The 72,089-nt window shown below is 34.9% G+C and overlaps 2 protein-coding genes, 1 long non-coding RNA gene and 2 other non-coding genes across 7 annotated transcripts; all 5 read right to left on the reverse strand.

The window, feature by feature from the left end:
- Positions 1–2,103: 2,103 nt before the first annotated feature.
- Positions 2,104–25,672, reverse strand: LOC114104781 (uncharacterized). Of its 2 annotated transcripts, none has more exons than XR_003584895.2 (6): positions 25,248–25,672; positions 21,033–21,188; positions 7,153–7,383; positions 6,553–6,662; positions 3,957–4,085; positions 2,104–3,111 (listed from the first exon to the last, which is right to left on the reverse strand). It is a non-coding gene; the product is annotated as an uncharacterized lncRNA (long non-coding RNA). The 2 variants fall into 2 exon arrangements; XR_011706708.1 differs by having other exon boundaries at positions 6,526–6,662.
- LOC114104791 (small nucleolar RNA SNORD64) lies at positions 18,969–19,035 on the reverse strand. Its single transcript, XR_003584897.1, has one exon. It is a non-coding gene; the product is annotated as a small nucleolar RNA SNORD64 (small nucleolar RNA).
- On the reverse strand, positions 25,614–25,687 carry LOC114104792 (small nucleolar RNA SNORD107). Its single transcript, XR_003584898.1, has one exon. It is a non-coding gene; the product is annotated as a small nucleolar RNA SNORD107 (small nucleolar RNA).
- A 3,860-nt stretch (positions 25,688–29,547) lies between these two features.
- Snrpn (small nuclear ribonucleoprotein polypeptide N) lies at positions 29,548–34,290 on the reverse strand. The gene is made up of 7 exons (XM_027951000.2): positions 34,200–34,290; positions 32,766–32,917; positions 31,731–31,842; positions 31,075–31,227; positions 30,315–30,453; positions 29,826–29,951; positions 29,548–29,718 (listed from the first exon to the last, which is right to left on the reverse strand). The coding sequence occupies exons 1-7, from the start codon at positions 34,200–34,202 to the stop codon at positions 29,681–29,683; spliced, it is 723 nt and encodes a 240-aa protein (XP_027806801.1). The 5' UTR covers positions 34,203–34,290; the 3' UTR covers positions 29,548–29,680.
- On the reverse strand, positions 34,200–51,538 carry Snurf (SNRPN upstream open reading frame). 2 transcript variants are annotated; one of them, XM_027951002.2, is made up of 4 exons: positions 51,440–51,538; positions 43,993–44,088; positions 37,654–37,824; positions 34,200–34,268 (listed from the first exon to the last, which is right to left on the reverse strand). In XM_027951002.2, exons 1-3 carry the CDS (start codon positions 51,451–51,453, stop codon positions 37,719–37,721), a joined length of 216 nt encoding a protein of 71 aa, XP_027806803.1. In that variant the 5' UTR covers positions 51,454–51,538; the 3' UTR covers positions 34,200–34,268; positions 37,654–37,718. The 2 variants fall into 2 exon arrangements, with proteins under 2 accessions (XP_027806803.1, XP_027806802.1); XM_027951001.2 differs by having other exon boundaries at positions 34,266–34,350.
- Positions 51,539–72,089: the final 20,551 nt, after the last annotated feature.

Genomic DNA, 72,089 nt, shown 5'->3' on the forward strand with positions numbered 1-72,089 from the left:
CAAGGCCCTCTGCTTAATCCCCAGTACCTAAGAACAAATAAACAAACAAACAAACAAAGAAAAAAAAAACAATAAAACACAGAACAAATGTTTGATTTTTTTAAAATTACATCTATCACTTAATAACAGTGGCAAGCAAGAAACACCAATGTATAATTAATTTAGTAGATAAAATGTGATGAATATTTGTAGTATCATCTTTAAAAGGTATTAATTATAAGACAAATAAGCAAAATAACATCACTAGCAACAAGATCAACAATATATGCCCCTTTGGCAATGAAATGATAGAAGCACAAAATCATTTTCATAGCATTTGTTCCAAAAACTAATAAAATCAATCACAAAGATTAGACAAACACAAAAAAGGGGCAGTAATGGGCAGAAATTCTTTAGAATGCTCAAATAATAAAGATCATTAAAATAAAAAAAATGGAGAAATGCCCAAAAAGAGGCACAGGACAACTTTATATAATGTAGAAACAAACTTTCAATCACAGACCCATAAAATTTCATTGACACTAACAACACAAATATCAATAAGGTATGTGGATCAGTTAAAATGATATATAAATGACAATATCCTGATTTAGAGAACTAAATAATATAAGAAAGGTAGGGACAAATATAAAATTACTATGTACTGCTACATTAACATATTTTAAATCCAACAATTATTTCAATTTAAAAACCTTTTACAAAAGTTATACAAGTATTTAACTCTTTCCGATCTGAAATTGCTCTCAAAGAGCCATTAAAATAATATAATGCTCTGGAAAAAAACACTTCTTACATGCAAATATTATTTCACAAATTCCATATAAAATTTTAACATGAAGGGAATTATATATTTTACAATAAATTTATTTTATTCTCAAGGTGAAAGAATGTTCAACTAATCAATAATATAAAGGGCAAGTATCAATAGCTGTCCCATAAAATAATTAAATCTTCACTAAATTTTATAAAAACTCACTAGAAGTTATATAAAATGACCAGAAAAAACCTAAACAACCTCAAACCAATAAAATTCATATTAATGGCCAAATAATCAATGGTATAATCTAGTTTTACATACACTAGAATAATTTCCCAGAGTATTTAATCAAGAGTAATAAAAATGATAATACTAAAATGATAAATATTATAACCAGAGATATGAAAAATTGTGCTGTATACATGTAATAAGAATTATAATGCATTCTACTATCATTTATTTTTTTAATTTTTAAAAACTGAAAATACTATTATAAAAGGATACAAAATGATTTATCAATAATAAATTGGAAAATTGTTCCCAATCACTACAGTTAACAAAAGTTATGAAATATTGTAGGAATGAAAAAATATGTTCAACTGTACTGGCAGTATCCCAATACAATAATTTGATTAGAAACAGAGAGACATACCTTGAAGTTGGATAGGAAGACTCAATTTTAAAGTGATCTATTCTCTAATTAATCTATTAAATTTTGGTGCAAATGAAATTAAAACTGCATTTTTTCCAATGTGTAAAATAATTGTAAGCATCAACTGAGAAAAAAATGCAATTATAAACACGGAAAATTCTGAAAAAGAAGAGAAATGAGAACTGAATGGAATAAATGAGACTGTATAAATCATTAGTAAATGAACTGTCAATAGAAGGTGTGGCAAACAAATGAAGCCAAATACAGCTAATTTTATGTAGTAATTTTCTATGATTATGATAGAACTTAAAAGAAGTAACAGTAAAAGTCAAGGCAAGAAATTTGAATACTTATTATGCTAACAACATAGCAGTGATTAGTAGAGCAAGAAATCAACTGACAAAAATATTTGATGGAAAAATAGGAAGACAATGCAAATAAATGTATGCTACTAATATAAACATGTTTATGAAGAAAAACACAAAACACATAGGCAATAAAGCAGGATTATATTTCAACACATAATTTGTATACAACCAAAAAATAAAATTATAGCACAGTAAAGAAAATGGAAAAACACACATACGCGTATATATTATATATACATATTTCATTTACAATATATGACATAATGTTAACATAAGTATAAATGAGTTCTTAGTAATCAGTAACAAAAAGACTTATTATAGGGAAGTGAAAATAAAGGAACAAGAATTTGAAATAATACAAATGAATACTAATATAATATGAAGATGATCTAATTTAACAGAAAAAGAAGGGACTTTCTTTTTAATATACATTATCAATGATCAAGAAAATACTGATATCTAATGTTTACACAGTATTAGAAAATGGGGAATGCTGATTAAACAATGGAAGAACTTACTCCAATTAGGAGGAAATTTACTCAATTGTAGATTTTGGAAATACTTTTCCCAGGCAATTCCAATCCACAGAAAATATTCCAAAGTAGCTGAAAAATTCAAATTTATACATAAGGATGTTTACCAAATAGAGAATACATAGCTAAGATCAACCCATGAAAAAAATACAAATTGTATCAATTTAATAGCAAATAGTATTAGAGTATGAATTAGAAGGAGAAAAAAATTTAATAAACAAAAATATTAGCTTAGCATGGTGGCACATCCCTATAATCCCAGAGAATTGAAGACTGAGGCAGTAGGATTGCCAAGTTCAAAGTCAGCCTCAGAAATACCTTCTGCAACTAAGCAAGACACTGTCTCAAAATAAAAAGGACTGGGGATGAAGCCTAGTGGTAAAGCACCACGGGGTCATTTCTCAGTACCAAAAAAAACCTGCTTCACAAGATTCTGCATTCTTTAATATTTTAAAGTCATGTTCAAATTTATCCTGTCATAAGTGATAATTATAAATGCATGCACTTTATACTTATGGAAAACTTCTCTGGACACAAATGTTCCTTCCATTGCACTTCCTGAGATAAAGTCCAACAGCAACAATAAAGACAATTAATACAACTAAGTATTAGAATTTTCTGGGCTATATTTTAGGTCTCTTTTCAAAAACAAGTTTTCTGAGTTCAGTTCTTCTGATGAGCAAGGAGTGTCCATTGCAACACACATTAAGTATAAAGTCTTCATTCATTATGCAGAACATATTTTAGTTTTGAGGAAGAAGGTGGTAAAAACAATGGCATGCATTTCTTTCCAGTAATTCCCTGAAAGGACAAATAGAAAAATGGGAAAAGTTTAGGAGAAAACTTAGTATCATCAGCAAGGACTATAAAGTGCAACATTCATTCTATTATCAAAAATTCCTACTGGAATTTATAACAATAAGGAAATCAGATATTAGCCTTCTTTTTGTAACTTATTAATATTAACTGATCCTCTGCATATGATATGATGCTCACACTGTCTATTTGGCTGCTTATATCTCAATGTTATCATTTATATACAGAATATTATAAAGAAAAGGTACATGGTCTATACATGTGTTTATACACACAAAAAAATAACAATGTCTAATCAAATATCAGGAAAAAAATAACAATATGAAAAATAAAGAGGATGCGGGACACAGTGGCAAATGCCTGTAATCCCAGTGGCTCAGGAAGCTGAGACAGGAGGATCACCAGTTCAAAGCCAGCCTCAACAAAAAGTGAGGCACTAAGCAACTCAGTGAGACCTTGTCCTAAATAAAATACAAAATAGGGCTGATGATGTGGCTCAGTGGTTGAGTGCCTCTGAATTCAATCCCTGATTCCCACCCCCTAAAAAAATATTTCTGTTAAAAAAAATGAGAGAGAGGCTTTGATGGAGCTATAAAGAGAACATAACATAAAAATCATGTGGACGTTGTTAAAAAAGGGTTGACCCACAACACAATAGTTGACACCATATAAAACTGTTTCAGGATATTCAACCTCAACACATGCTACTGCAAACTAGTAACATTAAAGAGCCATTAAACTTAGGAAAAACAGGCTATATAAATAAACTTATATCACTAAAGCACCCCATTCCCCACCAAATGGGCAGTCAGTGGCCCTTATAGTCATACCGCCAAGTGAGAGATAGGAGTGAAGAACACATGAATTAAATTACTCCAACAGATCTTTCATTGCTAGTACATATCATTCACAGGATTAAAACCAAGGATGACAGAAGTATTCTTTCTTGAAACTATCATCTGTTAACAAGAAAAACAAAACAATTTAAGCATATCACTCTGAAGAACTGCTAAGGTAGTAGGGTAAGTGGATATTCATGTTTAATATTTTTAGAAATGTCAGTTAACAGTTACAAGTACTGTCTTGTTAATCAACCCTACAGCTGAGTTAACTTTAACATAAGTCATGATTCACTACTTCAGTTAGCAATTATGCTGGTTTCCATAAAATTATCTTTTTGTCATAGTACTGTTATTTGCAAAAGCAAATATATTATCAATTTCTTTTTGTTGTTGTTACTTTATGGAATTAGTTATGTTGTTTTTGTTTTGTTTTAATTTTTGTTATGTTGTTTTTGTTTTCTTTTAATTTTTGTTTTGGGGTAGCAGGGATTGAACTCCGGAGCACTCAACCACTGAGCCACATCTCTAGCCCTATTTTGTATTTTATGGAGACAGGGTCTCACTGAGTTGCTTAGTGCCTCACTGAATTGCTGAGGATGGCTTTGAACTCAGGATCCTCCTGCCTCCATCTCCCAAGCCACTGGGATTATAGGCATGAGCTACCACGCCCAGCTCAATTTCTTAATTAAACATTTGGTCACTTACTTTATGGAATTAGTTATGTTGTCATGGTTGCTAATAAGTAAAATAAACAAATGGCACACTGTGTGCACACACATAACACCTTTACTACCTTTTGATCAACTAATTCAGGGGCTGGTGAAGTAATCAGTGGCAGATTGTTTTTCCTAAAATACATAAAGCCCTGAGTTCTATCCCCCCAAACTGCAAAAAATAAAAAAGACAAATCTATTTACCAATCAAAATCCCAATGGCATTCCTTATAGAAATAGAAAAAGCAATCATGAAATGCATCTGGAAAAATAAGAGACCCAGAGTAGGCAAAGCAATCCTTAGCAAAAAGAATGAAGCAGGTGGCATTACTATTCCAGACCTAAAACTATACTACAGAGCAATAGTAACTAAAATAGCATACTATTGGCACCAAAATAGACTTGTAGACAAATGGTACAGAACAGAGGACACAGAGACTAACCTATATAATTACAATTATCTTACATTAGACAAAGGTGCCAAAAATGTACATTGGAGAAAAGATAGCCTCTTCAACAAATCTTGCTGAGAAAACTGAAGTCCACATTTAACAAAATGAAATTAAACCTCTATTTCTCACCATGCACAAACTCAACTCAAAGTGGATCAAGGACACAGGAATTAAACCAGAGACCTTGAACCTAATGGAAGAAAAAGTAGGCCCAAAATTCATCATCATGTCGGATTAGGCCCTACTTTCTTAATAAAACTCCTGTAGTGCAAAAATTAAACCCAAGAATTAACAAATGGAATGGATTCAAACTAAAAAATTTCTTCTCAGCAAAAGGAACAATCAGTGGGGTGAATAGAGAGCCTACAGAATGGGAGCAAATCTTTACCACTTGCACATAAGATAGATTACTAATCTCCAGGATATATAAAGAAATCAAAAGCCTTAACACCAAAAACACAAATAACCCAATCAATAAATGGGCCAAGGAAATGAACAGACATTTCTTAGAAGAAGATATACAATTAATCAACAAACATATGAAAAATGTTCAACATCTCTAGCAATTAGAGAAATGCAAATCAAAACTACTCTGAAATTTCATCTCACTCCAGTGAGAATGGTAGCTATTAAGAATGCAAACAACAATAAGTGTTGGTGAGGATGTGGGGAGAAAGGTGCACTCATACATTGCTGATGGGACTGCAAATTGGTGCAGCCAATCCGTAAAGCAGTATGAATATTCCTTGGAAAACTGGGAATGGAACCACCATTTGACCCAGCTATCCCACTTCTCTCAGTTTATAGCCAAAGGACTCAGCCATATCAAAGTTTATAGCTGCACAATTCACAATAGCTAAATTAGGGATCCAACCTAGATGCCCTTCACTAGATAAATAGATAGGGAAACTTTGGCATATATACACAATGGAACATTACTCAGCATTTAAAGAGAATAAAATCACGGCATTTGCAGGTAAATTGATGAAGTTGGAGAATATAATGCTAAGTGAAGCAAGCCAATCCCCCCAAAACAAAGGCTGAATATTTTCTTTGATATGAAGATGCAGATGCATAATAGCAACTGGGGGTGTGGGGAGCATGGGAGGAATGGAGGGATAGGGCAATGGGGAAGGAGGGGAAAGGAGGGGCAAAGGGGTAGGAAAGATGGGGGAATGAGATGGACATCATTACCCTAAGTACTTGTATAAGACATGAATGGTGTGAAAATACTTTGTGTACACCCAGTTTCTTGAAAAATTGTGCTCTATATTTATAATATGAAATGAATTGCATTCTGCCATCATGTGTAACAAATCAGAATGAAAAAAAAAATTCCACAGGATAGTGTGTATATCAGAACTAGTTTCCTGAGCTTAGTTAATGTCTCACCTGAAAATGGCACCAGAATCTTCTTACCTATGCTTTGCAGTTAAGATGTAAAAATTAAGGACTCCAAAGGAAGATATTCCTGATGATTTCATCAGCTGTACTCAAGTTACCTTCAATATATCACTCATTGTGAATACCTGAAAAATAAAACATTCAATGAGCAATGGATAGATATGAACCAAGCATAAGAACATACAAATCAGGATAACATCATGTTGATCAGGCATATTCAATCAGCAAACACAATTGCAAAAAACACTTTCTATTTTAGCCAACATGGTTAGCACAAATGCCAAAAATATTCAAATATTTCCCCTGCTAATTTTGTGTGATCTATAAAATACTAAAATCTTATTTGAAATCTTTCAGCACAATGAACCAAAGGAAAAAACAAGCAAACAAACAATCCATTCTTCATTCAAATCAAAATTAAATAAGGAGGCTAGAAACAAGGTTCAGTGGTAAAGCATGTGGTTACATACTTTTACATCAAATGCAACATCTCTACAATATCTCTAATTAGTCCCCATAAATATGATCTTGTTATTAAAATTTACTCACTTTATAGAATTTTTAGTTCTATTTTTTACTCATTTGTTTATCAAAATACAACTGCTTGGCACCTACCTATAATTCCATCTTCTTCCTTCTTTTCTTGGATAATCCAATACTATTTATTCTCTTAAATTGCATACTCTTCATAAAATCATTGAAAAAAATCATTCACAAAGGCCTCTGGGAAGACAAAGCTGGATATGACAACCAAATGCTCCAACGATGGTGAGTTGCAAGAATGAAAATACGTACAAACTGTCTCCTTAAAACTTCTTTCTTGTTTAGTTGTTCATATTTTAATACCTTTATAAAAACCAAAAGAAGGTAAAAGAAACACTCCTTCTATTCTCATCTCTCTACAGAGGACTGATAAGTTTTTACCTTATTCTTCCAGACAATTTTTCTATTTCCATTAGACATATTCATTTTAGATTTTTTTCACATAGCAATTTACAAATGTGGATGCATCTTTTGAATTTTAACTCATATATAAAAATGCCAACAGAATTATAAAATAACATTTTAACAATAGGAAATATTACCTCACTATAAAAATCTCATTTCCAAAATGTTATAAATATTTTATAGTTAACCATTAATACTTCAGCTAGGACAAAGAGGCATAAGCATTCAAATCTATAACAAACAATTATTCAATATCTGTTCAACTCAAAATACTTCAAAACCTACATCAATATTGAAATATTTCTGTGCAAAAGTTACATTGATGTTGAGTAAGCTATAATAAATACAATCTTTCTTTCACTGGTTGATATTTCAGTTGTTTACATTATGTTTTTAAAGTAAACACATAATACTTTCCTCCTAGCAAATGTTTAAGTATTCCAACATTTGGAATTGGCTATTCCAATAGCCAATTATTACATTTAAAATATTTTATACCCACAGAATTTGATGATCTATACCAAATTCTATTCAAAAAATGAGGATTTATACTTTGATCAACACCAGAATTTTTATTTAAAAAAATCCTTCTTTATGTAACAGGTAACACATGACTTGTCTTTGATTATCACATACATGAATTATATATAGGTCACAAGAAAATTTCAAAAATAATATCAGAAAAACCAAACTATTCATAATTATTGTTGTTTTGTTCTCACAGGGATATACAAACATGGAAACAGATTTGGAATTCAAAGTAATAGAGCTTAGTATTACTATAAAATTATAGTTAGAAATAATAATAAATTGGATTCTAGAAATATGTTCAAGCTTAAAAAATAAAAGTTTCATCATTCGTAAAATAAAAAGGCCTGGGGATATAGCATAGTGGCAGAGCACAAGCCTATATCATTCATGAGTCTCTCGGAACAATCCCAAGCAAATATATAAAAATTAAAGTAAAATAAAATATAAATCATTAAACAAACAAATGAGAAAAGCTGGAATGAGAAATATCCCAACTATTTAACTAAAACATGATTTTAAATGCATGTACATGCAAGTAAATTCGCAGAGAATAAATATAGCCAGGTAACAATAATTGTACCAATCTTTTTAACTCTCTGTCTCTTTTTTAAAATGGGAATTTCCTTCTCATATCTTCTATTTGGTACCTGAGGTCAAACTGTATGCCAGGGTAATTGTTTAAATATATAATGCACACAAACAGCAATGATCCTGATCAGTGAGGAGATACAGACAATTTAACTATTGCTCTCTCACAAAACAGCAAAATGTTTGTCTTTATATTAATTAACCAATGGACTGTAAAAGCATTTACAGCAATCAATTTAACTATGGAGTTTTACAATGAAATATTTACAAATTTATACTTTCTTGAGACCCAGAGCACCTGGCAAAACTAGTTATTTTCAAATGACAAGGGTAACTGGTATTTACAAAGTTGTCTTGAATTTTGTCATGCAGTCCAAAAACACATAATACTATATTAAGTCGAAGAGGTAGAAGGAAATTTTTCTTATAAAAGGCATTTTCTACAATGATTATAAAAATACTATTAAAATGTAGCAAATACAACTACAAACTTATGAAGTTTTAAGTATATAATACAAGCAAATAGCTATGGTTAAAATGTATTTTTTTTCTTTTGATGGAAACTCAAAAGCTTAAAATACACATATTTTAACCTTTTCCTTCCCATAACTCAATAAACAGATATTTAATAAAACCCACAACTTTATGTATTTCATTGGCAAAAAATTTCAAAAAAACAATCAAATCATGAAATTTTACAATGACTTATTTACAAAATTATACTTTGTGAGACTCTATACATCTAGAAGGACAACTAGATGTTGAAAATTAAAATTTTGGTTTTACCATTATTTACAAAGTTGTCTTGAATATTGTCATGCAACCAAGGGAACACATACAGAACATTGTATAGTTCCAAGAGGTAGTACAAACTCTCTTTAATCATTTATATCTTGAATGTTGACAGCAAAGGAGAAAAAAAGATATAAGGAAGCTTGGAACATCCAGAAAAGACGACTGGATTTAACTGTTATTTCATCTGAGTATTTTTAAATATGCAATTCATACATGGCAAACTGTAGACTTCCATGGAAATGGAGTTAATTGCATAGTGTCTTCCTATTTTCTTATTTTCTCCTTCTAACATCTATATTAATATATGATAAATTTTTCTAGCTCTAAGAGCTACTTATGAATAACCAATTTAACTGCCACATTAACCAAAAATGACCATAGCACTACTAATTTTATGGATTTACAAAATTTATACTTGTGAGACACTAGAAATACATGTTTGAAATAAAAAAATATTTCCCCATTATTTATAAAGTTGTGGTTTTTTTGCCATGTAGTAAAAAAAAGAACCACATAATTTAGAAATTCTATAAAACATGTAAAAAGAAAGAAATGCATCACGAACGTAAGTTTAGCAAAATAAGATATGTCTACTTATCTGTTACATAGACACATTGTATTTACATTAAATGGACACCCTGGAATGATAATCTAATTTTACTTGTAAATGTGGTAAAATACCACTATCTTCTCTAACATGACAATATATGTACTAATAACATGCAAGCACAGAAGCTTTTGTCAATGTAATGTACAAGTAATTTGTACAATCACAGAAATATATTCACGTTTTTCCAAAAGGTAAAAATAATACTTTACCATTAAAAGAAAAATATTTCTTCTTTTTCTAATTCTCATCAACTCACATGCATCTAACTAAAAAAGCTGAAATATTATAAAGCAACTATTACAGATATTTAATAAACACCCCCAAAGCTAACCACCTAATGCTGTTAAAATCATTTATAATTATTTATATTTCAACAAGTTAAACAGTTTAACAAAGTAATGGTTGCAATATATAAATGTTCACCATCTCTACCAAAACAAAAACAGAAGTAAGCAAAAGGATTGTACATGTACATGAAACTGTGATCATAAAAAAATCCATCCTTTCCACATACCTTCCAACAATAAATTTTAATATGTACAAAATTACATGGCTGTATTAATTTAAAAAGGTTATTTTCCAAAATGTATATGCATCAGCAATGCCATTCTGTGGGAAAATGTTCAAAACATATAAATGTATACTTTTTGTATATACTCTCACATCTACATACTACACATTCATGCGTGCACACACATGAACACACAGATGTGATTCTGACATTTAGTTAATTCTAGCTCAACACAGTGTGTTCATGCCTCCTCACAGACAAAAAGGCAAAAAAAAGTTAAGAGCAAAGGTAATGAATCATTTTACAAAATGACTCTAATCACAAATAATGATTCGTAACACAGAAATATGGATTGATTAATTGCAAGAAGGATTTCAGAAGTCATACATTTCTTGAAACATGTTTTAAAATGTACTAACTATATATACATATCTGTGTAAAAATCCTACTAAATAGAGGCTTGGGTTTTTGCATTTTGTTAATTGCATTTCAATTAACAAAAAAACACTTTCTGTCCTATAATTTATTTTATTTTTTTTATTTATCCTATTTATTTTATGCAAAATATATTCACAAAATGTGACAGAAAATTCTCCACATCTACAAATGTAAACAACATGTGAACATGTACATAACAACTGAAAACAAAAAAAATGTAAACCAAAACTTGCATATATACCATGTATATATGACATGAATATATGTGTGTATCACTCATATCCATAACAGGTAGATATATAGTTATATATGCTACATATATTATAAGAACATTTCCTATCATATACCAAAATCTAAAAATTGAGGGCAATGATCCAATGACTCTTTCAATCTTTTCACATGGAAGTCATATAAAAACCATCTCTGAACATAGGCCCAGCTGCTAAAACTCCATCCTTATATACTAAATCCATATCTTAAATTTGCTAAATTTAAAGTAGTTTAGCAATCCCTCTAAGCAATAAACAGAATCATAATCATTCCTCAAATGTAAAATATCAGACATTTTTCTTATTAGAAATATTCCCTAACAGTTTTGAGTGGCATACACATACCTCTGTCATACAAAGCCCACCTGGTTGTCAATGTTAGTGTTCATAAAGGTTTCTCTCTTCTGCAACTTCATCATGAAAAGGAAAGCTCATATCATAAACATTTAACAGTGAGACATTTGCAAAACATAGATATACCCATGAGTTCTACACATATAGCAGCCTTAACAAAATTCCAGGGGCTGGAGTTGTAGCTCATGGGACAGGAGTTATAGCTCAGCAGTAGAGCACTTGCCTCATATGTGTGAGGCACTGGGTTTGATCCCCAGCACTACATATAAGTAAGGAAATAAAATAAAGGTCCATCAACAACTAATAAATAAATAAGCAGATAAATAGAGTTCTGCATTTAACAGTTCTGTGCATGTAGTATTCCTGGAAAAAGAATACTAAAGTCTTAATACCAAAGTCTAATCAAAGGAATTCAATTTACATCATTCAAAGGTAGTCTTTTCTTTAGTCATCTTTCTATATAGTTCAAACTCATGGCTAACAATCTCTATATTTAACCAAGAAAATGTCAGAAAACAGTTACATTGAGACGCTGCATAGAGTGAATTCTCAAATGTACTTTAAAAATGCTTCTAATTAATATATAAAGCATTTTTAATCTCCTTCTTTATTACTCTTAAAACACTGAAAAAAATGAACATAAAATTTATTCCATACTAAAACATTTAAGACTATATTTACCAAATGTGTTTTTGGAAATTTCCCCTAGGAAAACAGCTATTTTATCAAAGAAACCATTTTTAAAACATCCTAATAAACTCATTAACAATCAATGTGCTTGTGTTCCTCTAATTAGATTTCAGGAAAGATTAAAACAATACAAATAAAAAGAATGAAAAGTAATACATGATTAATTTCATTCTGACTCTTGTAGAATACAAGAAACTCATACACATTAGTCATTCAATTATTATATCTGCACTGAAATACTATTATGCCACCACAATTCTCCCAAGTATTTCCCTAGACTCATAAGCTTATTATTTCCTAAAAAAATAATAAAATTTGAAGATTTAGAAATGTTTTACAATACTAACAAGAGGGAAAAAAGAATATATTTGCTGTATATGCCTGCAAGTATTACATATGTAAGGTTTTAATTGCAAAGATCATTGTAAGGAAAAACAAATACTTTTGGCTTTTTTGTTTGCCTAAGGTGTAGAAGAATACAATTAAAGGTATGCAACAAATTTTATGAACCCAGGAGAATAAATAGACCAAATTTTGTGTTGTGCATGTACAGCATAATCGATCCCCTCATTATAGTTAACATGAACCAATAAAAAATTATAAAATATCTTTTGCCCAGTGCCTAACAATGGGAAGTTTCCATTTTTATTGTTGTATAATATGCTCTAAATATTTTCAACTGACGTCATTTGTGTCTTCTCTAACACTTTTAAAAAGGCCAACTTCAGATTTATAAAAAAAAAAAAAGAATGAGTTCCATCATGTTTTCACAACTGCCACACCCGAAAGATATATTGAAGAACCTTTGGAAGCAAGGGAATTGGGTTAAAAAAAAGTAAATTGGTTTAGATGACAAAGCCTCAGCCTTCAGCTATAGAAGCAGTACCAGAACAGTCATATAATGGAGCATGAACAGTATCTGCAATGCATAAAATTTCTAAGGAAATCCTTATTTGTTTCCATCTTTTTGCCTCAGCTCTTCAGAATTAACAGTGAAATAGAATAAACTCATTTTAAGAAATATGTATTAATAAATCTATAATGACATTATCCTCAATTTTTTTCCCATTTTAGGAATAAATTTTTAATTTATTTATACTAAAATGTAATCATGTTCATATTATATAGTTTTCAGGTCACAGAATTACATATGCATTTTCATTCATTTTTATATGGTCAATTAATTATTCTTACCCACTAACACATAAACTCTGCCATATGCTTTCCAATAGCAATGCCCCCTTGATATATCTAATTAAGATCTTTCACAATGGAAAACTTCAAATGAACCCATGTTATACAACATCCTATAGATTTATTCTCCAGTGAGAAAAACTTTAAGGAATTTGAGACACCCAATAAAATGGACAACACCTTAAGAGATTATTTCCATTTCAAAAAAAAAACCCAACTAGAAATCTAGAAGCATACCTTTTTAATTGATGAAATAGGCAACTTAAAAACCATGCAATTTTCCCCACTTTTTTTATTCTAGCATCATGGTACAATAAAAAAGACCTGATTCTTGACCTAACCCCTAACAAAGAATAGGATAAAACAGGGTAAAGCTGAAGGGCAAACTTGGCCTTCATTTCACTAGAGGGCAAAATTCTTACACCTACTATTCATTCATGTATTAATTCTATCAATAATTTTGATAGAGTATACCAATGAAACAAAAATTAATTAATTGGTAAAATTAATTATACCAATTGTGTCAGCCCTTTGTGACAGAGGGCAGGAAAAAAAGGACACTATGTCCTCTGGTGATTCCTTAATGTTTTCATTTTCCTCATAAAGTCTACAACCTCTTCAAACTACATTTCTAAATTTTGCCATGTAATCATCTCACACAAATTAAATAACAAGGCTTATATGAAAGTGTCATTATGACTTCAACAATTTCTAATGGATGCATTTGTTATTTTTGCTCCAATAGCACTCTGGGCCACAAGACACTTGGCAGATAAAATGCCTAATTGGTCTATATAATTTGAATTCAGTGCCTAGGCAAGTTCATTAAAGAGTGTTTTACCTAATAGATAAGTTAACCACAAATTACAAGATCAACCTACAAAATAATTGCAGTAACTTATTCTCAGAAAAGGGACGAATTTATTCAATTCAAGTCAATGTAAAAGTAAGTAAGTTTCTTTGTTTCAAGTTTGGATATATTATTCAGCTGTCATTATTATGGGAAATAACTGACTTGTCCTGAATATATCCATATTATTTACAACTTCTAATCTTGATCTGAATATATCCATATTATTTACAACTTCTAATCTCTGTAGTGACTAATTTTACAAAGTTTCTAAGAAAACAGACTATTGTAACACTATTCTCATAGAGAACTACCATTAGAAGATACTAATGAAGTCAGATCCAAAGGAAATAAAATCACTGCATCAAAGAGACTCCTATATTCTCATGATCATTCTAGTACTATTCAGAAGATCCAACATATGCAATCAAATGAGTCGTCCATCAGAAGTTAGATGAAGAAAATGTGGTGTGTACATGACTCTGTGTGTGTATACTTTTTTACATCCATAAAAAAGGTAAAATCATGTGATTTATGTCAACATGGATGGAAAGAGATAGTGTTCTACAGCCCAGTAGGGTTATTGTTATAGTATGGATATGAGGTGTCCCCCAAAACTCCTGTGTCCCTGCAGGAATAATAAGAGGTGAAATGATTAGATTAGGAGACCTGTAATCCAAATCAATCCCCCTTAGTTTGAATGGACTGACTGGATAATAACTGTAAGCAGATGGGGTGTAGCTAGAAGAGGGGAGTCACTGGGGGTGTGGCTTGGAAGTTTTCATCTTCACTGTGTTCCCCCTTCCATCTTCTCCTTTTCTATTTCCTGATGGCTGCATAAGCTGAGCAGTTTTCTTCTGGGGGCATTCTGGTCGTGATACTCCACCTCATCTTGGGGATCAAAGCAGTGGACTCAGCCAAAGACAAACTGAACCTTTGGACTTGTGAGCCAAAATAAAATTTCACTCTGCTAGGTTGTTTTTGTCAGGTATTTTTGTCAGAGCAATGTAAAGCTAAGACAGTAACTATAGTTAACAAGTTTAATACATATTTTATAATAAAGAACTTGAAGAAAATATTTCAAACGCCTCCAAAACAAAGAAATTATAAATACTGGAGACAGAAATGCTAATTATTCTGCCAGATATATTAGCACATGCTTACAATCCAGCTAATCAGGAGGTTGAGTTACAAAGACACCAAACTCAAGGCCAGCCTGGCAACTTAGCTGGACCATGTCTCAAAAACAAATAAGGGATCGGAGTGTATCTCATTGGCCCTGGTTTCAACTCCTAATACCAAAAAAGAAAAAAAAAAAACACTAATTACTCTGATATGATAATTATATCCTATATTCATGTTTTCAAATTTTCTTACTGAATCTTCATAAATATGTACAATTACTGTATGATAATATTTTTAGAAAAAATTAAAAATACATTGAAAAAATTTAAAGCCACTATTATATGATGAGAGTGCTAAATAAATAAAAGTATATAATATGGTAGGAAAATTTAATATTTCTTGTAAATTTATTGATTTCTGAAATTTTTTTAACCAAAAAATTATGGGTGAAAGTCTTTTTTTGTGAAGTGTATTTAATTAAACTGGATTTAGAATTGTGGTGGATTCAAAGTTAATCTAATTTTAATCTAGCATTTGAACAGCTGATTTATTTTTAGGAAAACAATAAAAAGCTTTCATCTTCAAATTAGTTAGGACAACTTTCAAACTACATTTATCATTTCCTCAATTACAAACATGCTATAAGAATACCTTACATTGCATTGTCCACATCTATATAAATTAAGTCATATTAAATATTATGTTAAAGCAATCAAATGTTATGTCAGTTTTCATAGAGTTAATATCACTGTGTTAACATTTGTTTGGAAGTGTTTGGGATCAAACCCAGGGCTTTGCACCTATTAGGCAGCCACTCTAACACTGACCTACATCAACACACTGTCTCTGGGTACACACTAATGACAACTTTTATTCTTTCTACCTTTTTCCCTTTAATTATTTTTGTCCAGGGATTTATGCATAGCTATTCTTGCAGTCAGATAAACAAATGTCTATTGCTTTAAGAATAGAAGACATATCATAAGATCACCAGGAGACTGAATGTAAAAAAAAAAAAAATCAACAAAGACAAAAAAATAATTAATTAATTAATTAAGTCATATAAAAGCACATTCAGAAAATGAAAACTCCATCCTGAACACAACCACCCCATTGTTCTCTAAGTGTTGTGCCTAGGAACAATACCATCTGCCAACTTATTAAAAATCTAATTTCACATCTATACCTAATGAAAACCAGAAATTCCAAAACTGGGACCCAGAAAACTGTTTTAATAAGCTCTCCTCCATGTTATTCATATGCACATTAAATTTTGAAAAGCTCCAATTTAATCAAAGCTGTCTAGAAATGCCCTTTACTCATTCCAATACAGATACTTGATCAGCAAATCTTGCTAGTCACAGTAATGTTAAGAGACTCCCTTATATAGTCACCTCAAAAGAGGGCACAGAAAAGGGGGCTGAGACTCACCCTCTGAAGAAAAACAAATATTGCCATGTAAATGATGACTGACATCTCAACTGCATCACTGTTACAAAATACAAATATAAGTTCTTTCAATGCCAAAAAGTGAAACATCCTAATATTACTCTAAATTTACATATCTACCTTTATAACAATTTAAGGACATGCTCCAACCTCTGTATACTTAGATTCTATATTTCCTTTCCCCCATCCATCAATGCACTCAACAATCTATTACTAATTCATGCCTTCTATTACTCTTTGCCAAATTATTCTACTGTAAATTAGCTGGACTGGAAATTCCCTGGCAGAGATGAAAATCATCATCAGGTTGAAGAAACTATCCCCAAACCACAAAAACAAATTGTTCATCTCTTCCACAGATTCTTATTTGTGGAGAATTTTCTTCAGGTCATCTGTACAGAAGAACTACCAACCAAATAAAGTTATTTGGATGAAGCTTATACAACAAAGACTACAGTGTCCACTCTCAATTGCATCAAATATTACAAGGTCAAAGAACCTACACATATATACACTACACCTCAACAGATCCTACACTTGTTCCTTTCCTTTCTCACTCAACAGAACACTTTTACTTCCATCAAGTGGAACGGTAGCTCAACTTTCTCAATTGACCCAATATATTGCTATTAGTCAAGATCAAAAATACTATGATAAATCAAAGTTGAATATGCAAAACTGGAAAAATGGCTCAATAAAAGAAAAATCCAGAAAAAATCCTTGTTTACCTTACTTTTAAATGAATGTTCATTTCTCCATACCCCAAATAACTTTTTGACACCCTAATTTTTTTACAGTTACAATATTTATACTGATATTGTTCATTAGTATACATATATTTATATACATACATAAAACTCATGTAGACTCTAGCAATTGAGATGACTATTTGAGGATAGAGTCTTAATATCTACAACCATCTGTGCTAGATTTTTAAACAGGTTTTTTCTAAATTAACTATTTAATTACCTTATCCTACATTGTCAACTACAGGTAACAAACAATGTATCACTCCTACAATAAAAGGTAAATATTAACATGCCAGTGCATGGCTATAATTCCAGCTACTCAGGAGGCTAAGAAAGGAGAACAACCTTTGAGACTTAGCAAAACTCTGTTAAAAAAAAAAAAAAGGAAAAGGGCTGGGGATGTAGCTCAGTGGGAAAGCAACTTGGAGTTTAATCCTCAGGAAATCCTCTCCAAAAGGATGCAGGAATTAGTTGAAAGATCATCTAATGGCCAATAATCAAACAATTCAAGCATCAGTATAATTAAAGTATGCAAGTAGTACACAAAATAATGTCTACCTGGGTTCAGCACCCAATATCATAAAACAAGTAAATATAAAAGGATACAATGAGATAAAATACATAACTCAAGAAATTAATATTTAGCAAATCTTTATCTTGTGTGACCAGCATCACCAACAAAATACCAATTTCATTCCCTTAACTACATCACAGTCCAAACTTCTAAGATTCCATACTGCCAAGATACAGAAAAAGACATTAAAAGTAGAACCAGATCGCTGAGGATACAGCTCAGTTAGCCCTTGGTCACATGTCCAAGACCTTAAGTTCAAACCCCAAACTGACTCTGTATATAACTTAAGCATGTGCAAAAGCTATAAATTAACTTCATCTTAAACTATACATAATAAACCATCAATTTTCTATTCAACTGGTAAATATAGAAACTACTTCACAGTTACTAGGAAAATGCTTATGAAATGTTCACAGACATTTGAACCTAAGTGATGCTAGTAAGGGGGTAGGGATACATAGTACCTTCCAAGTCCTTATTCTCCTCAATTGATCACTTGAAACACATAATGGAAAAGAGAAATTTGAAATTTATCAAGACTATGAATATAGAAGCACTCTACAAAAAAAAAAAAAAACTATACTAATATAACCACTTTTGTCTACTGAACTGCAAAAAAAAAAAAAAAAATCTACCAGTCCAGTCCATTCTCCTTTACCAGAAAGTATTGATAAGAAAAACCTTGTGAAATTTACATTTTAAAAACTTACATTCAGAATATTTCTGTCCTAAATCCTTAAAAATGACACTTAGGCTGGACCTCAGAGTAAACATATTGAGCTTCACTTCATCATGCTCAGTAAACATAGCTCATCATAAATCCAGCCAAGGTCTTTACCAAAGTCTCTCTTAAAATCTAACTTTAAAAAGAATGGGACTGGGGTTGTAGGCCAGGGCTATAATGCATAGTAGCATTTAATAGATCCCATGTTCAAACCATAGCACACAAAAAAATTAACATATAGAAAGTATCTCTATGCATAGACAGTCCTCTTATCTGGTAAAATGATTGCCTTTACTTGGCAAAGGATATGAAAACAATGTAATAGACTGATGCAGAATTAAGGGGGCAATAGTAAGAAACAAAAAAAAATCAGCAGGCATACAGGCAGAGAGACATACTGACACAAATATGCACACACAAAACAATGTACCTTAAGATTGAGATCTTTTGTTTTGTATAACTAAGTTCACTTTCTCTTCTCCCAACATTACAACCCCAGTACTGGAGAGAGAATACATGGGTGCTTTATCACTGAACAATATCCTGACCATTTTTTCTTTTTATTTTGAGATAGGGTCCTGCCAAATTGCTGAGGCTGGCCTTGAATTCATAATCCTCCTGCTTTGGCCTCCTGAGTACCTGGGATTACAGGTGTGTATCACCATGCTCAATTCTGAATCTAGTGTTTTATAATCAACTTCCATAAGCAAATTGTCCTATAAACTGAAATAGGAATATTCAAATGTCACCACAGACGGATACAGTACCAACAACTGTCTGTTCTCCCCCAATAACTTATTATCAATGAATCTGAAGGCAAAGCATATAAATTAAAACCCCCAAAAATATTCCAGATTAAGTATAAATCAATAGTATGAAAGGAGAAAGGTAGATGTCAAAACAAAAACAAAGCAGTTCAAAGAGATGAAGCAAAAGTTCAATAAAACAATTCTGAAGGAGTTCTCAGTCAACTTCTAACATCTCTGATACAAAAGTGTTATGGTAAACTGGCCAACTTTTATTATGGAAATAATAGACCCCATACTACTACTTTGGATATATATCTCCTAGAAGACATTAATGTGTGATTACAGGAACTGTTTATTTCAACTGTAGAAGTGTTACAGTAGGCAGACAGGTAGATATGAGGCAAGGGTAGATATGGGGAAAGAAATCTGGGATCCACCGCTGCTGGTCATTATGCCTCCTAGGAACCACTCCTTATAGTCCACTCACAGACAGACAATAAATTTTATAGATTCCCAAATTTCTCAATGGAAAGGACAAAGAAAACTGATCTCTGGGCCTGGATGACCCAAGAAAAAACTGCAAATACCCAGTAAAAGCAGCTAATGTCATAACTCCCCAGGGTGAGGGATGGCTCATCCAGTAGATCATATGCCTAGAATAAAGGACACCTCTCACATACTCTTTTGTCTTTCTTTTCCAGATGGCTACCCAGATGTCCATACATCAAGACTCATCGCTCAAGTGTAGCATCTTAAAAAATTAACATAAATCTGACCCTCAAGCATTCAAAAAAAAAGCTAATTTTATTTTGCCTAGAAACTTGGCCATAAAATAGAGAGGAGATAAACAAACATGGCCTGAACTTGGAAACATTAACGCTAATACCATGCTTTTTCTGTTGCAACCAAGGAATGTCAAAAGAAGTTCCATATGTTCAGGATTTCACGGCCTTGAGAGACAGTGAGTGAAGACCTCTGTAAATGAACCCAACGATTATGATTTTCTTGAAATTCTACATTCCCATCCATAGCCCAATATGAGAAATAAGAGCCATAAGTGACCCACTCTAAGATGCCTTTAACTACCACAGTAGAGCCCGTCACTCATAACTGGGAAAAGTACAATCAGGTCTTAGAGATTCCTGACCACTTTAGTCAGGACCCCTCAATCTCCAGGACCTGTCATCTATAAGAGGTTGAAGGGCTAACAGCTCAATGTTTCATTAACCATATTCCATTAACCATTCAAAATCTCAGACAGGTAAAGGAAGACCTGGGAAGATTCTCAGTTGATCCTGAAAGGCTTACTGAGGAATTACAAAGGTTAAATGTCTCTTTAAACTATACCTGGAGGGACATAAGTATCCCGAATCAGACTCTCAAGCAGAAAGTTGCAATAGGGCATGCTGCAATATGAAGATGGGGCTCATCTGACAAATTGTTAATTTCCCATAGTAGCAACTGATGTTCCTTCACCATAACTCCAGCAGGATTATAACACCACTGAGGAGATACAAAGGAGAAATCACATGGTTCTATTTATATTAGAATATAAAAAAACATTCACATCAAATCTGTGAACAGGGGCTGGTGCTGTGGTAGAGTGCTTGCCTTGCATGCATGAGGCCATGGGTTTGATCTTCAGCACCACATATATACACAATGGAATATTACTTAGCAATAAAAGAGAATAAAATCATGGCATTTGCAGGTAAATGGATGGAGTTACAGAAGATAATGTAAGTGAAGTTAGCCAATCCCCAAAAAACCAAATGCCGAATGTTTTCTTTGATATAAGGAAGCTGATTCATAGGATAGGGAGTGGAAGCATGGGAGGAACAGAGGAACTCTAGCATGGGGTTATTAATGAGGGTGGAATGTGATGATCATTATTACTCAAAGTACAGGTATGAAGTCACGAATTGGTGTGAATATACTGTGTATACAACTGGAGATATGAAAAATTGTGCTCTATGTGTGTAATAAGAATTGTAATGCAATCCGCTGTCGTATATAAACAAAACATTTTTAAAAAATTACCTCGTGACTTTCACAGAAGACATATACCACACATCAAATTCATAGCTTATTAGAAAATCAAAGAGCCCCACTGGCTTACAGATGTCAGGTTACTCAAGTATCAGTCAATCCTTTTAGAAACTTGACATCACTTTATAGAGATGGACTTCTTTAAATCCAACTATCCTGTTGTGTATTCTGGGGGACCTTGTAATAAGTGACCTAATATGCATGAGCCAAAATGATTTACAGGGCTCCACATGTTAGCTGATTTGGACATAGTCTAGTTCTCTAATGGAAGTAGATTTGTATAGGAGGGTATCAGAGATGGAAGCTATACAATTTTGTTCCTCCTTCAAAGATATCACTGAGGCAGAGGCAAATTCTTCCAGGAAACTCAGACCAATAGGCGGATTGAAAGCTTTCACCAGGGTTTTGGAGCTAGAAAAAGGCCAAAGGGTCATCATGTACTCAAATTATAGACACTTATTTTGGGTGGTTCACACCCATGTAGTTATTTGGAAAGAATGGGGCTACTTGACTTTAAAATTACCTAATCAAATATGGACCCCAAAACATAAAACATTTGAGAGTTAGTATAGTGCACTTGCCCAAGGAAGCATCAGGAACATGAGAACAAAAATCATGAGGAAGCACAGGGCAATAAAAGTTCATGCATGACCATCTAGAAGAGTACCATTATAGAAGTCCTCATCTCTATCCTCTGTGAAAAGCTGTCCACATCCCAATATACCCAAGAGGGGGAAAAATTGGATGTCATAGGAAATTATCTAACACCTGAACCATGAAGAATGGTACAGAGGGCTGGGGCTGTAGCACAGTGGTAGAGCACTTGCTTAGCATGCATGAGGCACTGGGTTTGATCGTCAGCACCACATAAAAATAAAATAAAGGCATTTTATCCATTTACAACTATAAAAATTTTTTTAAAAAGAATGGTACAGAGTAAACTAATCTACATTCCTTAGTCCATCCAATAGAAGTTTATAAAAGGCTTATATGATACTTGCCATTTGTGCCAAGAAAGTCTCTACCAAATATGTAAGAGATTATTCACAGGCAAAGAACTCTCTTTAGAACATATGAGTTTGATGGTCATGCCACCTTTGCAACCAAAATAACCCTCAGGGAACTAGGCTTCACCTCCTACTTCAGCCCATGCAATGCCAAGGCACATGCCCAGCAGAAGACCAGAAACCAAATTTCACTCATCTACGCACTTCCAAAGGCTATAAATTTCTACTGGTTTTTATAGACAACTTCACAAAAATGAGTAAAATTCTTTCTTGTGAAGACAAATTGATCCCTGAAGTATAAAATCCTTACTAAAGGAGACCATCCCCAGGTTTAAGCTAATTTGATCTCTCCAAAGAGACAATGGATCCTCCTTCATCTCTCAGATTACTCAGCAGATGATAAAGATCCTAAGAATTAAATATTTCCACCATTCTTACCAGAGATATTATTCAGGAGAAGCAGAATGGGCTAATCTTACCATAAACTGTACCCTGAGAAATCTTTGCCAAGAAACCTCGTTACCATGGTTGGAGCTTCTTCCTACAGCCCTTACATGGGTTGATTAGCTCCAAAAACTCACCTTCAGATTAGGTCCTTTTGAGATGCTATACTTATAAGGGCTGGCCTAATCCAATATATAACCTCTATAAGAAAGTTAACAGACAAGGGCCTGGCTTTAATCCCCAGCACCACAATAAATAAGTAAATAAATAAATAAATAAAAATAATAGAGTTAACAGGGCTGGGGTTGTGGCTTATTAGTAGAGTGCTTGCCTATCATACACAAGGCACTGTGTTCAATCCTCAGCATCACATAAAAATAAAGATAATTGTTTCCACCAAAAACTAAAAAATAAATAATTTTAAAAAAAAGAAAGAAAGTTAACAGGCAATACACACCTATGGATGAGAAAGTGAAGGATGAGGTCAAAGAGATATTCCCTCTTTATAAGCCCAGACTTGGAAATAAGGATTCCCAGCAGATCCCTGATAAAAGAGCTATTTTACTCTTTTCCTCCCTAACCTCACAGTGGAGAAGGTGCCTGAGATTTGCTAGCTAGATTCACCACACACCCAGATGAAGCCCTAGAACTCGGTGCTTCAAAAATCAAGATTCTTGAAGCCTACTTGTAGTTGTGAGCCCATAATGGACCTAAAGTTACTTTTCAAAAGGATGACAGGTAAATAGATCCCTCATGGATTCAGAGGCCCCATGGCTTCTCATCTTCCCAGTTCTGGACATCTTCCTTGTTAACTTCATAGTTCTTTGTCTCTCTGCTATCTTCCTTGTGGACTAAAACCATTTTTGTTCAATATGCCTCCTACACTACTGATCTTAGTTCATCCTTAGCTTCATCCTACTCCCAGAAATGTCCTAATATACTTGCCTGTTATTGTCAAGCAGAGCTAAAAAGTTGCTAAAGACTGCCAAATCCACCTATGCCTGTGATTTCTTGCAATGCACAGACCCTTTCCTCCAAGAGAGGAGAACAACCCATCCCACTGACCCTTTTTGACTGGGCTTAGAACAAGACACTGTTGTCCCATACCTGCTATTTCAACACAACAATCTTTAACTAACTTCTCCCCAGAGGACAGGTAACTTAGTCAGTATCTTTCCTCTATTTTTTTAAGAACTCAGTAGTTTTAGGGCCATAATTGATCTCTATGATACTCATAGCCAGACCCCTTTGCAATCAATAGTCCTAATCCATACAGACTCCAGTGGGAAGATTTCTTATAAACCAATGTGTCTTGACTATCAATATCACTGATTCCCTGAAAATATTTCACCTTCACTGAGGATTATAAACAATCAATTTGTCTTGGAACAGCACCCAAAATTTTCAATGGCTAGCCCTTTGTACTGGGGAATGGGACCCAATTCTGTGACAGGCCACCCAGTGGATGAGCTGGTGGTACCCCATGGCTTCAACTGTATTCCATGATAAATGATAAGACGACTCCTCCTATACACTTTAAAATGCTTGATTTCCATTTTTTAACCCAAAAACATAAAATTCCCAAGAAAACACTAAAATATTATGACAAGGCACTGTACAAAACTAGGGCTGGTTGGGCTGGGGTTGTGGCTCAGAAGTACAGTGCTTGCCTAGAACACATGAGGCACTGGGTTTGATCCTCAGTACCACATAAAAATAGAATGGGGGTTACTGTGTTCACCCAAAACCAGAACAAATATTAAAGAAAAAAAAACTAGGGCTGGTAATACTAATTAATTTTAGGATATTAGATATCAGGCAGGCATGACTTCTTACCACAGATATTTCACTATAAGGAAGTAACCATAAAATATCTAAACATTCATTTTCTAACAAACATTTTAGCAGTCATTCTTCATTCATTCACTAAAATTTTTCTTATACAACTATTTTATAATGGTGTTTGGACATGAGGATCGATCACAGGCCACCGAAGAAGAAAAACACACAAATTATCCTAAAACACCAACAGGATCCATGTGAAGCCTTTTAATATACTTACTGTGATCCACAATATATGCTCGACAAATATTTTTCTTTCATTCCTGGACATCATTTAGAACCCTAGGACTTTAGTACTCTTTGTTTTCAATAGTTGATAGTTTCATTTGTACACATCCTTACTTCCATCTCACCAGGTGCCTGCTATCTTCTGTGATCCAAGATGTTTCCCTTTAGCTTTCAACAACATACAAAGTTCAGAAAAAAAGAATTACCTCAGAATATCAATGAAAATAAAAGACATTTGAAGAAATGGCAAAGTTCTATACTAGAAAAGGCATATCTATATGTTCTAAGTTTTTACAAAAAGCCAAGATTTTTTTCAAGAATAATGTGCTCTGTAAAGTCTAGTGAGGCACACTGACTAGATTTCAGAGTGTCAATTTAAGCTCAAATCTTGAAATCATCATATTCAGACAAGGTCCTGTGTCATCATGAACCTAGCCAAGGCCTCACAATATACTCTTATTTCTACTGATAAGGTTATATTACCTTGAAGGGTTTATGTTTCTGTCTTAAGTGCAGCTAATGTGGTTTTCAGTGTCAATTTCAGATCCAATCACTGAGTAGGATCCACACTGATGACACACCATGAAATTCAGTGACCAAATTCTTCCCAAAATTCAGTAGCCAAATCCTCTCTTCCCTTCAGTTATCAACTAAGTTGACAAAAGGATATCATAAAAGCCTGAAAAAGTTTCAACATACAAATAACACATGAGACTCAGATTTCATTCTCCTACCACAAAAAAATTAAATAATCATGATAATATGCCTTGCTTTATTTCAGAATATTCACATACTGAGATTATGTGTACAAACAGGACCAAGGGAACTAATATGCAATTATGAGTAAGACAGTAAGATCAAATAGATAACAAGCACTTTAAATTTTCACCCATTATATAAGTAATGGCTGTAACCTACTGCTTGTTGAAATTCAATAAAGATAATAGTTGAGGTTAACATACTAACAACAGTGTATTGTTTTCTTTTGGGGGGGGTGGCGGGAGGTGCCAGGGATTGAATTCAAGGGCACTCAACCACTGAGCCACATACACAGACCTTTTTTGTATTTTATTTAGAGACAGTGTGTCAATGAGTTGCTTAGCACCTCACTGTTGCTGAGGCTGGCTTTGAAGTTGCGGTCCTCCTGCTTGAGCTCCCAAGCTTTTGGGATTATAGGCATGAGCCACTACACCTGGCACTGTATTTTCTAATCTTTGAAACAAGATGTTCAAAGTATACTCATTGACATGTATGACTAAAAATAATAAAAATACCAAAAGATGATTGTGAAAATTCCAAATAACACTATTATCATATTGTACATAAATCAGTTCCCATCTTAATAGTGTATTATAAGGAATAACCTCTAACAAACCAAATCCCCAATGCATACACTTCTGACTTCTAAAATCTGACATGATGTAAAAAATGAACTAATGAGTTTAAGAAAGTAGAGGGTTCCCGGGCTGGGGATGTGGCTCAAGCGGTAACGCGCTTGCCTGGCATGTGCTGGGCGCTGGGTTCGATCCTCAGCACCACATACAAATAAAATAAAGATGTTGTGTCCACCGAAAACTGAAAAATAAATGTTAAAAAAAATCTCTCTCTCTTAAAAAAAAAAAAAGAAAGTAGAGGGTTCCCAAGGTAACTCTCAAAACTCTTTAAGGAGCAATTCAAATGACCTATGAATATATTATACCATAAACACTACATAACCAACTTTAACACAGCAGTTAAAAGTAATACCCCAGAATTCTATTTCAAACTAATATTCAAACCACTATGAAAAAACTTATCAAACATTATATACAACTTGAATCTATGGAGTCATTAGTAACCATGCAAATCAGAAAATTATTGTCTACTTATTTCAGATGTGACATAAATTCACTTGAATATCAGAATGTAGGATGATTTCTTTGTTTTTGTTTTGAATTGAAGCCAGGGGTGCTCTAACATGGAACTCTATCCTCATTATCAGCCCCTTTGTTTTGTTTTTGCTGAGACAGCATGTGGCTAAGTTACTGCAGCTAGCCTAGAACTTGAAGTCCACAGGCATGCACCACCATATCTGGCAATGATTTATAAGTATTTATTAACAAGGATGTTTGAAGACTGATGTCAATATATGTCCCTAATGGAACTCTAAAGAAGCATAGATCTGGCAGTATAAAGCAAAATATTGATATATTTATCTAAATCCACTCAAGTATATGAAAATATTATGTCCCAAGTCATCTTCTAGTATATAACCTACAAATAGGGGTCTTGAAAAGTCCAAGAAACTTCAGGCAAAAATGAGTAGTATTATCACAATCCAAAATAACTATCAGAAGTAAGCATATTACAGAGCTGGGGTTGTAGCTCAGCGGTAGAGCACTCACCTAGCACATGTAAGGCACTGGGTCTGATCCTCAGCGTCACATAAAAATAAATAAATAAAACAAATGCATTGTGTCCACTAACAACTAAAAAGAAAGTATTTTAAGAAAAGAAGTAAACATCTTTCAGAAAACAGAAATCTTGAAATTCATCTATAACTTGCAAAAAAGCCATTTCTAGTTAAGGGAATAGCATTAGAAAATAGAAAACCTATCACTCAAAATCTAAATAAGAGGCAAATATCCATACCAGAAGTCCTATGCAAACATGAAATATTTAGCTATAAAATAAAAAGAACTGCATTATAATAAAAAGAATTGCATTATAAATATGTTGGTTTAAAAAACAGATGGTCAGAAAACTTGTTTTCATATCACCCATATACTTCTAAGACCAAAAGTACCTATCATGTTATACACACTGTCTTAACTTAATGCTTGTTAATAAAACAAAATTGCTTTAAAATTTATCAACTCTGAAAAATAGCATCAAAAACCAATATTGCATCTGTTATGAGATTCTTAATCAATTTAAGATTTTGCCACTTCCTTAGTGGATAGCTAGTGGTAATAAATCCTAGAAACTACCTTTAGTAGGGATAGTCACTTTGATGGTTCCTTTTCCTTGGGTGCACTTGCAAGTACATAATTGAAAGGATAGAACAGAAGACATATGTACAATCAACACTAGAAAAAATTCAATAGAAAAATAATTACAATCGAGGGTTGGGCTCAGTTGTACAGTGCTCGACTAGCACATATGAGGCACTGGGTTCGATCCTCAGCACCACATAAAAAATAAATAAGTAAAATTAAGAAAGCATAATTACAATCAACTTACCATTCTTTATGTAGTTAACACGAATCTCTAATAGCAGTACACAAGGAATTAGTTTCCTACCATCAATATGGGTAATTCACTCACTACCTATTAAAAGTCTTAGCAGCAAAATCACCCCATCTTACTCACTCCTTTTAAAAATGAATTTTTTCACAGCAGATGAGGTAGAGAGGGAAGATGGGAGGGGAGGGGAGGGGGGATAGTAGGGGATAGGAAAGGTAGCAGAATACAACAGTCACTAATATGCCATTATGTAAAAATGTGAGTGTGTAACCGAAAAAAAAATAAAATAAAAATGAATTTTTTCTCCATAACAAACAAGAAGGAGATATTAGGGTATTCCTTAACTATTTAACTTAAAGACAATTTATTTGTCTCCATAATTTAAATACATCACTATTGATATGGTTAGGAATATTGAAATATAAATTTTAGTGTGTAATTTACAAAGTGTCCTTTTTACATTTTAAGTAATACAACTTAATTATCTCAAATTGCAAATTTCTGTCTCCCTATAACAACAGTCTGCCCTTCATTTAGTATTTTATAAATGAATACTTACATGCAGGTAGACAATGTTTATCTAAGTCAGTTTGAGACATTAGGATCAGATCTTCTATTCTGATTTCAGGACACTGTAAAAATTGATTAACTAAGGTAAATTTCCAAGGAAAGGCTATCTCTTTGTGCTCATTAATTTCAATTATTTGCAATGAGTCCAAGTCAGTGGCACAATTTCCTTCAGTAAATATTATATCCTTACAAGACCTTGCATTCATCTCTACTTTATTTCAGATATTGTGACATAGTAAAGTAAAAAGCAGAAGACTATTTATGAATTCATAACAACTTAAAGCCCCTGTTTCATGAGTTTCCTATCTGCAAATGTTACCAATCAACACTGGTCATGCACAAAGTAGAAGAAAGTCAGAAAGCAGAAACAAATAGCACAATCATTTTGCGTTAAAAAGTAATTTGAATAAATTCCTTAATAGGATTCAATACCAGAAAAAATGTTTTCACTCTGACCTCACCAATATAAATAGGCAAAGAAAAAATATACAAGTATCTCATGGTTTAATTGCTCTATGCATTTATTGTCTATTATTAATGCAGAAAGGGGACAAAAAGCTCACAAACAATCTACACAATTCACAAGACGCAGAGCAGGGATAAAGGTGACTTAGATGAATCAACAGTATTTTAGGGTCTTGGTGGACGCATTCCTGGGGGAGGTGGACCTGGAAAACAAAAAATAAAACAAAATTCAATGAAACAGTCAGAAAAATAATATATATACATTCAAAGCCCTGGCTGCCACTCTCAAGCTCTTGTAATCCCAATTCACCTCTAATTCCTGGTGGTGGGGGCCTCATTCCAGGAGGAGGCATGCCTATTGGCGTCCCTCGAGCAGGGGGAAGCCCAATTGGTGGGCCCATAGGTGGTCTCATACCAGGTGGAGGAGCCATGATACCTACAAAGAAAACAATTCAGAAATAAAGACCTTATAAGTTGGCTCAGGAAAGTTAGACTTCAGCCCAAAGTAATGTTTAAAGAAATGAGCTGGGTTCAATCCAGAAAGAAAGAGGGAAAAGCAGCAGCCAATGAGGATCAAATAATTTCTTTTTAAATATTGCTCCTGTTTGTCATCTCCAATTCAAAAAGAATTCCTATTCTTTCATTAAAAACTAATTATATACTCCGAAAACCTCTAATTGAGCACTTAGGTTGTATCTGAATCCATTATCTAAGTCAGTTGTTGTTGTCTCAAACTGACTTAGATAATGGCATATGAACTCTCGGAGACACAAATTATTCTTTTTCACAAATCCCATACCTGGTGGTGGGGTTGCTCTGCCTACAGGTGGGGGTGGAGTCCCCCGTCCTGGTGGGTACTGTGTTGGGGCTCCAGCAATGCTGGCAGTAGCAGCAACAGCAGCAGCTGCTACAGTACCTCTTCCTTGTGGAGTCATTACCTGAGAGGGCAGAGCCAGGAAGACAATAAAAATGAGAAGAAACATGCTCACATTTTTAAACACAGAAAATAAATATTAGGTATGTCCTCTTAAATGCTAAATAATTACTGCAATTTTATACTTGTCTCATTCATATTTTATTTTGCAGCACTGGGAATGAAATCCAAGGGCTTACATATGTCAAGTGCATGCTCTACCACTGAGATACATCCCATCCTGAGTTCTGTAGAGGAATTGCTTAGCATGTGTAAGGAACTAGGTTCAATTCTCAGCACTGCATATAAATAAATAAAATAAAGGTCCATCAACAAATAAAAAATATTTTTTAAAAATCTTGGTATTATGACATATCAAAGCAGCTATTCGTCTCTTTTTTCCAAATCTGACATGTACATTCGTATTTTTCTGAATAAGCAAATAATAGTTTTACTCCTAACAAGGTGGCTTTAAATACCGAGTAACCATTTTAAGTAACTAGTTTTATTACCTTGCTTTTATATTTATCTCCCTGCTTATTCTATAACATATACTGCTTAAACAAATACACATTTTTAAATATCCTCAATCCAGGGATCTACTCACATTTCCCCATTAAGCTAAAACCCTTTCCTTGTTACCCACCTGCTGGGATGGACCTCCAACTCCTCTGACAGGGCCTGCTAATCCAGCAGGAGCCTGGGGAATTGGTACACCAGCTGGTACTCCTCTGCCAGCTGCCCTCCCAACCCCAGGACCTCCTGCAGCTCCAGCAAGTGGCACCCGAGCAATACCAGTCTGAAATAAGAAAATTTATAATGTAGAACTGAATGACTTACTCAAGTTCTCAGCACTTTTATACAAAAATCAGTTTTACCCACTATGTTCCCAGGCCACCCACCTAACATTAATTTCAGCACTCAAATGGAAAAAATGAGTATATATACCATGGAGATAATTCTCCACATATATATTTTTCAAATTGTTAGGACACATACCATGTGGAAATAAATCGACAACTCCCATGATTACCTAGGTAACCCAGCACATAAAGTAACCCATCAGACAACTTTTAATTCATAAAAGTTCAAATATTAGCTAGCATCAAGTTCTGAACACATTTGACAAAAGTATACTATATTGTGCTTCCCTGGTCCCCCTATTTCAGCCATCTCAAAGAATACAATATTCTCCCACATTTAAATTATTTGCTTTTATATACCAATTAAGAATAAAACAACAAAAAATTACTTTCAAAGACAAAATTTTAAAGAGCTCTGTCCTGCCTGCATCTTCCTTACATCTTTAGGGGGTGGTCCCTCCACAGTCATGGATACCAAGTTCTCCCCACGCAGCAACACCAGACCTAAAACCCGCTTTTCTTCACGCTCTGGCTGCTTTGCATTCTTTGGCCTATGAATAAGAAGAAATTTTAGTGAGAGAAATTTTAGCAATCCTCAAATTATTCATTAAACACAAGTACTAAATAAGACAAAAACTAATGCCAAGATTCTCACTTAAGTTATTCAGTTTAATCCCCTAAATGAAACATTCAGACTCAATTTACATATATAAATAGCAAAGCTCCTTTCCTATTTTAACTATTGTCCTTTCCAGAATATTTCCTGGTTATTACACAAATATTACAAAAAGTGAATTACTTTTGTAAAATATAGATGGAAATGATGAGACTTAGCCTTTTAAGGTAGGCAAAAGTTTCAACTCTATTTCCACATTAAAATGGAAAATAGGGCTGGGGTAGTGGCTCAGTGGTACTTACCTAGCGTGTGTGAGGTACTGGGTTTGATCCTCAGCACCACATAAAAATAAATAAATAAAATAAATGTCTATCAACAACTAAGAAAACATTAAAGAAATGGAAAATAAATTTTTAAAATCACTTTTAACTAAATAAATCTTGAATACAAAACTGAAATAAAAGAAATAGTAAAGAGAGAAGGGATACCAAATGGTATTCGTACACAATTCCCCAACCACAGACAATTATTTTCTCTCCTTCAATGTAAGACTGTCACAGAGGACAGTCAATTAATACTTCTAATTTTTTGAAATACATATAATTTGATATTTCAATCATATTGTGCTGTTTTATTCTCAGTAATGCATGATTGTTTTTGCAAATTTACACTAATACATTGGATGTAATGCCTTTAAAGCTCTAACCCAAGTCAGACATGACATTAAGAGATTAGACAATAGACTGGCCCTGCTATAGTTTCTCTACATGAAAGTCACCCTTTATAAACTCTACTTTAGCTCTGCCCTTGGATTTTCCCTGCTTTTGCTTCCAACTGTTACCCAATCCTCAGACTTACTTGATTTTCCTGAACTCATCACAATCACAGAGGATCAAATTCATATGCTTGTCAAAAGCCTTAAAGGTGCCAATGAAGATTCGGCCGTCTTGCAGGATACATCTCATTCTATAGTCAATGTGCTGCAGCATCTTGCTACTCTTGCCCACAGTCTGGAATTATTAAAAGGAATGTCAATAGTCAATTTTTCATTTCTTGCCTGCTCCCATATCAATCCAAATCTGGTTTCCTTAACAAGTCCTTTTCCATGCCTTTTCTGCAACATTTCTTCTCTCTCACTAAATATACTAGACCAAATTTTGACCCAGGACCACTAGATTCTTCTAAGAAAACCTTTACTTCTTAAAATTTTAGGCAGTTTCCCCATCATTACTCATTATATTTTTTTCTGAAATCCCTCAGCTCACAGTTGGTTACCTTTTAGAACTATAATCTCTCTTCCCTTCCCAAATACTACCTTTTTTCTGATCATTTGATTTTATAAACTGTTTGTTTTACCCTGAACAAATTTGTACCTAAAATAAAACTACAAATCCCATCAACCTAAGTAAAGCATAATGCATGGTATTTCTTAGCTTTATAAAGACATTCAGATCCATAACACCTACAACAATATTCAGAACTTCCAAATTCTTGTTTCTCCACATTTTCTTTCGTTTTTGTTCCCCTACAGCACCATTTTAGATATTTATCACAGTAACCCTCCCATGTGAGATTTTAATATAGAGTCATGATCTCCCTATATTTTAATATAATGTGGTATTATAAAGCAATATAGAATGTTTTTTTTTTTTTGATACGTCAAGAACCAATTTTGATACTCTTGGAGAATGCATGCTCTATATTTTCAGAATCATGCAATTTTTATTAGGATACTCTATCCAGATAATTTTCATCTATATTAACCAACTGATTCTTTTGTCCCAGCAACTTGAAAGGCTGAGGCAGAATGACTGCAATTTTAAGGCCAGCCTCAGCAACTTAGCCAGACAGTCTTTAAAACAAAAAAAGTTAAAAAAAAATTAATGGGCTGGTGATAGCTCAGTAGTGGAGAACCCCTGAGATCAATCTCTATACTTAAAAAAAAAGGAGAAAAAACTTTCCTAAGTAGTCTGTAAGTCTTCAGAAATTAAGAGTCACCAATGGGCAAGATGGTTCCTTAAAACAGCAATGATCACCAAAAACTACTTCTGTATTTTCTTACATCATAAGTTATCTTTCTCTTTTCAGCATGATTTGTATAACTTGTACAACCAACCGATAATAGGAACCAGACATTTCTCATCTCCAGTTTTTATTTAATACAAGACTACGTGTCTATGGATATATTCTCTTTCCTAACTTTTAAAACCCAAAGCTCCTCACACCTTGGGAAACTATTATTTTGGGCCCTTATAGCATCTTACCACCCCTGTACTTTAATGTACATCTTACCATGATTGCTGTTCCACCAAAGCCGATGTCAAAAATAAAATCTGGGGATCCTTAATACCTAAGGGAAGGCTTGGTACAGATAAAGGTATGATGAAGGTTCTCTTATAAACAATGCAAGCTGGGCAGAAGCTTCATAAATAGTAGACAGAGCCTGCAGAGGAAAGCATGTTATAGCTGCACTGCAATATATCATATTTTAAACAAGTTAATTCTGCACTAAAATCACTGCAACACACATTCAAAACATCCCTCCTCTCACGCTGCCATAGCAAGAGTCTAACAAATTTCAGTATTCCCTCATCTTAACTCCCACATTTGACACACCTAGAGAAACAAAACTCATTTATTTTACCTTCTAATTCTTAAATGTCCCACGTAAGCATGAATTCCCAATTCCAAAATTTACATCAATATCTCAATTATTCCTGAATTTAGTCAATTTTCAACTGCAAGGTTCTCTTTCTTTCCCCTAAATCCTGTTCAAAATGATATTAGGTAATCTTTCTTCACCAAATAATATGAATCTGCTTAAGACTTCCTATGTAGTCAGTTATAGCCAGTACAGTACAGGGTCTCAAACTATTGACCATAATAATTGCAAAGTAAAACAGCAGCTTCACATCATATGATGAGTAGTCACTGTGTATCTTCTCAAATGAAAGGACATAAAAGCAAAGTAAACCACCTAAGATCAATCATCATAACAAGGTCAAACTTTTGTAAAATACAGACTTTGAAATGATCATAAACTTGAGACTCTCTACAGAAAAATGTACAAAATATGATTACCAATGACATAACAGGAGAAAATACAAATGGGACATATTCATCTACAAAACAATGTGAATTAAAACCACATGACCAGGGTGCAGTGGAACATGCCTATAATCCCCACAATATGGGAGGCTGAGGTGGGAGGATTGTAGATTTAAATCCAACCTTGGCAACTTATCGAGACCCTACCTCATCATGAAAATAAATAAATAAATGAATGAATGAATAAATAAATAGATGGCAAGCATACACATGCAAAAATATTTCCTTCAAAACTTTTATTTAATGACAAAAAATACCCAAAGGAAGTATGAGAACCTAAGTATGTTTTCATGTTACTAAACGTTTCCTCAGATGCCCTTAGAAAGTGATAACATAAAATTTAGGAATCGTACTACAAAAAAAATAGTTTAAAGAAGAAATAAAATTTTCACTAAATTTATACTCTATGCTCTGCACTAGGATAATTTATGTTATCACACATTGAGACACCAAAAATGTACCTGTGGTCAGACATAGTAGCACAAGCCTGTAATCCAAGCTACTCCAGAGGCTGAGGAATAAGGAAAATTAGAGGTCAGCCTGAATACTTTAGGTACACTCCATGTCAGAATTTTGAAAAAAGTACCAGGAACATAACTCAGAGGTAGAACACTTGTCTGGGTTGAGTCTCTGGGTTCAATCTCCAGTATGCAAAAATTTTTTTAAATAAAATATAAAGTGTGGGTTGGGGATATAGCTCAGTTGGTAGAGTGCTTGCCTTGCATACACAAGGCCCTGGGTTCAATCCCCAACACCACCAAAAAATTAATTAATTAATTAATTAAAAAATAAAGGGCTGGGGCTGTAGCTCCCTGCCAGTGCACTTGCCTAGCATATGTGAAGCTCTGGGTTTGATCCTCAGCACCACATAAAAATAAACCACATAAAGGCATCCTGTCCATCTACAACTACAAAAAATTTAAAAAATAAAATATAAAGGAACTCCTGGTTGAATAGCTCTCATCCAAAATGTTTGCTACCAAAAGTCCAAAAGTGTTTCAGATTTCATGTTTTAGACTCTAGAATATTTGCATACACATCTTGAGATACACAGAAGGCAGTAACAAATGTCAAATTCAAATTAATTTGTTTCATATACACCTGGGTAGCCAAAAAAATTGCTAGGTTAAAAAAATTTAATCTGTGGACACCTGCTCATTGAAAAATGCCTTTACTCTGAAGAACAGTTGGGGACAGTGATCAGATTCCAGTATTTATTTACAAGTCCATGTAATTATTACAAAATGTTGGGTATAAAGGATTCAATGAAATGATTTCTCAGAAAAGCTCTCTTCAGATCTCAATTCAAAATGATGGCTATAAACAATCCGTGTTAACTCATGTTGAAGATGTTGAAGAGTAACATTTCAAAAAACAAAAATAAAATCTACAGAGAATTCATCAATAAAACCCTTTTCTTCTAAAGTTTTATTTTCTAAACAAAAAATAATTAAATAACTGAGCATGTATGTGTGCATGTTGGAATGTACAAGTAAATCCTAGGAATTTGGGCATTGTAATGTTGAAACAGAAAATAATTGCAAAATAAAACAGAATACTAAATCAAAATCAAACTTGGAATGTCTTTTTTCCTATTAAAAAAGTGAGCAAGGGCTGGAGCTATGGCTCAGCAGTAGAGCACTCATCTCACATGTGTGAGGTCCTAGGTTCGATCCTCAGCACCGAATAAATAAAAATAAAGATATTGTGTTCACCTACAACTAAAAAAATTAAATTTAAATTTAAAAAAAGTGAGCAACCAACAAAAATACAAACTAAATAAATATTCACTACATTGAAAAAGTATGGATAGTATCTTTATTACATTGCTGATTCCAAGAGGAAATACATTAGAGAAAACATGAAAGTGAGAAAAAGACAATAAAAAATAAATAATTAGGGGGACTGGGGTTATGGCTCAGCAGTAGAGCGCTCGCCTAGCATGTGCAAGGCCCTGGGTTCGATCCTCAGCACCACATAAAAATAAAATAAAGACATTGTGTCCAACTACAACTAAAAATATATATTAAAAAAGAACTATAATTGAAAAATAAAAAATTAGTAAATAAGCATAGGAAAATACTTAGATTCTCTTAACACTCATTGCTAATGAATGTGTGATGTATTTACAACTTTCATTTATGCCAAAATTGGTCAAAGTGAAAAGTGACATACTACATTTGGAAGGTTAAGAAATTAAAACAGTAAATACTTTAAAACTAGACACACTAAAAAAAATGAAGTCTATCACAAAATGTAATTATAAAACATTCACTAGGGGCTGAGGCTGTGGCTCAGCGGTAGCACACTTGCCTGGCATGTGTGAGGCACTGTGTTCGATTCTCAGCACCACATATAATAAATAAAGGTCTATTGACAACTAAAACATGAATAAATAAAACATTCACTAAGATATTTAATGCCCATTCATAAAAATTTTTCATATAAAGTTGATAATCAATGCAAAATAAAATATGAATAAAACTTTCTAAAAAGCATGCACTATGAAATGTTTGGAAGTGACACAAAAACATGTCAAAATATCAGGGGAGGGACATTAAGTTCAGACTTCTATTGTTTTAAATGTCATACAATGTGCTTATTTTATGACACTGATCATTACAGTATCAGCTCTAACCTGTTTTTTTTGTTGTTGTTGTTTGATTCTCTTGAAATCAGCTAGCTTGATGTTCCAGTATTGCTTTAACCACCTCTTGGTGTCTCAGCTAAGAAGGCCTGTCTCAGTTCCGCCTGAAAATCCACCACAGGTACTTGTTGCTGCTGAGAACGCCTTGGGTACAACTGACACCTATTAAAAGAATACAATATATATTTTCTATCTATATATTTATATTCATATATATTATATCTATATTTATATGTGTATATATATACATACACATACATATAAATATAAATACACACATACAAGATACATCTTATTAATAAGATTTTTGTCCATGTGCAATTATATGAAATAAAACACAAAGACCCTTAAACTTACGAAGGTTCTCCTTTATGTTCAGAATAGACCATTTTTACCTAGTAAGTTAACTATTAACACAAAACACAAAATCTTGACACATAAGTATGTGCAAGAAACTAGCATATACTTACCCAATCTGGAAATATTTTCAAAGAACTATAAAACTAAGAACTATTACTCCTGTAGAAATACTATTAGTACCATATCCATCATTCGATTTCCAATTATCCTAAAATGCTCACTCCCCTGCAATAGAGTGAGGGTATTTGCTCAGCATACATTAATGATGCATAAAGGCTGTCTCATCTGAAGCATTTTCTTCATAAATAAATACCTAATAACTTGCAGAGTCCATGAGATTTGAGGGCTTTCAAACTATGTGATTCAACCATCTGTATTAGTAAGCAGGGAATTCTATAAGAAAACCCTCCACATAACCTGTGGGTCAGTAACCTTGCTGTGAATCTAATAAGAAAGAGATGGCCATGGTGGTACAGTCCTATAATCCCAACTCTAGAGGTCAAGATAGGAGGACCACAAAATCAAGCCCAGTAACAACAGCTTAGCAAAGCCCACAATAAACATCAAAAACAAAGGAGATGCAGCACAGTGGTAAAGTACTCTAGATTCGATCCTCAGCATGTGCACATGCTTGTTGTCTCTCTCTCTTTCTCTCTCTCTCTCTCTCTCTCTCTCTCACACACACACACACACACACACACACAATAAATAAAGGAAATTATAGTTTGCTGATCAACAGGAAAGGTCTGCTATTGATATTAGCAATTTTATCCTGTTGGTAAGGGGAAAAATGATAAAATATATTTGAAAATATTTAATAGCACTGGATTTGGAAATGAGACTGGTACAAGTTTCCACTTTTTTCTATAGATTTTCCATTGTGTGTTAAACATACTGTTAAATAATAAAGAATTTAAGCCAGGTGCCATGGCATAGACATGTAATTCCAGCGACTTAGGGAGGATAAGAATCATAAGCTCAAGACTAGACTGAGAAGTACCTTGGCAAGACCCTCAGCAACTTGGGATAAATAACAAAAAGGACTAAGGATGTAATTCAGTGGCAAAGAGACCCTCGATTCAATCCCCAGCCCATACATACATACATACATACATACATAAAATTAGCTGGCCTCTGTCCCAGGTTATCAGGAAGTCACATCTAACTCCTTGGAATTTACAAAAAGATAGAAATATCTTTATTGTTCTTGGTTTATGCTAGTGAGATAATTCAGATTGGGATATGGCCAGGCCCAAGAAAAAACAAACAAATATTAAAGAGAAGGCTTCGGAACCTGACTTCCTAGGATAGGATGGAACCTAAAGACTGATTTCAATCACATGACCAATGTTTCAGTTAATTTTGTCTACATAATGAAACCCCAACACAACAGTGGATTTCTGAAGTTCTGTTATGTTTTCTAATGGGTTTTATCTACTAACATACAGAGTACATCCTGAAAGAATGTAGCTTTATGTTTGAGACCCTCTCAGACCTTGACCTACATTCATTTGTAAGTTTTATAAATCTTGTACTAAGTTGTAGTGTTTGCCTAGCATGCATAAGGCTCTGGGGTTAAATCCCCATACCATTTTTTACAAAATCACACAGATATACCTATAAAGAATATGTACACATATATAGAGAGAGGTATTTGTGTGTTATGTTTTATTTTTAAGTTCTGAGCCATTTTCCCAAATAATCAAATCTGAAAGCACACTGGGAATCACAGATTCACAAGCTAGCTGGATCAGATGTATCATGGCATGGGAACCCTGCAGCTTGTGGGCTAATGTGTGAATTAAGAACAATCAAATGGAGAGAATATTAATATCTGTGAAGTGTGCAATAATTCAAGTTAGTTGGCCTCAGTTACATTTAAATTTTCCTACCCCAATCACCAAATAATAAAATCTACTCTACCAGTGCTGGGAGATGCATGTTAGGCAAGCATTTTATCACTGAGCTATATGCCCAGGTCTGAATAATAAATAATCTAAGTATTCCTCATTTCAATCTCACTGTTGCCAAACAGCAACCAGTTCTCTGACCTAACAAAGTCCTAAAACTGTTGCAGGAAGAAGGAAAAAAAAAACAACTTTGCTTCTTGAAACTTGAATTAAGAGAATTTCCTATTAAGTATCCTCCTTGGTTAACTCTGGGAGCCTAAAGACAACTGAGGTTAAGAATGAGAAAACAAAGGGCTGGGGATGTGGCTCAAGTGGTAGCGCGCTTGCCTGGCATGCGTGCAGCCCGGGTTCAATCCTCAGCACCACATACAAAACAAAGATGTTGTGTCCACCGAAAACTAAAAAAAAATAAATATTAAAAATTCTCTCTCTCTTTAAAAAAAGAATGAGAAAACAAGATGCAGGCTATATAGCATTACACATCACAAAAAGCAGAATATTAATCAGGAAATACATTTGAAGGTATACCTAAAATAGATAAAGATGACTCTCCAACCCTAATTACCCTTAAACTGAAAATATATCAACTAACAGGGAAGATATTATCCCAAGAACAAGAGATGATGTGGTGACATATCTAATGAAAGACAAAATTACCATCAATTCCATGAGTGGAACAAAAGTCAGCACAGTTCTATTCATACTCATTAGTTTGTGTCTTGTGCTATTTTTATTTAGTTTTGTATTGAACTTTCTAGAATGAATAAAATGATAATTATTTAGGGCTGGAATCAATAGAATCCCTCTAGGCAGAATGGACTCCCATCTTTATTGTTTGGGAGAAGGTAGGATATTAATTGGATAAATATCAATGAAGATTCAGTTTAATAAAATATACAAGTACCTGGCTTATGAAATTTTGAGCTTATATATAAACCATGATACAAGTTCTATTAATCCTACATTTAGACACAGGGTCTCTGGTTTAATTCCTAGGTCCTTGATCCATTTTGAGTTGAGTTTTGTGCATGGTGAGAGATAGGGATTTCATTTCATTTTGTTGCATATGAACTTCCAGTTTTCCCAGCACCATTTGTTGAAAAGGCTTTCTTTTCTCTAATGTATGTTTTTGGCACCTTTGTCAAATATAAGATAATTGTAATTTTGTGGATTAGTCTCTGTACCATTTGGTGTATCAGTCTGTTTTGGTGCCAATACCAAGCTGTTTTTGTTACTATTGCTCTGTAGTATAGTTTAAGGTCTGGTATAGTGATGCCACCTGCTTTACTCTACTTGCTAAGGATTGCTTTAGCTATTCTGGGTCTCTTATTTTTTCCAGATGAATTTCACGATTGCTTTTTCCATTTCTATGAGGAATGCCATTGGTATTTTGATTAGAATTGCATTAATTCTGTATAGTGCTTTTAGTAGTATGGCCATTTTGATAATATTAATTCTGTCTATCCAAGAGCAAGATAGATCTATCCATCGTCTGAAGTCTTCTTTAATTTCTTTCTTTAGTGTTCTGTAGTTTTCGTTGTAGAGGTCTTTCACCTCTTTTGCTAAGTTGATTCCTAAGAATTTTTTTTTTGAGGCTATTGTAAATGGGGTAGTTTCCTTCATTTCCCTTTCAGAGGATTTGTCACTGATGTGACATATATACACAATGGAATTTTACTCTGCAGTAAAAGAGAATAAAATCATGGCATTTTCAGGTAAATGAATGGAGTTATAGAAGATAATGCTAAGTGAAGTTAGCCAATCCCCCCCAAAAAAAACCAAATACCAAATGTTTTCAAAAGACTGATTCATACTGGGGTAGGGAGGGGGAGCATGGAGGAATAGAGGAACTATAGATAAGGCAGAGGGATGGGAGAGGAAGGAAGTGAGTAGAGGATTAGAAATGATGGTGGAATGTGATGGTATTATCCAAAGTACATGTATGAAGACATGAATTGGTGTGAATATGCTTTAATACATCCAGAGATATGAAAAAAATGTGCTCTATATGTGTAATATGGATTGTAATGCATTCCGCTGTCATTCATATATATATATATATATACACACATATATATATATAATAAATCCTACATATATATTTCCATAATCTATTTACTCTAAGAATGAAGAGAACTGGAAAAATTATACAATTTCCCTAACTCAATACTCATCTCAGATCCTGCCCCCAATACAGGAAGGACTATGAAGTTTAATATATAACATACACAGTATATATCAGAAAAACTCAAGTTATGTTTTCATCAAAATCAAACTGTTTCCACAGATATGAACAAGACGGACAGATAACTGGAGAAGGCCACTTCATCCCAAAACAAGATGAGCATGAGATCACTTGTATTAATCTAGGTTCAGAATGTATAAAATTAAAACTCGTAACAAAACACAACAAACACAATGGAACTCCATTTACTAAAAAGATCCTCCCTCAACAGATGCCCTTCCCCATAAACTCTACCACAAGCTCTCTAAACTCTACTGGACACTCTAGGAACATTCAAAACTTTGGAAGTTAAAGGGAGGTTTTTATGTTGAAGCATTCCCAGGTGCAGGGAGGCTGAGGTAGAAGAATTGTAAGTTCAAGGCCAGTTTAGGAATGTTAGTGATACTGGTATCAAAATGAAAAAAAAAAATATATAAGCCAGGCACAGTGGCACATGCATGTAATCCCAGGGACTTGGGAGCCTGAGGAAGAATAATCCCAAATTCAAGGCCAGCCTCAGAAACTTAGGGATGTTCTAAACAATTTAGCAAGACCCTCTTTCAAAAAATTGTTTAAAAAGGGCTGGGGATGCAGCTCAGTGGTAGAGCACTTGCCTAGCATAAACAAGGCCAAATCCCCAGAAACTCAAAAATAAAAACACACTCAAAAAATGATTTTAATTCCTAAAAATTAGAAGAAATGGGGAAATCTTTATTCTCACCAGTAATTTCAAATGTGCTAATCTTTTGGGCATGGCAGCATACACCTGTAATCCCAGGGATCTGGGAAGCTGAGGCAACAGGATTCCAAGTTTAAGGCCAGGCTCCATGATTTAGTAAGACCCTCAGCAACTTAGCAAGACTCTGTCTCAAAATTTAAAAAATGACGTAGTTCAGTGGTATAGAACCCCTGGGCTCACTTCTCAGTGGCCCTACTAAATAAAAAATAAAATAAAATGTGCAATCCTTTGACAATCTTTCATATATACAATGAATACGTGACAACAATAAGACATTAACTGTTACCTACCTCCTACAATTTAAAAAATACTACAGTTAAGGAAATAAATTATTATACACTGCATTTTAGAATGATTGTTCATATCCTCACCGTTAGAAGCCAAGGAATGCAAACAAAATAAGTATCAAGTAGGTTAATAATTAAAATAACCCTAATCTATAAAATAATATAGAATTACATATATCACTATAGCAAGATCCCCAAGAAATACTGTCAGAAAAGAATCACAAATCACAATGTATACAAACAGACATATAAGCATGTATAGGATGAATTCTGAAATGATAAATACCAAGTACTTAAAAATTATCTCTGGAGTGGGAAGAGAAATGAATTGATACTGGTTTTAAGAAGAGACTCTCTAGGCCGGGCAGAGTGGCACATACCTGTAATCCTAGTGACTCAGGAGATTGAGGCAGCAGGATTGCAAGTTTAAAGTCAGCCTCAACAATTTAGTGAGACCCTAAGCAACTCAGTGAGACCCTGTCTCTAAATAAAATATTTCAAAAAGGGCTACGGATGTGGATCAGTGGTTAAGTGTCCCTGGGTTCAATCCTTGGCACCAAAAAAATGAAGAAGAGACTCTCTAGTGCCCCAACACCCTTGTCCTGTTCTAGGACTTAGGGTCTCAGGGACACTAGACAGGTGTTCTATCAATACCTGTTCAATCAATCTCACCATTTTACCATATCATCTATATTACATTCATGTGTTTTTTTAACTGTTTATTTTTAGTCTCTTCATTCCATGATATTTTTGTTCTAAACTAAAACATGATTCTGACCTCAGTTGGTTCTCAGCCCAGACTGTACTCACTCTTGATTGCTCAGTGAGGCTGTCCTTCTACGTTTGACTTGGACTTCCACTTCTGGCACGTGCTGTTCTGTAGTTCGTCTCAGGTTTAAGCGATCCCTGAAACAGGTAAAAAAGAATTATTTGGTAGACTTCATCAATATATGAAGCAACTCATGACTGACTTATGAAAGTGTCCAAAATCCAATTAAAACAAAATAAAACTAAAATATTAGAAGATCTTTACCCTTCAAACAATCAGGATCTTGACTATCACAGACAATCTGGTTTTAAAAGATCAAGAAATGAAAGACATATTCACTTCCATTTATATTTACTCATCTGTACAGAAAAATACTCACACGCATTCAGTAACATATCACCACTACATACTCATTCTTCTGGCCAAAAATAGCAAAGCTATTTCCAAAAGTGGCTTGGGAAGCATATTTTAAAATCATAATAAATAGTATTTTGTATAGTGAAATTATAGAACATTAAGTTTAAAGGGAAAATGTCTATTTTTAAAAAATGGAGCCTAAATTAGAAAAAAATATATATTCTATGCTTTCACAGTTATATCAAAATGAATCCTATTGGGCTGGGGCTGTTGCTCAGTGGCAAAGCGCTTGCCTAGCATGTGTGAGGCAATGGGTTCGATCCTTAGCACCACATAAAAAAAATAAACAAAGGAAATAAAGGCATTCTGTCCATCTATAACTACAAAAATATATTTTAAAAAAATGAATCCTATTGACATGTGTAACTAAAAACGAACTGATTTTTTTTAAAAGTCTTTTGCACAAATTTTGCTTTAATATTTGTAAAACAAGGGTTGCTTAATCAAAAAGCTACCAACACAGAGGAAAACCACCACCATAATAAGATCTGCAGACCATCTCATAAAATGGCTGTCTTAGGAATAGAATCAAATCAACCACTGGAGGCAGCCATGTTAGGAAATGTAGGAATCACTCATAAAACTTCGATTCAGAAATTCCAAGCTAGAAGACAGAAAAGACCTTTTATAAAAGTCAAGCAACTAATGTTTTACAGATACTATGCACCCCCAAATCCAATTATCTGCACACTTTTTTTCTGGTACTTAACCCAGGGGTGCTTTATCACTGAGCCACATTCACAACACCTTTTTTTTTAAACAAGGTTTTCAATTGCTTAGGGCCTCACTTAATTACTGAGGCTGGCCTTGAACGTGTGCCAACATGCCTAGCATCCTTCCTACTTTTAAAAGTAGTATCTGAGTTTTAGAATAAAACAGGTTAGTAAACTCTCCCTATTATTTTATTGCTTTAAGATGCATGCCTGTAATCTCAGCAGCTTAGGATCAAAGCCAGTCTCGGCATGAGGGGCCAAGCAACTCAGTGAGACCCTGTCTCTAAATAAAATACAAAATAGGGCTGGGGATGTGGCTCAGTGGTTGTGTGCCCCTGAGTTTAATCCTCAGTATCCCCGCCCTTAAAAGAAAGAACTATAAGTATTCAAATTAAGGCATAAAATGATTTTTAAAAATCATATATATTCTGCCAGGCACGGTGGCACACACCTGTAATCCCAGCAGTTTGGAAGGATGAAGCAGGAGGACTACGCATTCAAAGCTATTGTTAACAATTTATCGAGGACCTAAACAATTAATTTAGGGAGACCCTGTCCCTAAATGAAATATTTTAAAAAGGGCTGGGGATGTATCTCAGTGGTTAACCCCTAGGTTCAATCACTGGTACCCAAAGGGGGGAAAAATCACATATGCCTATACCTTAAGATTTTTACACAGGGGCTAGAGGAGTTGTGGCTCAGAGAAAGAGCACTCACCTAGCATGCATGAGGCACTGGCTTTGATCCTCAGCACCACATAAAACTAAAATAAAGGTATTATGTCCACTTACAACTAAAAAATAAATGTTTAAAAAAAAGGTTTTTACACAGTAAAATTTACACATTGCTAATTTTAGTGACCATGGAGTAGGTCCTTTAAATGAGCTCTGAGGACAAGCAAGATAATAAATAAATAAATTTGACTTTAATAAAAGGCACTAAAAACAGTGAAATGAAGCCAATGAAGTGGTACACACCTATAATCTAAGCAGCTCAGCAGGCTGAGACAGGAGAATCTCATGTTCAAAGCCAACCTCAACAATTTAGCAAGTGAGACCCTCTCTCAAAATTTAAAAACAAAAAATTAAAAATATAAAAAACAAAAAGGGCTGAGGATGTAGTTCAGTGGTAAATTAAAATTCCCAGTACTCCTCCCTTCAAAAAAAAGGGAGAAAGATAATCAAGAAAGGAAAAAGTATATAAATTATATATGAGATGAGAGTCTAATATTCAAAACAAAAAGAAAGGTTCTTTGGAAGTGATAGATAAATTTATGGCACTGATAGAACCTCCAAACATCAAATTATATACATTAACTATCTAAATGTTTTTGTATGTTAATCACACCTCAAGAGTGTTTATAAAGTCTTAGACCCAGAATATAAAAGAACTCATACAAATACAGCAATAAAAAGCAAAAAATCTATTTTATAAATTGGTAAAGAAGAGCTGGTAATATAGATTAATGGTAGAGTGTTTACCTAGCTTACAGGTGGTCCTGTATGTGATCCCCAGCACCAGCACTTCCCCCAAAAATCAAAATGGGTAAAGGATCTGAATACACAGTTCTTCAAATAAGACATATAAATGGCCAAATATCACATGAAGTTTCTACTTCATTAGTCACTAAGCAAATGCAAATCAAAAGCACTATAATAATATACTACTTGAAAACACTAAAGTTGGGAAGGAGATAGATAAAATGCTAGTTGGAATATAATATGACACAGCCCTTAGCACTACATAAAATGTGCTAATCGTGAGATAAAAATAATGATCTAACAATTCCTTTACAAGATATATGATACTAAAACACTAAACTTGTAGCACACTAATGTTCCCAAAGGGATAACACATAATAGGCAAAAAGCATTAATAATTAAATGCCTATTGGCTGAAGGATAAATAAATTGTCATTATATGATATTGCCTACACAATGGAATATTATTTTTTTAGAGAGAGTGAGAGAGAGAGAGAGAGAGAGAGAGAATTTTTTAATATTTATTTTTTAGTTATCAGAGGACACAACATCTTTGTTTGTATGTGGTGCTGAGGATCGAACCCGGGCCGCACGCATGCCAGGCGAGCGTGCTACCACTTGAGCCACATCCCCAGCCCCCACAATGGAATATTATTGACCCATAAAAAAGGAAATACTGAAACATGCTATGAGTTCACAAATGTACTTAATAATTAAATGCATTCTCTTAATTTAACACAATAAAAAAAAACTATCAACCAAATTATGTTAAGCCCAATATGGTATAACTACAAATACTCCACTATCAAAAAATCTATACTTTTACCCTTATCAGTTCCTCAGAGTGAAAAAAAAAATCTCATTTCAGTTAAAAAACTTACAAAAATATCCTAATATTTCAATTTTTAGTCTAAATAAATCATGTATGAACTTTATTTCAAAAATGTTGGTTTGTGTCAGATACAATCACATATGCACAGGTACATTTATAAACTTCCTTACTGTATCCTCAACCCAGAAACCAACATTATAGAAAATTAACTAGTTCAGAAAAAAATGAAATTATAAAAATATTAAAATTTTTCTGAAATCAAAATGCAGAAATATATTGAAAAGTAAAAACTAATGGGATACCACAATTTATTATTATATCATTTCCTATAAAAATGTTTGATATACTTTATATTTTAAAATTCAATAAAGACATCAGGAATTTTTAAACATTAGCTAACAGTAGATCCTTCCCATCTGCACTTCCCTAATATAGGAAAGATCAATGCCTCCAAAACAAAGAGAATTATGAAAAAGGAGAATTCTGGGCCAGTTAGTACTCAGAAATTGCTACAGAAAAGGGGTAATTTATATATACTACTTTTACCAGTTTCAGAGGATGTCATCGTCAGCACAATTACTCAAGTTCCATGCCATAAAAGTGGAGGGAAAGATAGTGCTGATCCATACAAAAGAAATAAGATTAAAATTTCATTGTCCTTTGTCATGATAGGGCAGCACTTATAATTCTCCCTGGAGAATTATGTAGCTCAGCAGTAGTGCACTTGCCTGGCATGTGAGGCACTAGAGTCAATTCTCAGCATCAAATATAAATAAATAAAATAAAGGTCTATCGACAACTAAAAAAAAATTTAAATAATAATAATTCTCCCTACAAATGGTTAAATAACAGCATAGTGACATATAAAACATTTATAATGCTATCCATATTAAATGTGAAATTTGTTGGAAAACAAAAATGAACAATTAGAAGACAGTGGATATGAGAGATTAAAATGTAATAAAACACTGATCAAATAGAAAAGGGAAATAAACTAAGCTAACAGCTTGCTTTGAACAGCAAGTTTTCCCTCAATCAAGCTTCCTTCATCTAAATCACCTGAAGAATTTGCACTCCTCCTTTTCAAAAAGCCCCAGCAAAGTGCTGAACAGATCAGAGACCTAAAAATCTTCAGATGCCTTGAAACAGGATGAGGTCTTTCCAAAGTGATCTGCCATATTGGGATGGTGAGTCGGAATCAAAGAGTACAAAATGGCAGGCCAGCCTACACAGTTTTTTATAAAGAGTCAAAAGACTCAGAAGTTAAAACCAAAATGTATCTGCAGCAACATCTTCCTACGAGCCAGCAAAAAATGATCAAATAATAAATACTGCCCACAATATTCTATTTTTCTAACTACTAAAAATAGAAAACTCCATAACAAAACTTTTCAAGCTAACTAGATTTGCCTTGTTAATTTCAACTGAAGAAAACCAGACATACTGCGTACCAAAGATAAAATGAAAAACATGATTAAATGAAGATAAGCACAAAGGTTAAAACAAAATCCTTAAAGGCAAAAAAGATTTTAAAAAGTAATGGTATATAATAATCCTATCATTTGGTTCATTATTCTTTCTCATCAAATTTTCACAGTAGTTCCAACTTCAAAAATTATCAAAAGCTTAATTTAAAAATTCTTCTGTAGGCAATAGTCTTGAGCAGTGATTCTAATCCCATGCACATCCCCAAACCTATAGGGCTCTCACCACTTTTCTGTAAGATCATAGGAGCCCAAGATGATTCAATGTTTGGCATGCTCCTGATTCCCCTACTTTAATAAAATTATGTCTTTGGTGGATAAAAAAATTGGACATCAGAAGATTAAACTAATATACACTTGATGGTAGATGCAATTATTAAATTATCAAATCTCGAAAAGGAAGGGGATTGTGTAAGGGGTTACTGAATGCACTTTGAAATTAGACCATACAAAACAGTAAAAGAACAATCTACAAAAATTAAAAGGTGACTTTGAAAACAAATTTGACATCTCCACCAGTGATAGAGGCTGCCTCAAGCAGCACGTCAGGTACTCTGGTGGATGCACATTTGATGTCCTATAGACCCTTACCACTCCAGTCTACTTCAGCACAGAAAAGGAGGGTCACAGGACAGCTGTGGAGACTGCAAATTCCTGATCTCTCCTTCATTTCACACTCCTTCATCCACCACACCCCTACCGTGGTACTGTGGGGAAAGGCCTGCTGCCAAGTCTTCTGAGTATGTGCAATCCTGCCTTCTTTCCCCCACCCTCCACTGCGACACAATAGGGAATGTGAGGTAAAACAGCAGCTGTTATAGCATCCAGGTGAAGAGGTGGCTTCTATCCTCTCCAAGCTGATGCTGCATAACCATGTTCTCAGCTACCAACCGCATGGCACATAGAGGCAGCTATCCTCCCCACTGCGCCGGCGCACCCCGCACCCTTCACTGCTGCACTTTGGGGAGGGGGCGGACACCTCACCCAACATTTCTCCTACCTCATCCAAGCACTTTCGAGAGCATATGGCTGAAATTTCAGCAGGGCAAAAATGAGAAATCAGGTGCAAACAGTGCCATACCTGCTGTGACATGATGAGGAGGGGGCGACCACCCGCCCCACCCTGCTGCGCCTGCGCAGACTATTGCCTCTGCAGCAGCGGCCATCTTTGGGAAAGTGCACAATGGCGGTGACGCAAGATATTACCCTATTCCAATCCTGAGATAGCCTTTGAAAACTATATTATGATAAGTAAAAACAATGAAAAACAATGCCTCTGTGGCATCACCTCACACATCTGTCAGAAGATGCACAACACTAAATTGTGCACGCCATTTCCCTTTCTTACACGTTAGCCACCTAAGTGAAGAAATCATAAAGGAATAAAATAGAGAAGAAAACCAAACTAAATTTCTGTAACTAGCACTTCATTGTAGGGGCACAGCAGCTTAAGAAAGCAAAAAGCACAATCATAAAAATCAAAATGCACAACAGCCAAAGATCATGTGAAAATTAATGTTCCTTCAAATTCTCTACTTCTGTCTGCAACCATCCGTCCTCTCACCCCCTCCCCCTCCCCCTCCACACCAGAGGTCATTCTGCTGACCCACTCAGTCACTTCGGACACCCAGCAGGCCCTGCCATTACTGCCATACGCACCAACTCCCGCACTACCACTGCCACTGTGAGCACCCCAATGTCCCCCACTACATCCACCACCGCTTCCCCACTCTTCCCACTCACATCAGAAACCGTGGTGGCCTCAACAACAATATGGGCTCTCCAACTTACCCTCGAGCCCCCAGCCCTCCAATGGCCCTGCATTACCTGCTGAACTATAGCTGTACCATCTCCGTTACAAGCAAAATCAGACAGAATACTCCAGTGCCCCGTAGATACCTGCTGTACCCTCCCCCACCAACTTCACCTCGGCATTACCCCCTACCAGAACTACTCCGCGGTCACCCTGGCATAACCCCCAAACTGCACCAGGGTCCCCTCAGGCAACCGCCCAAACTATGTGGCATTGAATTCCTTCCCTAAAACCACGGTAGTCCCCTCAGTATATCCACTTCCATCCGTGCTACAGTAACCTCGCCCTATCCCGTAAGCTAAATCACTCGGTACTATGGACCAGCGCGGCATGGTCATCTCCACATACCGTCCCCGAAACTCAGAGGCACTGTATACCTTTCCTTCATGACGCTGAACGGTGAGCCCCACCCCTGGTCATGGACACCTCAGCGGACCCTCAGCGGTCCTCGGTCACCCTCAGTATTCCCCCACAAGACCGCGGGCAACCCACTGTAACTGCCTCGTAAATGAAAGGTAAAGGTTCATCCACGAAAGGAACTGTCGCGGCATTACAGATGAGAGGATGCGGCAAAATGCCGCACGACACCAAAGAACAGAAGAGATAATTCCAAGCCTCCAAAGGTGTCTATCTGGTTCTCCAAAACAAAGGGCTAAAGGCCCTGAAGTTCCAGTTTTGTACAGTACTCCATTTAGTAGACAACAAGTGAAAGTTCCCCAAGATAACAGAAGCCACCAAAACGGCTGACCTTGCTCGCTCCATCGCGTCGCTGACCGCTCCTCAGACCGAGGAGCCAGGCATCTCCAGGGGCCGCTCTGCTCTGCGCAAGACTGCCGCAGCGCAGATTTACCGCACCTCCGGTCGGCGCATGCGCACCAATTCCCCCCAGTGCTGCACATGCGTGTCTATTTGCCGCAATGCAGAGGGTCCCATGTTCTCAAACCAGAATGACCCGAGTGCATTGGTTATTGGACCCCAATAATCCACATCTCTGATGCCTTAACTGAAGGACTTCAAAAACCACAAACATCTAAAATTAATGAATCTGTCTGCCTATTTTTGTTTGTTTATTTATTTTAATTTTAAGATTATAATATTAGGTATTTCTGCTTTTTTAAATTATTTTTTAGCTGTTATTGGACACATGCCTTTATTTTATTTATTTTTATGTAGTGCTAAGAATGGAACCCAGTGCCTCGCACATGCTAGGCGGGTGCTCTACCGCTGAGCCACAACCCCAGCCCAGGTATTTCTGCTTTTTAAAAATAGGTGTAAAGCTGTGAAGAAATAATCCTTGGTTTCAAAGAAGCCTTTGCAGATGTCACAAGCCAAATAATCCTGACTTACAGTCTTTATCAGGTTTTACTCTATGCAGTACACAAAACTGCTTCAGAAAAGTTAAATTAACCAAAACCACAGTCAACACAAATATGCCAGATTCTTGAAATACTATCCAGAAGAAAATATTCCTCTCTCTAAAAAGATGCTATGTTGTTCAAATCTAGCAAACTATTCCCCCTTTTTGAATTAATATTTCTTTTGTAAACTGTCAAAATTATTCCCCAAAATCAGAATGTAAACTCTTTAATACTAGGGGCTGGGATTGTGGCTCAGTGATTCTCAGCACCATGTAAAAAATCAATAAAATAAAGGACTACTGACCGAGGCTAGGGTTGCAGCTCAGTGGTTGCACACTTGCCTCGGATGCATGGAGCACTGGGTTCAATACTCCGCACCACATAAATAAATAAAATAAATGTATTGTGTCCATCTACAACTAAAAATTTTTTAAAATATTTATTTATTTTTTCTAATTGCAGTTGGATACAATACCTTTATTCCATTCATTTATTTTTATGTAGTGCTGAGGATGGAACCCGGGGCCCCCGCGCATGCTAGGCAAGCTTTCTACTGCTGAGCCACAATTCATCCCAGCCTCACAACTTTAAAAAAAAAAAATTAAGTCTATTGACAACTAAAAACAGAATTTTTTTTAATTAAAAAGAAAAAAAAAAAAAAACCTCTTCAATACTATATGGAAGATCACTGGCTTCTCATTTGCACAAAATGACCGTACTTAAAGTCTAAAATATAATAGTTTTCCTTGCCTATTAAATTTGGGAACATTTAATTTTTTACCAAAAATCAGTGATAGATGTAGTGAAGGAAAATAAGCACCAATGAACAAATATAAATAAAGTTTTTTACATTAATAATATCCTTTCTGCAGACTAATATGTTTGTGTTCCTTGGGAAAGGACAATGATAAAGATTAGAAAGCTAAGGAAATAACCCTAAAGCTACATTTGCATAATGTTTTACATATCTTTGCCCTTTCTCAGTTGTCCATTTCAAAGAATTTAGGGTGAAAGGAGACTAATGGGGATTAAGTGGCTAAAATTCCTTCCCTACCCGAATAAAATGCTGCTGACTTCCTAGTGATCATAGAATCAAACAGGTGTGCACAGATTTTCCCATAATAAGCTATGTAATGGTAATTAGAAAACAGGCTAAATAACTTCACATATATTTAAGCAATAAAATACATTATTGACACTACCAATAATGACATATTTAGTTAAATTATATAAAATTGTCAATATTCAAATGTTTTTGATCTCTAAAATTTTGCAATTTCTACTATTTCAATTTTACTTATTTGTATAAAGCAATGTGGAAAACTCACTCTTGGAAATGAATAGCAAAATGAATTGTATAAGGTTTTATGTAATCATGTTTATTTGCACATGAAAAAAATTATCAAAGAATACATGCAATTATGGTCTAAGTAATGAAAATCATACCTTTGGACTTCTGCTCTTTTGATTCAAATTCTAGCCTTGATTCTTGAAAGCAACGTTAACTTGGGCAAGTTACTTAACTTTCTGTACATTGTTTTCCTTATCTGTAAAATTAGGGGGGAGGTACTTATATTACACAACATTTTGACAATTAGATAAGTTTACATGCATGTATATTTAGGTCAAGTTCCAGTACAGACTCCAAGGACAGCAGATGGTTGTTAAAGTTGCACCAATATTCCAGTAGTACTTTTGGGATGAGAAATGGAAACATTTGTTGGTATTCATTAATGTCTGATGTTATTATTAACTAATATCTTTCAATTATTCCATTTTTTCCAAAGAATACACATAACAACAAACTAAACTCTTAGGGGTTTGAGCTTAAGGGTCACTAAAACTGAAACTATTGTGGAGATTTTCAAAAACTAATCTGATACCTTGACTTACATTAAATACAAAAATTAATTCAAAATGGATCAGACCTAAAAAGGGCAAAATATAAATAACTCAGAAAGAAACCAAAATATACAATTGCATGACCTTGAATTAGGCAATGGCTTCTTAGAAATAACACCTAAAGCCAAGCAAGTAAAAATATAAATTGGATTTTACCATAGTTTTATAGTATTTAATCACCATTACACAGTTACATTTGCTTCAAGGGATAAGATTAAGAAAGTAAAAGGCAAAATAGGAGAAAATATTTGCCAATAATAAAACTGATAAGAGTAAGTATAGCTAGAGAATATGCAAAGTAAAGACGCCCCCCTTATTTTCTTTAATTGCCCAAATGATTTAAATAGATCATTCTAAAAAAAAAAAAGTATACCAATAGCCAATAAGCATATGAAAAGACACTCATTACCATTTGTCATTAGGGAAATACAAGTGAAAATTACAGTGAGAAGTCACTTAGGCAAATAATTTAAAAGATAATACAGGGACTGAGGAGGTAGCTTTGTTGGTAGAGCACACGGGAGACCCTGGGTTCAACCCTCAACTAAAAATCAAAAAAGACAATAAAGCTGAGTATGTAGCTCAGTGGTAGTGCATTTGCCTAACATGCATAAGGCTAAGTCAATAAGTGTTGAGAAGGAGATGGGGAAATTGAAAACCTCAAAGATGCTTTCAGGAATGTAAAACAGTGTGGGCACTTTGGAAAACAGTTGTAAATGCCCCAAAATATTAGCCATTAAGTTACCATGATCCCTACTCCTTAGTACCAAATAAAAAGAAAAAAAGAATCTAGGGGCTGGGGATATAGCTCAGTTGGTAGAGTGCTTGCCTCTCATTCCCCATGTCTTGGGTTCAATTCCCAGCACCACCAAAAAAAAAGAAACAACCTATGCAAAAACACAAATGTGAATTATCATAGCAGATTTATGAATAATAATCAAAAGTGGGAACAACTCAAATGTCCACCAACTGATAAAAGGATAAACAAAATATGGCATGTTATGTACATCCATATAATGGGACATTGCTCAGCCACAAGAATAAATGAAGTAGTGACTGAAAATATTGTGCTAAGTGAAAAAACAGACCCAAATGCCTACATATTATATGATTCCATTTCTATTAAGTGTTAAGAATATATGAATCCATATTGATAACAGATTAACGATTGTGGATAGATCAGGGAGCTGTGAATGTGCAGTGATTGCTAATGGTTGTAAGGTTTCTTTGGGGGATGAATTAGCTAGTAGGGACAGTTGGAAAATATTGTGCATACAGTAAAAGAAGCACTGACTTATGTAATTTTAAAGTGTGTATTTGGGGGTTGGGAACTTAGCTCAATGTAAACACTTACCTAGCAGGTACAAAGCCCTGAGTTCACTAACCAGCAGTACCAAAGGGGTGTGGGACACATTTTAGGCTATGTAAATTATAAATAAGCTTTTTAAAATCCTAATTGAGAAAGGTATTTGTAAACATGTAATTTCCAAAACAGTCTAGATCATCAAAATTCAAGTCTAAGAAATTGTCACAACCAAAAAGAATCAAGATACAAATATAAAATGCAATGTAACTTCCTGAATGGGAACCTAGAACAGAAAAAGAACATTCTAAACAAACTGAAGACATCTGAATAAAGTACAAAGTTCAGTTAATAATAAGGTTTCGATATTGTTAAATTAATTGTAATAATATACAAGAAGATTGTAAAAGGTAAATAGTGGGGGAAATGTGTGAGAGGCATATGGGTACTCTCTACTGTCTTGAAGTAATTCTGTAAATAGATGACTATTTTGAAATAAAAAGTTAAAAAGGAAAACAAAACAGAAACTGGGCATGGTGGTACATTTCTGTTTTTCTAGCAATTCAGGAGGCTCAGGCAGAAAGATTGCAACTTCGAGGCCAGACTCAGCAATTTACTGAAACCCTACTTCAGAATAAAAAATAAAAAGGACTGGGGATATAGCTCTATGAAAAAGAGATCCCAGATCATTCTTCTTCTTATTATTATTATTATTATATTTTAAGATATTAAGATTTGAGGAAGGATTCAATCTCAGCATCAAAAAAAAAAAAAAACAGAACAAAGGAAAAAAACATTGTGGACATGGGTTGGGAGGAAGAAGAACAAAAATGTACAGACAACAATGTTGGCATAATAATTCAGAGGGATTAAAATTCTCTTTAATAACAAAATTAAAGAATTCAGAAAAAGAAATTCATGATGATAAAGCTATAAAGCCTAAATAGTAGTGGATTCAGTGGTGCATGTCTAAGAAACCAGTTACCCAGGAAGCTAAAAGAGGAAGATTGCTAATTTGAGACCAGCCTTGATAATATAGTGAGATTGCATCTCAAAATTTATAAATAAATAAGTGAATAAATAAATAAGGCAGGGAATGTAGTTCAGTGTAGTAGAGTGTCCTTGGGTTCAATCTCCAGTATCTTAAAAAAAGGGGGGGGGGGTTGAAATCTGCTTCTACATGCTCTACCACTATCTTTTTCATTTATTTATTGTACAAGCATGTAATTTGTCTACTATGCACCAGATACTTTGCTCTTCTAGATATTTAACATTAATCCAAAAACAAACATGTGAATTAATTTTTATCTGTAACCCCCTCCCCCATTTGTTTTATGGGTTTTTTTGGTGATGGTGATAATTTGAACCTAGGGCCTCTCACACATGCTGTGCTAGAACTCTATCACTAAGGTACATCCCCATTCCCATTTTTTAAATTTCTTTCCTTTTTCCCTTCTTTCCCTTCTTCTTCTCCTTTCCCACCCCTACCCCCCACCCCCACCCCTGTACTGAAGATTAAACCCAGGGGTACTCAACTCCTGAGCTAATCCCCAGACCATTTTTAAATTTTATTTTGAGACAGGATCTTGCTAAATTCCCTAGGCTGGCCTAAAATGTGTGATTCCCCTGCATCAGTTTCCCAGATAGATGGGAATACAGGAATGCACCACCATGCCAGGCCCTTTTTTTCTTTTCTTTTTTTTTTTTTTTAACAAAGTATCAAACAGGCTCAGAGAGGTAAAGAACCATCCTAAAAGTCACACAGCGCCCTGATTTCTGTGTAATGTTTTTTCTTTTCTTTCTTTTTTTCTATTTTTACAGTCCTGGGGATTGAATGGAGGACTTTGCACATACTAGGCAAGGCTTCTACTACTGAGGTATATTCCCAGCCCCTGTTAAACTATTATTTATTTTGAAACAGGGTCTTTATAGGGAACACACAGATATGAGTGGTGGGAACATGAGATTAAGGAAATAATTCATAAAATGGGCCCACTGTGCAGATCCCACATGCTTTCTTTTCAAGAAGCAATTTACTGGGCTGGGGTTATGGCTCAGAAGAAGGGCACTTGCCTAGCACATATGAGGCCCTGGGTTTGATCCTCAGCACCACACATAAATAAATAAAATAAAGATATTGTGTTTGTCTACAACTAAAAAAATATTTAAAAAGAAGAAGGAGAATAAGAAGAAGAAGCAATTTATCACAGCCATGCCTGGTTTAAGTGAACAGGATATGTTACATTCCTCAGCAATCTACTTATCATCTGCAGGAGATCTGCAGGCCCGAAATAATGTCAATAAGAGGAACACAAGTAACACTGAAGGGGAGGACTTTTGTGACCTTTACACAGACCAGATCCTGAAATTTAGGAAGACAAGAATAATTCTGCTTAACCATAAAATCTGTAAGAACAGATTCCAATTAGAACTGGTCAGCATGGACCAAAATAACCTAAAGTAATCAGGGCACCAGGGACTTCAATGTCTTATGTTATCCTGCTGTCAGCCAAAAATAAAGAGGCAGACCTTGGTAGGACTCTCTGGAAACTTCCCTGGGATCCCCAGTTAAACTGAAGGGCAGTTGGGTGTGGTGGCTCATGCCTATAATCCCAGCACTTTGGGAAGCTAAGATAGGAGGATCTCAAGTTCAAAGCCAGCCTCAGCAAAGGCGAGGAGCTAAGCAACTCAATGAGACCCTGTCTCTAAATAAAATACAAAATAGGGCTGGGGACGTAGCTCAGGGGTTGAGTGCCCCTGAGTTCAATTCTTGGTACCAAAAAAACCCAAAAAACTGGAGGGCAGGAGAGGCATGCCTCTCCAAGAGGACTCATTATTTTGCTTCAGAGTATTCCCTTTTCCCCTTTCCAGTCCCTTCTAATGAACTCATGCCTCTTACTCTGTGTGACCCATCTGAAATCTTTTTGACTTGATCATAAGAACTGGGGTTTGAAGGGAGGCCTTCACACTGCCTCAGTTTCCCAGAAGTTCTCATCACTGTAACATTCTCCCTACATTGATCAGGCCGGCCTCAAATTTACCATATTTCTGCCTCAACCTCCTAAGTAGCTGGAATTACTGATGTGTACCACTATGCCCAGCTTAGTGCAGTGTCTCTTTACCACCACCCTATTGAAGGATTCTAGGTACTGTCACCCAAAAATATGGTTTCATAGGAACTCAGAAAAAGCAGATGCTGGAAGAAATACTCTGATATCTCACTGTTTAAAGTATGGACCCATCAGCAAGACAACTTGCTTCTATCCCTAGCTTGAGTTTTTATTAATGGAACTCATACCACAAAAGAAAAACTGAAATTTGTCAACATTCACAGGTAGTCTTGCCAGACATCATTGTCTTCCATATCAGTCCAATTTGATATTACAAAGGGAATCACTTAAAATCCATTATTTCCCATGGATCCAGTAGACTTGGACCCAGGCCACAGTAAGTTTCTCCAAGACTATTGAGTGCCTTAAAATCATTTAATATTCCCCTAAAAATTATCTACAGGGCTAGGATTGTGGCTCAGTGGTAGAGTGCTTGCCTAGCACATGCAAGGCCCCGGATTCGATCCTCAGCACCACATAAAAATAAATAAAATACAGATATCATGTCCAACTACAACTAAAAAATAAATATTAAAAAAAATCTACAACTCTCATTCTCCTCCTCCCCTGTACAGAGAGCATATATAAGCTTTTAAATCATTTTGAACTAATGAGTAATTATACTTTGTGATTTCTTCCATTAACATAATAAATTTGTTTATCTTTTACTCTATTTAATATGTCAATTATCAACTCATTCCAGTGAATCTTCTGAGAACACAGGGACTTTCCTCTTGTGCTTGAATTATACTGACTCTCTTCATTATCAATTTTGTTGCACAATGACTTTGTACAAATTCAAATATATAAATCTAAAGCCTAAGCATAAAGATGAGTGAAAAACTAAACAGGACACATAATATTGAGAACCAAAGCACAAGCACTGCCCCAATTGGCCTCTTTGTTCAAAGCACAGGGATATGAGTAGCTGACAGGTTCTATCTTTTTCCCTACAGGCACAATCTGTTGTAAAGGAAAGCAGTCAAGTGCAGCCTAACAAGAAAAGAAATCTTTGCTACAGACACTTTCCCCCAAACAGAGTGGCAGCTGGGGGAAGTATACTTTAAGAACAGCCTTCTTGGATAGTTCCAGGACTAGTTCAATAAAAGGCTGAGCAGAGGAATAAATTACCTTTTTCTGAGAATGTTCCATCTGAATTAGAAGCAATAACAACAACAACAAAAAGCTCTTCAATCACAGCCCCTACACATACTCTCACTCTATCTACATTTTGGTCAAGCAGTTATGCCAAATCCCATCTGCTGCCTGATATTTTTAACATGGTTCAAGGGCAGGATCAAAAGAAAACTTTAGTTGGGTTCCAACAACTTGGGAGGCTGAGGCAGGAGGATCTCAACTTCAAGACTAAGATGAGCTATTGAGCAAGATTCTGTCTCAAAATAAAATATAAAAAGGGCTGGGAGGGGGCTTATAAGCAGAATGTTCCTGGGTTCAATCCACAGTACAAATATAAAAATTAATTAATTAATTTTAAAAAGAAAAGTAAAGTTTATTTTGTAACACATGAAAAGTATATGAAGTTCACATTTCAATATCTATAAATAAGGTGTTACTGAAACTCAGCCATTCCCATTTGTTTACTTATTGTCTATGACTACAGCTGTTCAGTCAAGTAGTTACAACAGAAACCATATGGTCTCAAGGCTAAAAATATTTGCTATTTGGCTGCCACGGTAATTTTATGTGTCTACTTTACTAGGCCACATTCAACAGATATTTGGTTAATCACTGACCTGGATGTGTTATGCTGGTATGTTTTTAGATGGACTTAACATTTAAATCACTAGATTTTGAACTCTGTTTTCTGGCTCCCAGGAGGTAAAGTAGCTTCCATATCCCATGGCCTTCCACCATGATACTCTGCTACACTTTAGGCCCAGAGCCATGGTTAACTACTCTAAGTTGTTCTGGTCAGCTATTTTGGTTACAGAAATTAAAACTTAACAAAGGATTAAACACCTTATAGGAAGAGATATGAAAAGGTGAGAGAAAAAAATTTAAAAAAGAAAGGAAAAGAAAAGAAAAAAAAATGAAAAATAAAAAGAAAATCAATGAGATGGGATGAGAGAGTATGTGAGAAAGACAGAGAAGGGCAGAGGTGGGAACCAGACACAGTGAGTGTTGAATTCTTTTTTTATTATTCCATTATGTTGCTAATGTAATATTTGTTGAATTGTTTAAATTATACATAAAAAATTGAGAATTTTAAAACTAGCATATAAATAAGGCTTGTACATTTATTAGTTATTTGCATTGAAATATAACTTTCATTTGCAATCCATATTCAGCTAGTGGATGACTCCTAGCTCAGACAATTGAAGGACAAGAGGGGAAAGACTGACTAGAAAAAGAGAAAAAAAAATCAATCAATCAGTAAACTTAATAAGACAGATTACCCTTCATTAATGGGTTGGGTTTCATCTGCTAAATTGAAAAACTCAGGATAAAAAAAGAATAAACTCCCTCAGGAAGATGAAATTCTGTATCTAGACTGCTTTTGGTCTACAGCTGGAACATTAAATCTTCCTTGTCTCCAGACTGGCCTGTGATTTCAGATAGTCTCTATTATCACATGACTTGATTTCTTACCAAAGCAGGGAAAAAACCAAGACAGTGAGATAGAGAGATCATAGGTGCAGGGAGACTGACACTGAGTATAACCGCATCCTATTGGTTCTGTTTCTTTGAAGAACTCTTGACTAATACAGATTTGGGAGAGTGGCTTTAGAGGAACAAATCTTTCCTTTTTTTTCCTCTTAAAGTACTGGGGATTGAACCCATAATCTAATGCATGTTATGCAAGTACTTTGTTAGTGAGCTATATCTCAAGACTTTTTTTATTTTAACATAAGGTCTTGCTAAATTGCACATGCTGGCCTCAAATTTGGGATCCTCCTGCCTCAGCTGCCTGAGTGATTACAGGAGTGACCCACTACACTCAACTAAGATTAACAAACTTTTAGGGTGAATTTTCTGATTCGGTAATTTGTTTTGGGGTTTCTGGAATTGGTTCTCTAATCTGACAATATTTAAAGGCATTAATAACTATTTCCATTATTAAACACAAAACAAATAGTCTATGGGATAATGTGACACTAGAGACACTCCAAATCAACAGTCTGAGGCCTGCCTGGCAACTTAAGGTGACTCTGTCTCAAAATAAAATAAAGGACTAGAGTTGTAGCCCAGTGGTAGAGGGCTTTCCTAGTATATGGGAAGCTCTGGGTTCAATTACAAGTAACACACACACCCATACACCCATACACACACAGGCAAGGTTCATGATGAACATTTATATAATAAAAACAAACATTTGTTGTCAAACCAACAAGTATATCAAGATACACTTTTTTTGCACCTATTTTTTTTAAAGACAGAGTGGGGGGGGAGAGAGAAAGAGAATTTTAATATTTATTTTTTAGTTCTCGGCGGACACAGCATCTTTGTTTGTATGTGGTGCTGAGGATCAAACCCGGGCCGCACGCATGCCAGGCGAGTGCGCTACCGCTTAAGCCACATCCCCAGCCCCTGCACCTAATTTTTTTAGACAAAGTAGAGAAAGAAAAGGGTGAGCGCAGGGATTCAAATTTCCATATTGAGTGCTATATTAATGACTTGAAAAGCTAATTTTGAGTAGAGTAATTTTGTTTATTTATTTTGCTTTGAAGGATAAATGGCCAGATATGCTATCATATCTTAATTTATGGGTTATGGCCAATGGACTTGAAAGGAACATGTTTAGAAAATTGAAAACAAGGAGGTCTGGGAAAAAGATACATGAATAAGCCCATCTGCATCAGCAAAGAAAAAAAGAAGTGAAGATGTTTGTGTCTCATGTGAATGCCAGCCAAAGGGCAACCTCTGCAAAAGAGGATTTTAGTAATTGAGGAGATAGGATGGCCTATTCTGTGGATATCAGGCATTTTTCCTCAACAAACCTTGCCTTGCCTAATCAGCTCATGAAAAAGATGCCCATAATGCAATGGATAGAAGTTATGCATGGGATCAGCAACATGGGCTTCCATTCATCAAGGCCCATTAGGCCATAGTTACCATCTACTGCACTAGCACCAGAGACAGCGAGTTTCTGATATGTCACTATTTCACGGGTTAGATCAGCAAGGTCATTTAATTCAACCCAGGAAATAGTGCCTTATCAGGGACTCACTGTTAGCATGGGATGATAAAGGACCACTTCCATCACGATAGAGATATTAATTTGTTCTTATTAGAGTGGACATGTTCTGGATAAAAATTTGCCTTCCTTGCATACAATGTTTCTATTCAAATTATGAGTAGTGAATTTAAAGAATGCCTTATCAACCATCATGGTAACTATTATTTATTGAGACAACGTTTCATTAAATCACAGAGGCCTGTCTGGAAGTTGATGATCCTTGCCTCAGCCCCCTGAGTCACTGGGATTTCAGGTATAAGCCACCATGCTCAGCTGGTGAACACACAGTTGCAGCACCAGTTAGGTGCTAATACCTCTCAGGGTAAAAAGGTTCTACAGGAGAATGTATAGACTCCAAATAAGTGTCCAATTTATGGTGCTATTTCTTCCATCATCTGGATTAATAGGTCTAGAAAATATACGATGGAAAAGGAGTAGTACCTATTCACTATTACTCTAGTGATCCACAGAAAATTTAACTTCATGTCTACATGCACTTATGCTCTGCTGGCTTAAAAGTCTTAGTTATATCATGAGTAATATTTCCTCCAGTAGGAAAACAGTAATTCCACTGTTTTAAATTAAGATTATCATCTAAACTGGGTACAGTGGCCTGTACGTATAATCCCAGTGATTTGGGAGGCTGAGATAGGAGGATCGTAAGTTCAAGGTCAGCCTCAGCAAGTTAGCAAGACCCTCAAAAATTAGTGAGACCCTGACTCATAACAAAAAAACAAAAATAAAAAAATTTAAGGGCTGGGATTCTGGCTCACTGGTAGAGCACTTGCCTAGCATGTGTGAGGCACTGGGTTCAATTCTTAGCACCAACATATAAATAAATGAATAAATAAATGTCCATAACATCTAAAAAATTTTAAAAAATTTAAAAGGGCTGGGAATATACTTTAGTGGTAAGGCACCCCTCGGTTTAATTCCCAGTACAAACAAACAAACAACAACGACAAAAAACACTACCATCTAGCCACTTTAGGCTTTTCATGCCTCTGAATCAACAGGTAATTAAGGAAGTTTCCACACTAGATGGAGGAATTGATCCTGATTATCAAGAGGGGAAACTGAACTCCTACCTCATAAAGGAGGTAAGAAAGAATGTATGTAGAATGCCTCTTAGTATTATCAAGTCTTGTGACTAAAGTCAATGGAAAAACTTTAACAACCCAGTCAGGCATGGCAAATGGCCCAGACATTTCAAAAATTAAAGTTTAGGACACAGAGATGTAGCAGAATGGTAGAGTGTTTCCTTAGCATATGTAAGGTCCTGGGTCCTTTGGAGTTCAGTAAGTAGGTAAGTGAGAGAATAATACAAACATACCTACTTACATACATGCTTAAATAAATAAATAAATAAAATATTTCTGTAACCCCCCAGGTAAATAATTACTAATTGTTAAGGTGCTTGTTGAGGGCAAAGAAAATTCAAAATGGGTAGTAGAAGATAGTTACAAATACCAGCTGGACTACATGACAGTTACAAACATAAGGACTGCAATTGTCTTTAGTATTTCTACCTAATATTTAATTAGTAAGTTTCTTTTTCTTTTCTTTTAAATATATTTTTAGTTGTACTTGGACACAACGTCTTTATTTATTTTTATGTGGTGCTAAGGATCAAACCCAGTGCCTTATAGGCGCGAGGCAGGTGTTCTACCACTGAGCTACAGCCCCAACCCCTAATTAGTAAGTTTCTGTGTGTGTGTGTAAAATGCTTTTGTTTTCTTCCCTTTCTTATCCCCTTACTATTCAACATAATTTACATTATCTTCATCTTCATGTATTGTTAACTTTTTTTTTTTTTTTTTGCAGTACTAGGGATTGAACCCAGGGGCATTCTGCAGTCTGCACTGAGATACAACCTGATTCCTTTTTATTTTTTTATTTTGATACGATATTTTGCTAAATTTCCCAAACTGACCTTGAACTTGCAATCTCCCTGCCTTAACTTCCGGAATCACTGGGATTATAGGCATGTGCCACCACACCTGGTAGGTATTATTAACTTTAAATCATTGTATTTCAGTTATAGGATATCAAGGAAAAGAGTGATAAATGACCTTGAATGTTGGATAAGTATTCTCCCACTAAGCTATACCCATAGTCCTTAAAAAATATTCTAAAAAAATGCAAAAAATATAGACCAATGAAATAGAATAGAAACCCCAAAATTAAACTTTCACTTATATATTCAAATGATTTTCGACAAGGGTGCCAAGACCATTCAATGGGGAAAGGAAACAATTTAAGCACATAGTGTTGGGAAGACTTGATATCCACATGCAAAAGAATGAAGTTGAACTTTTTTTTCTTTTATCATATACAAAAGTTAACTCAAAGCTAGATAAATCTCTATGGACTCTGTTGGGCCACTACTTTAAAAAAAAAGTTGGGGAGAAGACAATGTATGTATGTATGTATGTATGTATTGAAATTCACATTGAACCCCATCAAAATATACAATTTTATGTTTGCATTGCCAGTTTGAAATAAATTAATTTATATAAAAAATAGATCAAAGACCTAAATGTAATAACTAAAACTATCAGTGTTTTGGAAAAGAAAGTTTTACAATATTGAATTTGGCAATTAGTTTTTAGATATGATACCAAAAACTAAGCAAAAAGAATAAAAGAGATTGGAGTATATATAAAAAAAAATTTTAAGCCAGGCATTGTCCTTCATCCTATGATCCCAATGACTCAGGAGGCTGAGGCAAGAGGCCAGCAAGTTTGAGCCCAGCCTGGGTAACCCAGCAAGACCCTGTCTCAAAATAAAAGGGAAAATAGGCTTTGGGATGTAGCTCAGTGGTAGAGATCCCCTGGATTCAATACCCAATACAACAAAAAAGAATTTAAAAACAAATAAATAAATATTAAAAATCTATGCAGCTAAGGACATGATTTACTAAGTGAAAAGCCCCACAGAATGGGAAAAAATATTTGTACATCATATATCTGATAATGAACTAATATCCAGAACATATACATACATATCAAACATATATTCTAAAATTCAAAAACCTTAAAAAACAAACAGCTCAGCTGGTGGCAGGCACCTGTAATCCCAGTGACTCCAGAGGCTGAGGCAATAGGATTGCAAGTTCAAACCCAGCCTTAGCAATTTAGTGAGGTCCTAAACAACTCAGGCAGACACTATCTCTAATAAAATATAAAAGGGCTTGGTAGTTAAGTGTTCCTGGTACCCAAAATAAACAAACAAAACTTTCCTGCTAGATGTGGCAGCCCATGCTTGCAGTTCCAGCTACTTGGGAGGCTGAAGCAGAAATTTTGTTTAAATCAGGAATTTGAGGCCAGCCAGGGCAACACAACAAGATCTGTGTCGCAAAAGAAAAACAAATGAACAAACAAACAAATAAAAATCTGATTAAAAAATGAGCGAAGGACTTGAATAGAGTTCTCCAAAAAAGATAAGAAAAAGGAATGGAAATAGTACATGAGAAGATGTTCAACATCACTATTTATTTTATAAATGAAAATTTGAAACCACAATGAGATTTTCATTTATATCCATTGAGATAGTTATTATTTTATATGTTTTATTCATTTTTAATTTTTTTGTCAGGGGGGTTTGAACCCAGGGATACTTTACCACTGAACTACATCCCCACCCCTTTTTTAAATTTTTTGTTTTGAGGCAGGGTCTCACTGCTTAGGGCTTCACTATATTTGGAAAAGAGTTCCAGAGATGGTTGTGATGTTTGCACAACAAGTTGCAAAACTTGAGCAATGGTAGTAGGAATGTAAAATGATGCATCCAGGATAAAAAACAATATGTTGTTTCCTCAAAAATTGTGTGTGTTTAATTACCTTGTGCTGTGTTTTATTAGATTCTTTGTCTATTTGGCATTCATTCATCATGGGGCCAATTAACTATCATTTTTCTTAATTTCTGCTTTCTTGATGGGATGCATTGGCATTTGAAGACCTTAGAAACCCTAGAAAACTGCTCCTCCCAAAGTTAGCTAATTTCTATTATTAATTCCTATTAACAACTGCCCTCTGATCATGTCTTTCATATGCAAACTGATCAATCCCAGTCACTTCATTATTTAACTCTCACAAGATAATACTTCCCCTCAATCTATCCAACTCAGGTACCACCTGAGACCATCCTAGTCATAGCCTACAATCATCCTGATTATGCAAACTACTCTGACGCACATTGACTCTCCCAGGGATTGCAAAAGGCAGTAGCCTACATTTTTCCTTCCACTCCTTTTTTGTCTCCTGACTGAAACCTGGTATGCCTCACTTGATGTGAAGTAATGTGTTGTGATGTGATGTGACATATCCACTTCTATGGGGAAAGGTTAAATAATAAAAATCTTCATTCTGTAACATTGGCCTGCTCATGTCATCACTCTTTTATAAATTAAGACTTGAGCACCGAACACCAGGAGTCAACAATTTCAATTCTGGGTATTTACCTAAAAGAAGAGAAAGCAAGACTTTCTCTTGCTTTCTCTATGTGATAATCTTTGCTCATATGTGATAATCACAGCTTTATCACATATGAGCAAAAATACTAGATTCATGAAAATGAAATATATTTAAATTAAAATGTTAACATAGTAAACATTCCCAAGAAATTATTTTGGTTCTAATTATTGATCTATAAAGTATTGATCAACTACATTTTTTATAAAAAATGAATTGTTGATAATTAAAAATAGGTAAAGGGTTAGGGTACAACTCAGTGGTAGAGCACCTGCCTAGTATGGCTGAGGACTTGAATCAATCTCCTGCATCACACACACACACACACACACACACACACACACACACACACACTTACTATCTCTGTAGTCCCCACTCTCCGGTTACAACCATTTCTTGTCCATGTATAAGGCTCTGGGTTTGATCTCTGGCAAAATCAGTATCTATCTCTCTCTCTCTCTTTATCTCTCTCTCCTGCTTTAAAATTTTTCTGATTGCATTTGCTCCAAATAGCAATACATTCTATGACATATTTTTAACATAAATTGAACATGTCATCTCCAATCACCAGTTCAGTCTTCTCTCACTTCCCTGCTTCTCACTTCTCACATTACACTTGAGACATGAAATACTTCCTATCCCCCGTGGTGGTCCCATTGTATCCAAGTCTCAGCTAAGACCCTTGCATTTAGCCTAGGATCTTTGTCCTTCTGATTTTAACTTGGATAGCATAACCTCCATGAACTTTCTAATGAAAAATCTGCAGAGAGATAGACCCCTTAACATAAAGTACATTCTATCTGTCAGCATTTCTATCTATATTTCAAATAAACCTGTAACAGTGGTCCACTTTATGCTTTGCATATAACCCTTGCTCTTCTGCCACCACAACTTATTTTTTAAATGAACGTGTTTCTTTCTCTTCCTCTCTCCCTGCTCCTCCCTAATCTTTCCCACTCCCTAATATCAGCAGAACAGGATTACCTTTCTTCCCCATTTTCCACAGATTTATCTGTCCCTTAGTACACACCCACCATAGGAACAAAGTAATCCAGACTTTGGAGATGGTACCAGAAGATCTCAGAAATGACTTTCTCCCAAATTAACAAGTGAATTATAATTCCAGACAGAGAACTTGTGGAATGTAGCCTTTGAATCTTTAAAAGCCCCCATTCCTGCTGATGGGCAGAATCACAGCCTTTGGGACAGGAGTCCCCTGTGTTTCTCCTTTGCTAGCAAAGCAATAAATCTTTTTTCTTTTACTCAAAATCATGTCCTCATTATTGGATTGGCATCAGGGACAAGAACCCAGCTTTCAGCACAAACCCATCTACTCAACTTTCACCATATTGAAACCTTTAAAATAAAAGGTTTTGTCACTCATTGCATGGTGGTACACACCTGTAATCCCAGCAACTCAGGAAGTAGAGGCAGGTCAATATCAAATTTGAGTCAGCCTAGACAATTTAGGGAGACTGTCTCAAAATTAAAAGTATAAAAAAGTCTGGGCATTTAACTCAGTGATAAAGCTCCCTGGGACTCAATCCCCAGTACTGGAAAATACAATTTTGTCTTGTTAACCTGTGATCCCCTGTAACATACACATAAATAACACAGGCTTTCAACAAAATAATTGTTAAATTGAGCAAATCAGAAGTCAGTAACTTTTCCTGAAAAAAAGACCAATATTAAATATATTTTTACATTTAGAAGGCCACAGCTTGCAATTACTCAGCTTCACCACTGTAGTGTGAAAGCAACCATAAATAATATTTTAAAAAATGGGCATGATTATATTCCAATAAAACTTTATTTATGGACATTAAAATTTGAGTTTTGAATTTTAAATTATTTTCATGAAATAGTATTCTTCTTTCAGGTCTTTTCAACTATTTAAAAAACATAAAAATTATTATTATTAGCTAACAAGCAGTCCCAATTTGGACACAGGCTACACTTGATTGATTCCTGATATAGATAAATGTACATAGATTTAGACAAATTCAGTTCCTAAATTTATCTCTATGATTCCATTCATTTGGTTTTTGAAATTAGCCTGCAGACTTCCCCACATCTTATCAGAGAACTGGCCTGATGAAAATCCTTCATGCCATGCCCCTTTACTGTATGTTCATCTTTTTTTGGTGGGGAATAAAAAAATAATAAAATACCTGAATCCGGCTACTTATGAAGGGGAAAAAGGTTTAATCAAAACAATATGGTTCAGATTTTGGCAAGGATATGATGGCAATGGTGGGAGTGTGTTCATGAGGATGGGATCATTCTCAATACAGATCCAGACAGAAAGTGGATGGGGCTTGGCTCAGGCTTTTAAAACAATCTCACAAGAACTAACCAACTTCCCCGCTCTACCCAGAACATTAATTGTTTTGGACAGCAGTCTTCAATTGGCCCAGAAATTCCAAGCAGATCCTATTTCTTAAAGGTCCATTACCTCTCAATATTACCATCCTTAGGACCAAGTTTCCAATATAGGAACCTTTGAGGAATACCCAGACCAAAGCAGATCCTATACCTGTCTCATTCTTCTCTAGTCCTCCTTATATCTGTGAGTTAGGTCTCCTATACTTTTGACAGCCCCTCTGATGTGCTCAGGTCCCTTGTTTGTGAATATCCATCAAATCTTTCTACCTCCATAACAAAGGAGCCCCAACCCAGCCACTGTCTTCCCTAGAAGTCTCCCCTTGGCCACTTTCTTCTGGGCTCCTAAATATACCATACTTAGTTCACTGTCCTCTAACAGATATCAGAATTATCCAATCACTTGCAATATGTACTATACTATCTCCTCAAGGGCCATAAATTTTCTGCCAAAAATTGGCAAAAGGGCTGGCAAAAATGAACTTCTAATCAAAGTTATAGAATCAATGACTCTTACTGCTGGGAGAAACATTATAACTGACAAAGATTCTCTCCTTGATCAGGCTCCTCTGAGCCCCCTTCTCAATGAGAAGAGCTGAATAAAACACTAAAAGAGTTTCTAACAGCTCAAGCCTGACTTCCTAAATTCCTCTTCAGTCCTTTGCAAATGCTAATCTGAAAAAACTGAAGGATCTCAAATTTGTTTGTTCTAGCCAACACCTGAAGATTAGACCTTTGTCTCCTAGCCTGTGCAGGAGAGTAGGAATCTAACTTCTCTATAAACCCTTGAATGGGTCTTAGCAGTGAATGCCTGTAACCCCAGCAACTCAGGAGTCTGAGGCAGGAGGATGCCAGTTAGGATCCAGTCTTAGCAATTTATCAAGATCTTGTCTCAAAATAAAAAACTAAAAGGGGTGGGAATGTAGTTCAGTGGTAAAGTTCCCTGCATTTGTAGAGACATTTATAAATAACAAATATCACAGTTAGCAAACCCAGATGGGTTTCACATGAAACCCATGTGAAAGTAAAATCCATGCTTACTGCTTTTTGTAATTTTTCACGACTCTGACTCCACTGAGCCTCCATTCACTGGCCTTTCTTCCTACTCCTTCATTGTCCCTTTAAAATAACCAGTTACCTCTGTATTTATTAAAGTTGAATTCTGAATTCTGTTCATGCTAGAATCTCTTCCCTATTATAAATAGTTGTTACTGATTAAATCTTTAACTAGAAACCAGCTTTATCTTTAGACAAATTTTTAAAAATGCACAGAGCCATGAGTTCAATCCCGTCAAAAAATTCTTTAAAATCATAATGAAGGAAGAAAACAAAGGGAAATCTTTCAATATATATTAGCAACATTGCTAGAAAAGACAGGGTCTAAGGAGGGCTATATCACCACTAAGCCAAAAGTAAAAACCAGATGAAACAAAACCAATTGTGAAGTTTCTAGTAATAGAAGAATATAAGGGAAAAAGTAACATATAGCAATATATAAAACAGGTTTTTTAAAAATTTTGTTAAAGCTTGGTTCCAATTAGATAGAGAAACAATGTCTGGGGATAATAATATTCTGAGAATTTAAACTAGGGGCATAGACAAAATTAAATATATGCATGAGTAAAATATTCTTTATGCATTATGTAAAAAAATATAATTGTCCATCATATCATTCAAACTTTAAAACCAATACATTACTTATCCCATATTTACTCATAGACTCAATAACAGTGTAGATTAGTCTTAAACAAACAGGGTTTTATGCATTATCTTTGGACAAACTTATTACCACCTTTATTTTTCTTTCTCTTCCGTTTCTTCTCCTTCCCTCCTTCCTTTCTTCCCACCCCATTTTCTGTCTTTCTTGCTTTCTTTCTTTCATACTGGGAATTGAATCCAGGGTTGCTTAGCCACTGAGCTATATCCCTTTTCATTTTTGATTTTGAGACAGGGTTTCAAAGTTGCTTAGAGGCTTGCTAAGCTGTTGTGGTTAGCCTCAAACTTGTGATCTTCCTGTCACTGTGTCTAGTTGCTGGATTACAAGCATGTGATGCTGTGCCCAGGCTTTGTTCAATTTTATTTGAAAAATATGTACTGCCCTAGGCACTATGGCATGTGCTTACAGTCTAGCTACTTGGGAGGCTGAGGTCAGAGGACTGCTTGAGCCCAGGAGTTTGATACCAGCTTGAGCAACTTAGCAAGACACTGCCTCAAAAACAAAAATATGTTTTCTTCTATTGTAGAGACTGATGCTGACAGAAGAATCACAACAGTTAGCCTTCCCTCATGCTCTCCATTATCCAACAGGAACAAAAAAAGTTAGCTCTAACTTGGAAAAAGAAAAATGTACTTACGCCTTTAATAGAAAATGGTGTGGCAGTCCCCAGGGAGGGTTGACCTGGCCTTGGCCCTAGTCTGCTGTTGTCATGAGGTGACGGCCACTCGACAAGGTTCTTGTAGGTTTCTCTGAGTTTTCCAAGGGTGCTTAAGGGTCCAGGTGCCTGTGGGTATTCCCTATTCTCCTAGACTTAGCCCTTTTCACTTCCTGCTTGCATTTTCTTTGAAAAATTTTAAAGTTTAATTTTAAATCCACAATACCTGCGCATTGTGCTCCTCTGGTCTGGCAATCAGCAAGACGTAAGAGGAACACCAGAGATGGGGGGAAGGGTGGAG

The sequence above is a fragment of the Marmota flaviventris genome, chromosome 2 (assembly GCF_047511675.1).
Source record: "Marmota flaviventris isolate mMarFla1 chromosome 2, mMarFla1.hap1, whole genome shotgun sequence".
Taxonomy (NCBI): domain Eukaryota; kingdom Metazoa; phylum Chordata; class Mammalia; order Rodentia; family Sciuridae; genus Marmota; species Marmota flaviventris.

What these genes read in the sequence shown, in the direction of transcription:
- Snurf (XM_027951002.2), bottom strand. An exon ending in GCCTCACTGAGCAATCAAGA is followed by an intron (nt 37,825 to 43,992) that starts GTGAGTACAGTC and finishes TTCTTTTAATAG; the next exon opens with GTGTCAGTTGTACCCAAGGC.
- Snrpn (XM_027951000.2), bottom strand. An exon ending in CAGAGCAACCCCACCACCAG is followed by an intron (nt 29,952 to 30,314) that starts GTATGGGATTTG and finishes TTTTCTTTGTAG; the next exon opens with GTATCATGGCTCCTCCACCT. An exon ending in CCCACCACCAGGAATTAGAG is followed by an intron (nt 29,719 to 29,825) that starts GTGAATTGGGAT and finishes TTTGTTTTCCAG; the next exon opens with GTCCACCTCCCCCAGGAATG.